Source organism: Lytechinus pictus, chromosome 16, assembly GCF_037042905.1.
Source record: "Lytechinus pictus isolate F3 Inbred chromosome 16, Lp3.0, whole genome shotgun sequence".
In the NCBI taxonomy this organism is placed as follows: domain Eukaryota; kingdom Metazoa; phylum Echinodermata; class Echinoidea; order Temnopleuroida; family Toxopneustidae; genus Lytechinus; species Lytechinus pictus.
The window spans coordinates 20,757,502-20,819,700 of record NC_087260.1 but is presented as its reverse complement, the minus strand read 5'-3'; the positions used below and the strand labels follow the sequence as shown (position 1 = coordinate 20,819,700).

Below are 62,199 nucleotides of genomic sequence, written 5' to 3'. Positions count from 1 at the left end.
ACTAAGTTTTAGGATCCTCTATCCCCCCCCCCCTCCCCCCAAGCCTTTGGCGCGACGAGAAGTGATTAAGCGAGTCAGGGGTCAGGGGCAAAGATGAAATTCAAATTCGTGTCCAAAAAGCAATGTCTATGTTGACAGGCTCCTCCAAAAAGTTAACTCCAGAAAATGGAGGGGGGACGAAACGTCCAAATAACAGGCGTTTGTCTCTATCCAGTTGATGCTGAATCAGCAATGTTCACAACAGTTAAACATAGGTTTTAGGATCCTCTATATTCATCATATTCAGGAAGTATTATTTCACCCTCTTTTTTCTTTCCCTTTCCATTCCTTTCCTTTCCCTCCTTCTTTTTTTCCTTAGTCGTTGAAATGAGGGGGGGGGGGGTCATGAACCCCAAGCCACTCCTCTGTGCGCCAGTGGTCAAGCCCACCCCCAACAAAACGTTGATTTGGAAAGAAAAAAAAAATCCAACAAGCATAACACTGAAAATTTCGTAAAAATCGGATGTAAAATATGAAAGTCATAACATTTTAAAGTTTCGCTTAATTTCACAAAATAGTTATATTCACATCCTTGTCGGTACGCAACTGAGGGGACTGATGACATCACTCACTATTTCTTTTGAATTTTATTATATGAAATATTCAAATTTTCTCCCTGTTGTCCTGGGAAACAACGTTCCTCCCTGAACATGTGGTATTGCCATCGTTTTAACATTTTATGGTTCGTCAAGTTGGTCCTTATTGTCAAATCTGTAAAAAAAAAAATGAAGTATTGTTTAATTAAAACAATAAAAAACATAGTAAGGGACATCATCGACTTTCTCATTTGCATGTCACCGAGTTGTGCATATAACTGTTTTGTGAAAAATAACGAAACTTTAAATTGTCTTAACTTTCTTATTTTACATCCGATTTTGATGAAATTTTCAGCGTTATGCTTGTTTCATTTTTCTCTATTAACTTTTTTTCTGGGGTGGACTTGACCTTTGAAGCCCGTCTAAAACGTTGGTAAAGGATATAATGTAAATTATACTGGAGCGTCACTAACCATCCAGTATCATTAAAAAAATCTTGTGATCATTGATTTTTTTTTTCAGCCATCTAAATTCGAATTCACCACGTTTTGCCCTCTTTCGGTTATGTTTCTTTACAAAGTAGGCCAAGTCTCTTGAGCACTTACTTTAAAAATCTAATAATTGGAAATTACAAAGATTATATCCTGAAATTTTCATCCCATTCCATGCTTTAGAAGGGATTTGTAATCATTTTAGCAGGTCAGATATGAATATGCTGATATTTATTATGATCGAGCCCCCGTTCAAAATGAGTTTTGATATAAAATCTGTAAATTTCATTTTATTTCATTCACACGATAACCGTTTCATTTAACACACTTTCAGATAATCTAGCAATGAATTGGGATAGCCACAGAATATTTTCTTCAAAATTGGAGAACATATTTTGAAAAAAAATACAGTATTTAGAAATTTCACAAAACGGTGATCCATCATAAATGTTCTGTATGCAATTTCGTTTAGCTACTGATGTCAAGTCAACTCCACTTGTTCTTTTATTCTCATTTTATCACAAGAAATCATATATTTTATTTCTCAAATTATGTGAATAATGAATCTTTCCTATGTACGAGTAATGATATACATTCTATGCAGAAGCTAAATCATAAATCATGACAGTCTAAGAAAATGATATATGCACTGTCAAAGGAAAGATTCAGAATTCTCACGATCATGACTGTAGATCAATAAAAACTCAATTATAAGCATTGAAAATTATATTTTTGCATGTTTTATTTCACTGATAACTTGTGGTGTGCAATATTTTATTCTCATGGTCTAAATGCACAATATAGATAGTAAACACTTATCAAGAGAACAATTATATAAATTCTCACAAAAATTTCAGGCTCCATCAGTGTAAATAACTTACGAAAAGTAAAAATCGTATAATATCTCGATATGATAACAGAGCAAAATAAAATCAGTGAAAATATCACCGATGAATAAAATATAAGAAATTAAGATATGAAAATTCAATAATGGTTCACCTATCAATGATAAGACATTTACAAATGCAATGATGATGAATTATATTTTAAGTTATTAATTTTTGTTTACTGCGTATGAAAAAATAGAAGTATATGGCTCTATCTACCCCTTGGATAAGATGTAAAATGTAGCCCAACTGTAAAGGATGAATCAAGATTAATAACTTTATTCAAGACAATTTGATTAAAAATATCAAAGTAACAATCTGAAGTTGTAATTAATGAAACAAAATAAGACGCATATGATATTGTGTGGTCCTCTCTGACCTGCCTTAAAAAATAAAAAAGTTGAGTTTGTTTTTTCTTTCAAATTAGTGAAGTACCGGTATAAGCAATAATCATAATAATTGTAGTACAAAATAGGATATTTTCTACGATTCGAATGAGATTATTAGAACATGATATATTTATCATGTTAAGATACCAGGAGAAAAACCTTTCAGTTGGCTTTCAATTTTAGTTTTCCTACAGTATGGTGTATGGAAGGTGTATGTATGTATGGAAGGCTGTTCGATACAACCCCTTATACGGTAAACAGCATATGAAAGAGGACCACATAAGATCAATCAAAAGATCGCAACTTTGCATCTGAGCAATTGCCACTTCTTAACTGCACAACTTTGATGTTTTCAGTCAAATTTCCCCTCAAGCCCTTGCTGATTTGTTTTCTAATATCCATATATCTACTAGTATATAATTTTGCTTATATTCTAATTCATTTGAAGTAGATGATTAATCCCTTTAACTCATTAGAATTTAAAAATACAACTATTTGAAACTGAAAAACCAAAGGTTGAAATGGAAAGTCAAAGGTCACTCACATCTTGCACACAATCTGTAAAATTCAATGCAAACTGGATAAAAACCGAAATTTTGCTCTACTAAAATATCTGTCACATACTGATATCTTCAATACGATCGTCCTTTGCCTAACAACAGTTTATATTAGATTGTTAGATGGCCGCAATTCTTTTTTTTTTCATGAAAGGAAAAGCAAGATAAATCTGGACCCCATTGCATAAAAGTTACTGTTATGGCAAGTCTGCCATCATGTGGTAACTTGTCTGGAATCCTGGATTTTGATTGGATGTTGATCAGTGTTACCATGGTAGTTACCATTGGATAGCAAAGTTAGCATAAAAGTAACTTTTATGCAATGGGCCCAGATCTAACCAACTGAAGAATGAATAGTCTGCATCTATTCCTCAGATAATGCTGTTTGACAGTACATGATAGCAATAATAATAATCTATAATATATTCAAGGATGCCACATAGGGGCAGGTGTAACTGCCCCCCCCCCACTTATATAACTTTCCAAGTAAAAAAAAAGTGGAAAGAGAGGCAACAAATAATATAAGAAAGAAAGAATATCAAAAGCCGGGTCATGGTACATGTACATGTAAGTCAGGCTTGAGATTACCCCGTATATTCAATTACAAAAAAAGGTCAACCTTTGGGTCATCCTCCCTCTATCAAACTAACGTGGCATCGCCCCTGAATATATTCCATTAATTTGCATTGAATATGGTCTTTCGTTGGAGCATGTGCAAAATTAACCTGTCCATAGAGACCAGGGACCCGTAACACAAAGCTTTAGCAATGATCGTAGAACAGTTTTCTACGATTGATTGCATTGACTACAATGTACAATCAATCGTAAAAATCAAGCGTACAGTTAATCGCTAACCTTTGTGTTATGGAGCCCAGGGCTCCATAATACACGCAATTAATCGTACGCTTGATTTCATGATTAATTGTACATTGCAGTCAATGCAATCAATCGTAGAAAAATGTTCCACAATGATTGCTAAGCTTTGTGTTACGGGTGTCTGCTCATACAGAAAAGATTGGCTCCCTTGATAAGAGGAGTTTATGGAAAGGTTTCAATCATATTCATCTTTTTACTCGAAATATTCAAAGAGGAAATTAAATCAGAGATTATTTTTCAACCAACTCTTTGATTTCAACAAAACGAATGGACTGTATTCTGAAGACTAGTTTATGGTCTTACTCTGTGCTACAATTATGGGAAGCTGAAAATATCAACATTTTGTTTACATTGTTTATTTCTAATGTTTATTTTGCTCTTTCCTCATGTAGTAATGGTAAAGAAAACCATTTTAGTTATCATTTCCTGACAATATTGAGAATGATTTGAGTGTTGGTTGAATGAGCAAATAAACTAACCTAATAAAATGAGCCTGTTATGTTTAAGATGTATGTTACATCAGGCTCTCCATACTTAAACAGCATATTTAAACCAGAATTTATATCAAACCAGAGTTAAGAATATGGGCAATTGTGATTTTCTGGCAAATATTCCCAACAAGAAACTAAAGCTGACTTACTGGGCCACAAATACATCATCCAGGGGTAGGAACCAAAACTGCACAGAAAATGTGAAACAAAAATAAACGTACAAATAAAATCCATGAAATATCCCAATCTGATCCCTCACATACATAATGCACATGATACAAAAGTAAAACCCTTCAAAAAATATCGTGTAATATTAAACATATAAATCAATCTAAGATTACATTAAGTGTTGGAGCTGAGAATTTCATGTTCTATATACATATATCATATATCATAAGATTAACGTTCCAGTACTATGTATCTTGCCCAGTGAGGCCCTGTTTGCACCAAACACAGTAAACCACCCTGAAAGTAAGCCACTCCTAATATTTGAACCATTCAACAATATTGACAGACGAGTCAATAAACCACAATACCAAAGCCCCCCACAAGTTCATTCACAATAATTATATTTCAATACATGCAGTTGACTTTTAGAAGTGATTTACTGTGTCAGGTGCGAACGGGGCTCAATATTAACATATCTTAATGGTTAGTGTTCCAAAGACACGATGCTAAGTATCTATCAATATAAAAATTACTATTTCCTTTTTCCTTTCTCTTTATACAAACAGTGGCGGGCACGCTAATATTTTACAGGCCCCCATTGTCTCACTCAATGCGAGAGAAACGTACAAAATGACGTATATAGTACAATACGACTGAACATGTTTTGCGAATGAAAATATTTCATTTCTATGTTCTGCACAAGTGCATTACACCTCATTAATAACATATGTTAAATCAATCCTATTTTATATAATATATATCAGTAGTATTTTTAAATAGACCAAATCAAACTAAAGCTTCTTTGTTTGACATCTACCACCCTTTGGGCCGGTGTTTATTCAAATAAATTTTGTCCGCGAAAAGAAAGCAATGTAAGAGAACTGCGTCCAACAAAAAGCTTCCCAATAAATATCTAGCGAAGAGTGATACTTTGCGATCTCTCTTAAATACAGTGAATTCTGTGTAATATAATTTTGTAGGCTAGCCATTGGAAGATTGTAAATGCGACATGAATGTACTGTATCTATTATAAAAAACAGTCTAAACCTCTCCTTCTGACCAAACTTGCTTAAAATATGAAAAAGATCTCTATGCTATACACATCTACATTCAAATCTTTTCAATCCTGAAAAAAGACAAATTTGTCCCCTTTTCTGATCTTCCTAATGCAAAGTTGATTTTCCTTTTTAAACAATATTTGAAGTTAGAAAACCAGATGTATTTGATCAATATCCTTTTTTTGATGCTCTGCAGTATAGTGAAGATTTTTTTACAAGTACACAAGGATCATTAACCTTATGAGCCACCATAGGATAGAAACGAGGAAGACGAGTTATCATTAAATATTAGAGTAGATTTAAAAGGAATTAATTAGAATCATTGTAAGACGCATGTCAAAGCAGACTCGTACTGAAAACATGATACTAAAGAAAAGGCATAAAAGAGAGAGAACCTTAATAAAAATCTTTTTGTCTTATTTCAACACTTCTTTGGCTCACACTAAGTTTTAAAAACTGTTTATTTTCCAATGTGTAAATTATAACATTCTTTTCTGCTTTATTGCATCTCTTGTAATTTTCCCCCTTTTCAACATCTATCAAGAATAAAAACATTCATACTTTCCTTAAGGCTTGGTCCCACTGCACTTAAAGATGCAGAGAGGATGTAAAACGGAAAAGAATCTTGCCATCCGTTGGAAAACGTTATGTATCCGTTGTGTACTCTTTGCATACGTGTTTCATAAGCTCTATATCCATCTATCATCCGTCCACTGTGATTTCATTGTTCGCCCATTTTGTCCATTGTCTGGAGCGGATGAAAACGGATGGAGCCACCCCAAAATTTTGCATGTCCGCTGTATCTGTCATGCGTACGTTTTGTGTCCGTTGGCCAGTGGGACCAGGCCTTTACAGCAAAACTGGTCATATATTCAGAAATGTGATATCATGCACTTTCATTACATTCTCTCAATCTATGCCTTTCAAAGTAGTTTCTACAAGTCTGCTTGACTGCAATACATGGAAAATGTTAAAGGCAGAATGCTGTGCCACATTAATGCATTTCTGAGTGCATCTCCTAGATATGAATAAATTAACTCCAGAGACATCTTCAGAAATAATTACTGAAAAATACCAATTTTCCTCACTTTTTGTTGTTTCTTTTACACCTTAAAATGCACCACTATCAAATCTTAGATTGCAAAACTACCATTTTTATGCACTTTTTCTAGCTAGTAGTGCATGTACAGTATATAACAATATAGTTCAGTGCCCCCCTTCCCCTCCCGCGAATGCATTTCTTGTCAGTCTCTATACCTGATTCAAGTCTTAAGAATGCTTTTTCTTCTTATAAATTGTGGTACAATTGCCTCATCAAAAATTATAATCATCTTCAAAACTTCCTACGCAAGGTCAATCTGATGCGTAAATTTGAATGAAAGAAGAGTATCAAAAATAAATCATAACAGATGATCCAGGTAGTGTCAATAAACAGAAAGAGGATCCAAATTTTTCTTGTCTCACTTTCAGGTGGGCTATTCTGTAGATGTCTTCAAACAATGGAAGGTTCATCGAAGGGTATTCCGGAATGAGCTCACTAAACTGTCGCATGCAGCATGTTTCTGGGTCTTCTCAAATTTGCTTTCTTTCGCATTTCTGCGTAGGATGAATGCCTCAAGCGATGATATTAAAGCCAATGTGTAATTACACATCCACAACGAAAAAAAATAAAAGCAGATGAAATGCAACATAAGGGAAGGAGATTAGAGACACGTCAAGGACTGCACATGTCATAAGTTCGTCTCGTCCACTCTGTCGTATTTCGCGATGGAGTGCCTGACGGAGGTCTCGAGCCGCCGTCGGGCTTTGCGTTCATCGTCCAAATCGCATTTGAGTCGTTTTGTTTCGTCCATGAGATCCTTGACCTGGTCTCGGAGGGCGTACACTGTATCCACTAGGGTTCTGGTGAGAAAAGAGGACGAAGAGAATGATATTGGTTTATTGCAGGCATCAATCCATTAGAAATGTTTTTAGAGGCCATGTTTTCACTAATTTGACACTAGCAATGATGCACAAACATGAATCCTGTTGCATTTTGTACAGACTTTTCAGTATAAAAAAACAAAAACAATTGTTTGTTGATGGTAATTTTTGCAGAGCATACTGTGCAGTTTAACAGTCATGCAAACAGGTAAACTCTGTAGCATGTTTCAAACAGAAGCCTACAACTGCAAGGCAGCATGATATGAATTTAAAGACAGATGATTTGGCAGTGTGAAACCGATTTCTGCACTCAGCAAAATCAGGTTATAAACTGCATCCCTTCAAATGTATTTTGAATTCATCGGTGTTCATACAAAATGCCTTCCACATTTCTTGTCTTTGCATGAACATTAAATTTTGAACTGTAACAGTAATGGTAATTAAACATCACGGATGAAACATTTCCAATTTCTTTTAAAAATCAGATTTAGATTTGAACTTTGTAGATTTCGATTTCAAGCTAAAAGATTTTGATGTAGTTTCAAAATTAAAAAACAAATCCTATTAAAGATTTAGTATAAATCCTGAGCCATTCAATGTTTGACTGGTCACCTTTTACAGCCACTCTGTATGTAGTTTTATTCCTTGAAATTTAAATTGAGCCTTTCTCAGCACATTATTTGTACATTTATAAGATTTCTCATTTTCTGTGAATGATACAATATATTGAACATAACAATATTTCACAACACAAGAAAATGAACAAGCTGAAATAATGAACAAGCGCAAACAGAACAAAATAAGAAGGGGGTGATTCTATTTGACAATGAATTTTAAACAGGTACAGAAAAGGAGTTTCAAACAAGGCATGTGTGCATTAGAAGAAAAAAAACATCGAGTGCAAAAGAAGATTAACACATGCAGATGCAATTTTATAATTTTTTAGTGAATGATGCAATTAGCACAGAAATTAATGTAACAATATGACATGAGACCAATACACAATGCAATATTGATAAATCTTTAATGATTTTTTTCGCTTTAAAACATAATCTCACAATACATGAACATAATTTACAAAGTAAAACTATAAAAAGTTTTATGCATTTGCATGCACTTTTCAAACGTACATATGTAATCAATTATTTATTCATGCTTTAAGTTATTCAATAAATATTCATTGTCTTGATTACTTGAGGAATCCATTTCATGATTTGTTGTTTATTATCATCCCGGTATCATGATAACCATCATCACCACCATCATTATGTTTTTGTTTTACAATGGGATTATTCAATATTTGTATGTAACTTTAAGTTTATGTTTTATAATAATATGTGATTAACTAATTAAAATCATTTATAATTCACTTGAAACATAACCACAATGCATCTCTTCTACATTCACAATGTTCAGGCCCTCTGAAACAGACAAAACCCCCATAATAATGAACTTGCCACTGCGATTGCAAAAAAAAAGGAATTTCCCAAAAATTGTCTGTGACAAATCCAAGAGGAAACTGACAATTCTACAATTGTTAGGAATAATTAGATGTGACATACCATAACTGTCAACTGTCCTTAAATGTAAAATTGGGCACTCCCCACCCTACTCCTCCACTCCACATCTATTTGCTCTTTATGCCATATGCTCTGGTATTGGTGAAATCCTAAATGGGGTGGGGGTAAGGGGGATATGCCCCCTCCCCGAGCTAATTTTGTGCACTCTGCCTCCCCTATTATAAGAAGACCCCCCCTGCCCTATTAATTTGTTGAAGTGATTATTCTTTGCTAGTCAGAAAAATTCAAATGAGATTGACCAAGTTTCTGCACCCCTTTGTTTAAAATATATCCTACATCTTCCCTTTGCATGCCAGTGAGCTCTGACGTTGTAAATGTTCACCACAGGAGGTGAGTATTCTATGAACCTCATTGGTTAGTAATACTAATTTGTTTTCCCCACCGATCTATCTTTCCAGAGATCATTTGCACTTATGGAAGTTTTTAATAATGCAGACAGGGCATGTATACATAGGAATAACTTCTGGCTCTGGCGAGAATATGGTTTTGAACACAAATTTGGAATGCACAAAATGTACATATACCCATGTTTTTTTTTCTTTTAATGTTGGGCATTTTCTTTTTCCGAAACATACTTTTCATAAATTATGCAAATCGTTTGATCTAAGAAACGTCAGAAAGTTTTTTTGAGAAACCAGCAGGATTCAAATCTATCAACCTCTACTCACCGGGCAACAACTCTATAATAGATATATATATAAGGCTATTCATATATTCTTTTCTATCTTGACTCATATGCTCACAATATTATTCAACTCCTTTGATGCTTTCATTCATATCTTGTACAGAAAATAAATATTGAGTTTTCATTGCTGTCAAACAAAGGAATAATCGAAGGACTTATAATCAAGAGAGAGCCAAAACAGCGGGACAAACAACAAGATTACTTGGACAGGTCAAAATAATCTGGCATGTATCTCTAAGGCAAGCATCATAAAGGTTAAAGACATCAGTTTGCAACTATGCCTTGAATGCTAGCCAATTAATGCCATAATTAAGAGGACAAATACAAATTGCTTTTGGGGAAACTTCCAAAATAAAACAAAATTAACCAGAAAATTTATAAATCAAATGTGGGTTATTTTGCATACATTTTAAGTACCAAGAAGTATAATGTATGTATTTATTCAAATTTTTACTTTATATCGCCCTTTATACTTGATTTACTCATTTATTCAATTTAACAAAATTTCACTTTTTAAAATGCCACTTTTTCATCTTTATGATCAATGATATCTTTATCATTCTATTGAGTGAGGGATTACATTATATCAGGAGTTAATTAGAGACCCTCCTCCATTTTCTACAAATTAAGATTAACACAAAGAAAGATAAGTGTCTAGCTCTCGCTTGAGGCATTCAAATCAAATAAGAATTATCAAAGTCCTTGAATTTCTATTTTAGACTTGAATTAAATCTAACCTTTTAGTCAATGTATCTTTGAATGTGATGTGTTTGATTAATTCTCAAAATTAAATGTTTAAAATTTCAAGTGAATTCAATACAAAATGGACGGATATAACAGTATGCATTGTGGTCAAATTTAGTGGACAAAAGTGGGCTCATTTCCAGCCTTTGTTAATTTTTTTTTGCAATTCATCTATCAATGTCAACATCATGTATCATGATTGTAAGCATCGAGCAGTTGTTCTTTGTGATTCAAATCATGCTTTTTCACTGTGTGTGAATGGTTGACAAAGAAAAAAAATTGATTGAAAAGTAAATTTCCTTTGTATATAAACGTTCCTATAGCCCCCTTGGTTGGCGGATGCAATATATGAAGTACCATTTACAATCAGTTCCAACTATGGATCAATTTCAAAATGAGTGTCTAAGAATGTATTGCTTGAAATTTCAAGAATTGACAAACGCAGTGTCTTCTGTACACAATTGCACTTTGAATGTTTTATTGATTTTTTTATAGTTTTCTAAAACAGACCCTTCACACCTTTCAAGAATCAAGAAATGTAAGTTACAATTTGTCATTGATCTCTATGACATCTTTGGTTCAGATTGGTCGAGATATGCTGTAACTATGGTACCTGTATTCAAATGTCAACTTCACAGTGACGACAGCCTTAATGGAACAGAACTTTGAATAAATGCAGGCAAATAATAAGAGTGAAATGCTTGATTTTTAACTGGTCTGAATGGCAACTATTCAGTAACGATAACAATTCAATGAAACAGTACTCTGATACACATGCAATCAAACTGCACAAGATGTACATCACATGATGCAAGAGCTAGCAACGTGAAACAAAAACAATCAAATTTATAGATAGGATCCTAACGATCGATGCACAAAATAATTATATTTATTATGAACATTTTATTTTGTTGAAATGCAAGAGAATGCATGCATGTTAACTGCGAACGCTTGCAAGTGCACAAAGACAATAAGACAATTCAGCACAATAAGCCAAGATACTGGGTGTCATCAAGTCGACTTGAAGAGGATAAGACTAAAAGACAAAAAAATCATATAAATATAACCACCTGTATTCATGATGGTGTAAAAGTTTAAATCATAATTTAAATCTGTGATTGAACAATGGGTAGTAAAATTACCCCAAATATGTTTAATTTATCAGTAATTTGTTGCTTAATCTGTCAAAAAATGTCAGAGGATGAGCATGAGATACTTTTCCTGAACATCAACCTTGATGAACCAGAATCCAATAAATAAAATACCAACAAATGGAACATCTTTTGCATTCCATATTTTGGCCTTTCTTCTGACACCGACATGATAAGATTTTAACTAAATAGTACACCATAATGAATATTATGGGCGAAGGGAATTAATTTAACACGGACATGCTCTCTATGTCTACAGTACATTAACACAGAATTAACGAAACAGCAGGCAGAGGAGGATACAAAATGCACTTCTCGGGGGTGCCACTTTTTAATTTGTAAAACATTGAAATCATATACATGTAGCATGGCCTTCAGGTGCAGATCCCCCTTGATTACCGAAGTCTGCAATTCGCATAGGCTTTTACAGAGATCGTGCGTTTCCGGGAAGCAAAGAGTTAAGAGGTATCTCTAATTTCTCTATAGCCAAGAATATATGTAAAAATGTGACTTATTTTCCTTTCTGAAAGTGGCATCCCTAAGTCCTTCACTGGGTGAGCAGAGGGAAAACGGGCGAGGGATTCTGGGAGGGAGGCATACAACGATCCAAGCAAAGCCTTACCCAAGAAAGGGAGGGGGCGCTATACTCTAAGCACCCCGTTCAACGCACTCAGCCCCCCACTCAGCTTATAGGCCGTCATTTTTTTCATCTGATGGATGGGCCAAAGTTTCTGGGGTCTATGTGTCACGTCAAACCATACCGCATGATAATAGGGCAGAGTTTTACAGGTGGGGTGGGGGGTGATTTTCAATGGGGGAGGGGGTGTCGCAAATAGGGAGGGACAAATGGCATGGTTTTGTTCCAGTGATGTGGGTGGGGGAGGGGCGGGGCACGGTGCAGAAGAGAATGACAGAAAGCCAAAAGGGGGGAAAGAGATACATGTAAATTGGTTAATTGAACATACAGTACATTAGACGATACACTGAATAAATGATCTAAGCAATGTATGTATGGTCTTAAGATTATTCTACTGAATCAAGTACAGGACTGAGAAAATACATTTCAGACTTTCACACTACAATCTACCAGACTGGTTTGGTTAGAACACTAATAGAAGATGGCGCTAAGTGAATGTGATACACTACTCAAAACATCATCATCCTGTACCGTACATGAGCAATGATTTAAACAATTATTTCATATGAACTATTTCAATGAAGTGTAAATTACGAGAATCTATGAGACTCTGCACAACTGTTAAAGCTACATGTACCATTACAGGAAGAAATTTCTTTGTAAAAAATTTGTGGACGATTTGTGCTAATTACTGCAACATAAGCATTCTCTGCCTTTATTTCAAAAGTGGCATATTAAATTAGAAGCTATTATAATGCCAAAAGTTGCATTTTCACACACGTAGCATAGAAAAAAAAAAAAGGATTTTTTTTCAGCAATATGGGATGTATAGCTTTCCATTGTTTGTTAGTTAAGCATTTATGCAACAGCTGAGGTTAAAAACGATTAATAAAGCAATGATAGACTTTACTGGGGAGGGTGTTACAAACTGCATGTTTACAAAAACAAAACAACAATCATATTTGTCCTTGTTTCTAGTCATTTTCATAATACATTGATAAAAAAAAAAAAAAATTACTCAATATACAACCAGGAAGTGGACCTCTCATCTCCCTGGTACAACTCTCTTGGACATTTCTGCTTACTTTTTCCCCATAATAATCATTGATAATTATAAACTGAAAATTTGGAAAAATAAATAAGGCACTAAATGTGACTTTTACCGGAATGCATTTAAGAAAAGTTCCAGCCTTGTCACAAAGCATGTAACAATTTATTTTGCACTTATGAAATAAATTCATTTTAAATCTTGTCTTTTTTTTTCAAAACATGAAATACGTCTTTTTTCTCCAAATAATAAAATGTAAAATTTCAACAACACATTTTAAAGGATTACATAATTTTAAGATGAAATGATTTATTTTCATTGAAAATGAATACATTATACAAGAACAAAAACACAAATACCATATGATCTGAAATATGTGCATGATAGGGGGTACACAAATAAATGATTAAAAAAGAAATGATAATAAGACAGAAAGTGAGACTAGTAATAGCCACCAAATCTACTACACAAAGGAGGTAATATAAATGCTTTAGAATATATTGGTGCATTATGAATTCGAATGTGAAAAATGCTAAAGCTACATGTAAATGAAAGGTATCAAATTGCATATCAGGAAGTTTAAAAATGGGTCATATGTTCTTCACAAATAAATGAAAATTAAATGAAATACGGAGGAAATATGACTGAAGAAAATGTGAGGGGGGTGGAAGAGACATAATAGTCGAATGGGTGTATGACAGGGATGAATCAAGTGTGTACAATTACAATACAAATTTATAAAATCAAAATTGACTTTCACTTCTACGGTACTTGGATATTAAGGAAATTGTTAAAAAACAAACTTATCAAGAGGGAGAGGATTAAAAAAGAATTGGCCAGTATTAAAATGAGGAAGATATATACAACAAAAAAGCAATTTTGAGACTTTTTCACATGATACTTGTTTTGTTGTGAAATTAATCAACAGTATCAAAATAAACATTAATGATATGAGAAATGGAAGAAAAAAGTGGAATGATGATTGCTGACCGACCTTTTGCTAAAAATAAGGGCGAATACGATTTTAAAATGCCATAGATGGTTTAGATTTTGAAGCAGATCAGAAAATCAAAATTTGTGTGCATTATTTGTTTTATTTTTTTTGGTGGGGGAGGGAATGTCTATAACTTATAAAGATTATAAAAAATGGAAAGAGGTATAACATGAAGTGAAGATTTCAATGACAAAAAAAAGAGAGAGAGAGAGAGAGAGAGGAGGGACTCACTTTTCTTCTACTACCGTCTCGGTACCTTTTGTCTCTTCCACTATTATCTTCTCATCCTCGGCCAGAAACACGTGAGGCGCCGCCTCCAAGGGAACTATTGCCATGTAACAGGGTATGGTGGAGAAGAGAAAATTGACAAATAAAAATTGAAAATAAATTGAAAAAAAAAATGATAAACAAAAACTGAAGGGGAGGAGTTGGTGGAAGGGTAGTGGGGAGTGTTAGAATTGATTTTCTGTTTAAATAGAGGAGAGACGTGTTCAAAAGAATCTTTCAAATAGTGTCTTCTAATACCCTTCTCTTTGCTACCTAACAATGGGTAAATCAGATTAATATCTTCAAAGAAGTTGATATATTTAGGGGGAGGAATCAAACCTACAACCCCACCCTGTTTTGAATTCATGTCTATACTTGAATAATCGAATAAACCTCCTGCCATCATCAATAAATAATAAAAGAATGCCTTGAACGATTTATGAAGAAAAGATGAAAGACAAAAAGTGATTCTGATATTTTCCCATGATTCCACCAAATGAATAAATATCACACAGCTTTATATGCAGGCCTTTTCATAATAATTCCATACACCTTTTGATTTTGAGTAATGAAATACAAAAGCAGCAATCTTGTTTTACGTTCTTCCGTAAAATTAAGCAAAATACATTTTTCCACATTAATTTCCTCAACCGAAGACATCTAAAAACAATCATTATTGTCAAATACATCAGACAATTAAATATGCAAATATACAGATAAGGAAGCTTAGCAATATGAGAGCCACTCTGAAATTTTCCCATTATTTCACCAAATGAATGATCATCATAAAGCTTCATATGCAAGCCTATACATCTCTTTATTATTACCATTCTTTGCTCTTCCCCATAAAATACAAAAACATTATTCTTCTGTATCTAAGCCTCCACTGAAAAGGAGTTTTTTAAACCTATCATTTTCCAGTAATCAACATCTATACACAAGTTCTGCAATTCGTATGTTCTTTTCTAAATTTGTCAAGAATACAGAAGATAGATGGGAAGGAAATGATTAAACCATGACATAAAACAAAAACATAAAATGAGAGCAAAAGGCCAAACTGGCTCAGACATGTACATGATTATGTCAACAGAGGGGGTAGTTTATTAAGGTTCAGGCACGGGGAAAGAAAAAGCAGGGAGTTATTGGGTTAAGCAGAGGTCAATAGATAAGGAAGAAAAGATCTGGGCCCCGTGACACAAGGTTAGTGATTAATCGTATGCTTGATTTTCACGATTGATTGTACATTGTAGTCAATGCAATCAATCGTAGAAAATTGTTCTACAATGATTGCTAAGCTTTGTGTTACGAACCCCTGGATCCTGCAACAATAAGGTTAGCGACTGATTGTAAGGCAGATTTTATGATTCATTGCATCACTATTCATATGCAATCAATTGCACAAATCAACTACGCGATCGATCACTATGCTTCGTGTTACTGGAGCCTGAAGAGCATTTCAAGAAGCACCTTGTCAATGGATTCTAACAAGAAATTTGCTCTCAGCCAATGAGATGCAAGGATTTCAGTAGCTTATAACATGTGTTGGTGACAAATCACCGATGCAGTGCTTCATGGAACATACTAATGGTTACTGGTGTTTGCACAGGGAGGTAATGCAGTTAAGCAGGGGAAGGAAATGTTAATGATTTCATGTCCAATTGCTTTCTCCTTCATGCCACTAGAGCTGTTTAACAAAAAATAAAAAACAACCTTTTTCACCGAAACATTCATTTCAGGACTAACCACATGGCGAGCTGTGGGCCTCCTCCACATTAAGGATAACAATGCCATTGAGCAATGACCTTAATGAAAATTTTACTGAATGACGACTTGTCCATGAACACAACCTTGAAATGGTGACCAGGTGGGTCTTTCATAAAGCTGTTCATAAGTTAAGAGCAACTTTAAGAACGACTGGTGATCCTTTCTTGTGCTACATGGTGTACACCAAAATGTTCATTGGCGATGGTTTAGCGCGTAAGAAAGGATCACCAGTCGTTCTTAAAGTCGCTCTTAACTTACGAATAGCTTTATGAAACGGCCCCCTGGAAGTACTACCCCCCCCCCCCTGCAACAAAAGAAACTATTGGTAGGATGTAAACAACACCAAAGACTCAAATTGAAAAAAAAAAGTTTTAAAGTTTTCATGCACAATATAAACCCATTGACTGATTCTGTTATTCTCATAAACTAGCATAGATGTAGCTGATGCCGGCCTTAAGGGACTCGGAACTCCTGACCATGACTAATCCCTGGTATCAACTAGCCAACTGTTTTCTTCTTAATTTACACACTTGCATCCCTGACATTAGATTTTTGATCAAATACCAAAAAAAATATATATAGTTTGCTCCCTTCTTGCAATAATTCAAACAAACTGAAATGATTTGTAGCTCTAGACAGCCATGCACTCTAGATTCTTCCTACTTTTCTTGACAACTCTCAAGGGGCAGAACTGTCACCAGGAACTTTTAAATGGTAATCAGGAAATCACAGCCACCTTGGCATGGGGGTTCAGGGGATGGAAACTACTTCGTTTTTAAATATTAAGAATTTCAATTTCACATTTCTTTGTTTGTCAATGAGGAAACTAGTGCCGGTCAGGCAGTTTTGATTTGCAATGAGTGCTGGTCAAATTTTTGAGCCGTGAACAATTCTGACCTGCACCGACCACCATAGCGATAAACACTGGTCAGGGGATACTAAGTTAGTAACGGTTGGCTGGAGCTAGGTTGGTAGCATTTCTGGAGCTTGTGCCCATGCAATAGGAGTCAATTGTCAATTATATCTTATCATATTCAAAAGACATAGATAGAATTTCAGTAGCATTGGTCATCTGACCACTTTTCTTCGTTCTGATTTGCTGGATAATACAAGTGTCTATGGTAAAATGACAGATAAAACATCCCACAAATCCAATGTGAAACACTACCCAAGGGTGTTTTTTGGGGGGAAGTTTCATCAATCTTTAAACAAAAACAAAAAAATCTGCAAAGTCCTCCAACCCAATTCGAAGACCATGCAAATGAATAGCAGCATTGAAACTAATCTGAAGAAATTCAGGTAAGTCACTGGGTATAAAAATATTAACCCCAAAATATGGGAATTATCTAATACGCTTAAGATTTGTACAGGGAGCACTCGGTTCCCAATGCAATGGGTTAAGCTACAAAAATTAAACATTAATTTCAATTTCACTAGAATCTAGGATTGATGAAACACTGCTACCCTAGAACCTAAATCAACATTTTGCACTAGATCTTTGACCAAAAGGAACCTGGTGAAAAATGGTCACTTTTTGACTAAACAACACCTAAAATTTCCAAGGCCCAAATTCTTAGTTTGTGCTTTAATATAGTAATGTGCTCTGGAAAAAAGTAGTCTTGTCCTATCAATATCTTAATTAATGATCTGAAATATGCACTTCAATTCTCATTGGCTAATCGTGGTCCAATTATATACACAAGAAGTCAATGAACATCGCAGCGACATCTCCGTACCCTGCGGACATATCCCACGAAACACAGAGGGAGGTCCCAGCCCAACCTCCATCCTAACCTAATATATTCAAAGGAACAAGACAGAAGCATAGGTCGGGCCACCAAAAGGCAAAGATAGAAGTCAAGGCATTACCTGAGTTGCTGGCATTACGGGAGCCGGCGCTTGTGCAGTAGGCCTCTATCACTTTCAGTATTCTGTTATCCTCCTCTAAAACTTGACTGTCTAGTTTCTGGATGATTGCTGATTCAAGGTTCTTGTCTCCTTTCCCTTCAAGTACAGATAGATATGAAGAACAGAGATTCATGACAGATGAAATAATAATTGTACATTTATAATTTCAATATGTATAAATACTCAACTGCGCTTTACAATAATGTCTGTCATTATTATTATTACCCTGGCTATAGCCGTGCTGCCTAAAGGCGCTCTGGCATTCACTCATATTTAAGCCCACCCAAAGTGAAACATAAAATGTGGCCACTGAACTCATGTGGCTACTACGGCAGGTGTAACTGTATATGGGCAATTCCATGTACATGTAAGAAAAGTGGTCCAATAATTTCATATTTCTATCTTAGTACTGGTCAAATATTCTGTCCAGTTTCTGAATAATAAAAGCTAACTCAATGCTCTTGCCACCTTTTCCTTTATGTGTAAATATTGAGGAAGAAAATGCAATCATAGCTTCGTCCTCAGTTCGTACACAACCAGTACGTCTACTAAGCATTTGGTCTAATTGCAATTTAGCCAATTTACAATTACTTATTTTCTAATTCAAGCTATACCCATTTCATCAAATACCCACTTGGTCTTAGTCCATTTGGTTAGATGAACTATTTATGATTTGACAATGTACAAAATAATAAGCAGACAAAGTGGAAATTAGACCAACTGGCTGGGTATTAGACCAAATGACAAGGAGACTAAGTGGGTATGAGGCCAAGTGCAGTTAAGATCAAGCAGCAATTCTCGCCATCGACAATAACCAAACGCTCCCAGATGTAGCTCTTGTTGTTTAATTGTGTGACCCAGCAACTTTCGTTAGCTAGAAGGTGACAATAGTATATACAGCAAGGGGGATAACACAAGGGGCAAGTTTTACCATGTTTCCTCCTCGAAGTGTAAGAAGAGATTGAGAACGCGGTGTGAAAGTGGATGCGACTAAACTAGCGCTAGCTGGACCAGAAGTTGTTGGGTTACATATCACTGAATAAGAAGCAGAAATTCTAGTTCACTGCACAAAGTGAAAAGCACATTCACACTGTGCGCTACATCCAGGAACTTGTGGTAATTGCCGATAGCGAGAATTAAAATGATAGTAGACCATCGCCCTGTTGCATAAAAGTTACCATTATATAAACAAAAAAAGGAGGTCCCCCCTTAAACAAACATCCATAATTTCCGAACCAATGCAAGTTTTTAATATATTTTTACATGAGCGTGTAGGTTATTTTATAAGCTACCCTCTGAGTAAATGTTATGGACGTATGTTATGTCATGCTTCCGTGAGCACCGCCAGAAGGCAAAATTGTCACTTTTCAAAAGTCACAAGCCAAATATCATGACTTTGATTCCACGTTATTGGAACGAATTCCACATTCTCATCATGAAAATAGTCAGAAGGCTTGTAAAAGGTACTTTCGAAAAGACGATACAAGTTTTTTGGCTAAATTTCACGGTTGAATAAACACAAGTTAAAATTTGCTATAATTGGATTTTTTACACATTTCTATTGATAAAATGATCGAATAAAATGACATTTATTTTTGGGAAGAGTATCTTAAACAATATTCATCGTTTCACATTCATCGTTTCACGGATCAATGAACATTTAATGAAAACAAAAAATACGAATTTCAAATATCATAGGCAAGTATTGTTTCATTTTGGTAACTGAAATGATCTTTTCTCAACTTTTTTCGTTATGTTCATGACCAATTAACGTGCTTCTATGATTCAAATGCGTTTAATTAAACATTCACGCTTGAATGAACATGTGGAATGTGATTAGCTCTTTTTTACGTTATTGGAAAAAATGCAATTGCTAACTATGGATATCTGTCACAAACCTCCTTGCATAGTTCATTTGATTTGATTTTTATGAAAATCCCGATGTCTAATGCTTCAGTGAGCACACAATATTCGAAAATTATGCAAATGAGAAGAAAGTTTAAGGCCTTGGGCCCACTCTGTGCCGTATCGAATGATTATTTTGGTGGGCGCGCCTTTTAGATAGTGTTAATCTGAAACCATGTGCGAAGTATCATGAAAAAATTGTTCTCAGAAGCAACAAAAACCGTCCATGAAACAAACCCTCATTTCATTTTTGTTAAAATTTTGACTTCCCCTCTCATAGACATTGTGTACACTATGGGTGCATATGTTTAAGAATAAGTGACCCCTTATTCAATATGGTGGAACTTTTTTTCAAGGCTGTCTTATGGGCAGAATTCTGTGCAAAAACGAAATCGATATGTTTATTTATGGATGAGTGAGCATGCATAGAAGTGGGAAAAGGGGCATTTTTAATGTCACAGACTCATTTTGAGGGGTAATAAAGTAGTGCTGTAGCCGAACATGGCACTTCCGAACCGAACACTAAGACTTGGTTCGGAAGTTCGGCAAAAAACAAACAAACGGCTTTCAGCTAATAAATTTATAAGTTTATACCCTTTCTAATCATTAAATTTGCGCATTCTCTAATCTTCTTTGCAATTTTATGTTGGAAGTATGCGCTCATTTTGCGGTTACTAGATTTTGTTTTCATTTTCATGTTGACATTGTGGTTTTCACGGCCCTGATTAAGAAAGGAGATCCGAAGAATGATGTTGCGCGAGCTTGCGCTATAATCATTTTACTGGCTTTCATCATCTCTAGCTCTGTGGCCGAATCGCCGAAGAATTGCATGGTAAAGAAAACCAAAACTGTACGAGTGTTCATTATTTAAATCTAATTATCTAAATGTCGTTGCTTTTTAGGTGGCGAACAAGATTCTTATTTGAAAATCTTCAAAGTAGTTTGAATGAACGAGCTCAATAAACTGAAGGTGAAAGATGAAGTACCATTAATATTACGATTTACGATACGAAGTGATTAAGATCGTAACTCGTGTATTGCCATTGCTTTTACAGAATATGTTGTTTTATTGCAAACTGGGTTGAGAGTAGAAACTTCAGAATTCGTCCTTGTCTCGTTAACTCATTCCATTGCTGATATTAACGTTTTTCAGCGCACTTTCATGCTGTGTTCGGATTTTCATCACTGGAGTTGTGTTATATTTCAAATAATAAACATGTCAATATGTTGTACTTTATATCTTATTCTTATCTCAATTCTCTTAAATATGTCTCTTGACAGAGCTGATAGAAGTCACAGTAAATGGTAGCAACAAACATTTCAAGGCATGCTGAACAATTCACTGTGGCTTCTCGGATCATGACTATTATGATTTAATAGAAAGAAGAATGATTATCAATAGGGGAGAGACTGCGATGAGCGTGTATGATTTGTCAATGAATGGAACTAGAGTTAGGAATCAAGAAATATGGAAGAGGGCCGAGGGGGAGAGAGTTGGTGAGAGTGAGAGGTAGATGAAGCAGGACAGAGGGGGAGATGGTGAAACCAGCAATGAAAAAAAAAATAATTGGTGGTTGTACGGTGAGATCATGAGAATGATTAAGAAAGGAATGACGAATGAGAATCCCCCCCCCCAAAAAAAAATAATAATAATAATAGAAATGAAAATAAAAAATAAAAATAATGAAATTGACGTAAAATAGAAATCAAAATTGAAAAAAAAAATAGAGATAAAAAAAGAATTTGAGGAAAAAGAAATATTGGCCCTGAGTGCTTGTGAATTGTGATGGATTAAATTAAAATTAAAAATAACATGAAATAAAGTTGTGATCAATTTAACCAATCAGTTGCAAATAGTGAGTTTATTATCCCTATGGGGTGTAGTGAGAAAGACGAGAAACTAAAAGAAGGCACAAATGAAGACAATTATGGTTGTGTTTGCAAATCTGATTTATTTATTTGAACATAAATTTCTTAGAAAATAGTCGGACCATAAGTATGCAGTCAGTGCCCAAACATTAACAATCAGATGAAAAAAAAATCAAACACTCATGAATGATTATAGCATATAGCATGATCCCTTTCCCCTCGTTGAAAAGTTGAATGAAGATAAAGCCATGCGGAAATATTCATCTCTTGGGGGAAAATGACCCCCAATCTTTTTTTTCTTTTCTTATCAACTTCTCAAATTAACCATAAACAATGCGATGATCACTCTACTCCCCCTGTCCCATTACAGTTGTAAAACTTTGCATCCCACTTGGTCTGTACGTTCATGGTCGAATGAAATCTGACCAATGAAATCATTGAAATCTCGGCACTTGCTCTTCAATCGGTGAGCTGAGTTTCTCGAGCAGACAATGCACGTGGCTGTATGTACCGATGCGACAATCAGCGACATGCGATTGGTGGTTTAGTTTACCTATCGAGCCAATTAGCGAAAGGCACATTACATAAACACGCTTTCTTCGACAAGCCCCTGGCCCTACTATGCCTACAGTTCAGTGCACTGGCGCTGGCCGCCTCGTATGTGATGCAATGGCCAATCACGTTTGGCCGGACTGTATATAAATATTCATGAGCTCAGAGTCCCGCACTGCATGGGCTGGCCTAGCTGGTACTGTACTGTACTGGTATATGGTGTGTGCGAGCGTAGTTTATTTGGCAAGTATCCAAAGAGTGGTCCAGGCATGGAGAACAAGGAAGAGTCTCCTTGGTAGAACTGTGAGTTACCCAATAAATCTGTCATCAGATAATCAAATTCGAGATAACTGTTGATTCGTTGAGCGCTATAACTTTCATGTCAACAAGATAGAGATAAAATGGTTTGATGTGACAGAGGGCACGCGAGCACATGCAGTCAATCAAGTACAAATTGTCTACCGGTACGCTACCTGAATGAACTATAGCTTTATCATTACCGAACCCCGAACCAATGTTCAGCAAATTTCTGCCGAACCTAACCGAACCGAACCCAAACATGGCGCCTGACTTGCAGCACTATAATAAAGTGAATAATGGGGGCAAATTCGGTTTCAAATGTGACTTAATTGCCGTTGTTTTTATCATCCAACAGTTTTATCACCACATACTTTCCAATTTTTTTTACTTTTTCATGGTTGAGCGAGCACATTCGAAAACTTGGGAATGAATACTCTTTATACTGCATAAATGTATTCTTCCCTAACAATTTCTCAGGATCAGTTGAATTTATGGTAATGGACAAATCAGTGGTGGATCCAGATTTTTTAAATGGGGAGGGGCGGAGTAATTGGGGGAGCCACCAACATTTACCAATTTTAACATGTTTTAACAAGTTGCAGGGGATACTGCCATAAACCCATATGATGATACGTCACAAAACATTTTGCTTACTCAACCATAAACATACGATATCAACATTTTGTGTGAAGTGGCTAAATGATTGATAGTAAAACAGGATTAACACCATAAAATTCACCTAAAAACAACCTTTGCCCAGATTCGTATTTACACAATCTGAAAAACGACTCTTGTGACTTTCAAAAATTTTCATTTTTAATTCAATCTTTGATTACTCATGCATGACTCAACCGATCAATCTCATTTTCCCCAGGAGTTGCTTAATGAGTGTGGAAAACCACCTACGAAATATCATATTTCAAAATTATTCCGTTCAAAAGTTACAGCAATTTGATTTAGGGGGGACTTACTTTTTTTGTTGTGTATAGTAACTTCGCCATGCAATGGTAACTTGCCTGGAATCCCTGATTGTGATTGGCTGTTGATCATCGTTACCATAGTAGTTACCATTAGATAACTTTTTTGCAACAGGGCCCATATGGCCAGTATTTACAACAGAGGTTTCAATTGTACCATGGCATAACACCATGGACTATGCAGACTTGTGTATATACATGTAATTAGGCTTATTTCATCACGTACTCTAAGGAAAGTCCTATCATAAATGCGTGCTTTTGGTGAAGGGTGCCTTATCGAAGGGTGATAATACAAGAAATCTGCATAAACCACAGATTTGTACCACGAAAGAAATGAAACTTCTTTTGAGAATTGAATTATTGTGTTGTGAATGAGAGAGACTTCCTCACCTTTCTTTTTACTGGACTGAAGCATACGCCTCTTGCCCTTGGGGCTCTTTCCACTACCCTCCTTGCGTGCCCAGATCGTCATTGGGTTGATGGGTGGGGCAGGACGCAGGCAGGTGATGACGTTGCCGTGCCTCATTGCCATGGGGACGGGGGAGGCAAGGTCGCGGCAATTTGCTAGGATGGGACTGTTGGACGTGATGTGGTTGGATTCCGGGAGAGATGTTGGTGCCCCAGCTTTTCCTGCAGTCTGTGGATAAATGGAGAACAAAACATTGCAGGTACTATTGACATTTATATAGATTCAAAAGAAGTCCAGTACAACTGCTGACCATCAATATGAATATATTTGGAAATGATTACTAGTTGCTACTGTACCTTATGCAATCCTCATTCATATTGGGCTACCATTAATAGACCTTTGTATCGTCTTTTTTGAAAACCATGGTCTGTGCTACAAATTTTGTGACCTAGGCAAACTGTAACCCATCCGAAATCAGTTCAGGCTAGGTTATTGCCAAAGGGGACTGAGATTGCTTCCATAATTCCACATTTGGATGTGATCCAAGTTTAGTTTGGGTGAAAAAATCTTGGACAGGTTAGAGCTGCATTAAAGGGGAATCCAACCTTGGTTACAAAATATTGTGTGAATGAGGAGAAAAAAGAAATAAAGTAGAATGGTGAAAGTATGGAAGAAATTGGATAAGCAATTAGAAAGTAATGGCAATTTTTCAAAGTGAGATCCCTTAGACTACATAAATTTCAAATTGGCAACTGGGTAAGTAAATTATGACAAGTGGTAGGAACAACTTCCCCCATAGGCTATTTACTGCATTGGGACAGAAATCAAAGTAGAACAAGGTAGCATATCAATGAAAGAAAAATATAATATGAAATAAACTTTTGGAAAAAAATGGCATTTTAGCAAATTCATGTAATGGAGAAAATGGAAGGCTAGTTCTTGCTTTACATCGCTACAACATCACCAATGCTGCCAATTTGAAGTCTCCATAGGGATAGTGATCAGCAATTCTTACACCTTTTAAAGTACAAGTCCACCCCAACAAAAAGAGAAAAATCCCACAAGCATAACACTGAAAATTTCATCAAAATCTGATGTAAAATAAGAAAGTTATGACATTTTAAAGTTTCGCTTAATTTCATAAAATAGTTATATGCACATCCAGGTCGGTATGCAAATGAGGGAACTGATGACATCACTCACTCGCTATTTCTTTTGTATTTTATTATGTGAAATATGAAATATTCTTATTTTCTCCTCATTGTCCTGTGAAACAAAGTTGTATTTGAACATGTGGAATAACCATTGTTTAACATTTTATGGTTCAGTCAAGTTGGTCCTTACTGTCAAATCTGTAAAAATTGAAATATTGTACAATTCAAACAATAAAAACAAAAGAAATAGTGAGTGAGGGACATCATCGATTCTCTCTTTTGCATGTGACTAAATTGTGCATATAACTATTTTGTGAAAAATAAGCGAAACTTTAAAATGTCATAACTTTCTTATTTTACAGCCGATTTTGATTAAATTTTCAGCATTATGCTTGTCTGATTTTTCTCTATTTATTTAAATCAACATTTTTCTTAGGTGGACTTGTCCTTTAACAATTCATTACTTTCTTACTGTTTGTCTGATAGTGTTCGAACTTTCATCTATCTTCTTGTCTGCATTTTGTTTTTCCTGTAAAAATATTTTTTAAGTTGCGTTGAATTCCCCTTTGAAATCCGTCTTCATTCTAGGACTTGTTTGAGGGATGAAAGAAAATGTAAGAGGGACCAGGGCCCCGCCTAACAAAGAGTTGCGATTGATCTGATCAATTGTAACTATGGATGGCCAGCAACGTCAACATATAAAATGCATGTTTGTTCAAAAAAAATTCTATATATGATGCATATTTATTAATTCGTCGATTTTCTAGACAATTTGGTGTGTTCTCCTTTGTTTAGAAAGGACATTTTGCAAATTTCCTGTAGAAAGCTATGACACTGTTGGATTTCCATAGAGATACGATTAATTGGATCAATCGTATCTCTTTGTAAGACGGGGCCCTGGATACACACCTGTGAAGGAGGAACAGGAGGGGGTGACCCAGACATTGCAGGAGACGGCGTTGAGTTCGTCTGCGGAACTCTTGAGGGCGCCACTTCGATGGCGTCAAACAGCTGCTCTCGATCCAGGACAGACGGACAGGTGATCTTGGTCTTGTCAAGACCGGGTGCATTCATCTCAAAGGCTCCCTGCTCCTTCTCCGTGTCCGGTAACCTGTTGACCCGCACCGATGTGACGGGATACCTTCCCTGTAATGTGGACATTCATATCAATTCAAAGTTTATTCAATTCAATACAGAAATTCAGCTGAGTAATTGAAGCCTACTTTCACACTGAACACCTTTCAGAGGCCCACCTGTATTGAATCATGAACATGATTCTTTTTGAAGGGGGAATGAAGCAAACAAGTAGGAACCCATTTTCATATTAGGCATTTAAATTGAACAATCTGGAGCACAATTTGGTTTGAATTTTTTTGAAATTTGTGAAAATTTGTTAGCCTCTTCCCCCAGCCCACCGGGAAGAGCTCCGCTACCCTACGAGTAGGCCACTGTACAATATTGTATCTTACCAAGAAGATAAAGCCATTCATTCCTGGTGTTGGAGACAGCATGATGAGACATTGATGGAAGACAAGGAAGAACCTTTCACATTTGGCTCCATCGATGTAAACGGCACCCTGTGTCATCTCTATCACCTCACCTAAGTGATGAATTTCCTGGACAGATGATAAGATAATGAGAGCAGCATTATAGCTAAAGAGGACAGCAGTGGTTGGCCCAACCGGCACAGATTTCTGACCACCACTCATCATGAAAAACACTGCTTCCGTCCACCACTAATGAATTTCAAATGAAAAGTGTTTCAAAACCAAATCCTTGCAAAGAGGGATTACACTTGGGTTCATTTCCATCTTTAATCTTGTTTTATTTGCATAATTTACAAATGAATACCCTCTAGCGATTATTTCAGTCCGCAATAATGAACCTATTTAGTATTCTTATATTTGATTACTATTAGTTTATTTTCAAAGATTTGCTAATGTCAGATTGTTGTTACATTGACGTTCCTTCACTTTTGGCTTTAAGACCACTAACTCGGCCTGAAAAAAAACCTCTGTAATGCTGTGAAATAGCGACCACCACTAAAATGGGCCTAGCTGGAACACTGGATAAGATAATCTGAGTTACAGTGCCAAGGGGATTTTCACTTCACTTGTACAAAGATCCTACCACATCCTTATCATTTCGTTGTTTCAAATGCCTGCAAGATTAAAGCCAATTTACCATGGCAACTTTAGAAAGTGTGAGCTCAGGACCTATATACTACTCCTGGATGATGTCAGATAACATAATTAATTGAATGTTGTACATACTTCTCCTTCCCAGCCTTGGATAGGACCAGTAAAGATATCAAGTTCAATCTCCTTCCGTTTCCTCATTGCTTGGCAATATGTCTGTACATGAGAGAAGAGACACAGAGAGAAGGAGAAAGAGTGGGAGAGATGAGGGAGAAAATGAAAGAGATAAGAAAGACAGACAGAAAGGCATGAAGAGACAGATAGAGACAGAGAGAAAGGGGGAATTGACAGAGTTAGAGCCTTATTTACACATGCAAGTATATAAATAACAACATTTTTTATCATGAACAAAAATTGGTAGTCCTTCTATATTGAAATGATGAATATTGCCCATGATTATTATAATACTCCACAAATTTTTATGAAATTTATTATTATTTCTTCTTCCATATCCAACATTACACAAACATAATTCAATTTCAATAAAAGCACAAATATAATCGTTTTGCAAAAAATAATATACATTTTTTTAAAACTAAGAAACCTTGATTTAGACCAAGGAATCAAATGTTAAAAATGAAATCAACTGCTATAAGAAGATAGGCTTGTAATGCCTTCTCTCTGTCACAAAAATACTGCATTATCTGAAATATGTTACAAAATCAAATCTTACAAATATAAAAGTTGAACACCAGCACAGTGATGTAAGTAATCCTCACCCCCTACCCCCAAAGAGATACAGTGGTGCAAAATAGTTTTTTTTAAATGTGCCACTTCACGCTGAGTGTTGAACGTAGACAACAACATCACAATGTCCGGCGAGCCCAGAGAAACAAACTTTATTGAATGTACAAGTAATATTCTATCACCTAACTTCACAATTAAACATCTAAAAAGATGGCAGAACTTGAACACTTCTAAATATGTTCATTTTGTGGGGGGTTCACTAACTTTTTAGCACCACTGTATTTGACTGCTGGTACTGTTTAGCTGAGACTGAGACAGAGCTAAATATACTCACAGCAATTTCTTTATAGACTGAGATGGCTGTTGACATATCAATTTTATCTGGATGACCAGCCTAAATAGAAAGAAAAAAAATAAGCAAGTGAAAAGAAAATGAGAACAGGGGGCCGTTTCATAAAGCTGTTTGTAAGAGCGACTTTAAGAACGACTGGTGAACCTTTCATACGCGCTTAACCATCACCAATGAATATATCATTTACCACAAGAAAGTATCACCAGTCGTTCTTAAAGTCGCTCTTAACTTACAAAAGCTTTATGAAACACCCACCAGGTGGGTGTCTTATAAGGCTCTTAGTTATGAATGATGTTCCACACGACTGGGATCCTTTCTTGTGCTAAATGATATACCCAAACTTTGTAGTGGTGTTTATTTAACTCCAAAGAAAGGATCACCAGTTATTTGTAAAGTCGCTAATAACTTACAAACAGCTTTAATGAAGCATCTACCAGGGCCCCGTTGCATAGAAGTTATGGTAACTTTGCCATCCAATGGTAACTATGGTACCATGGTAACATTGATCACCAACCAATCAAAATAAAAAATTCCAGACAAGTTACCATAATGGTAACTTTTATGCAACAGGGCACGGGTATTTATGTTTCTTCTTATCGTTGGTTGTTTTATAATGAGCCTCTTTTAACAATGCAGAACTTTAAGAAATTTGAGATATTGGAAAACTGTCTCTTCATTTAAATTTAAATCTCATAGCTTTTTAAGAAAAATATTGAAATTATTTTAATTTGTATTTTCCAAAATATTTATTAATGTCTCACATTTATATAAAAATTTATGAGAATAATCAGAAATAAAATGTAAGGAAAATATTTCACTATATTAGAATAGATTTTACGAATAAATAGCAAATTGAAAGTGTAACATGTAAAATGTCTAGTTTACTTCATAGACTACAACATTCCAATACAAAAGGTTGTAATATAAAATTCTTACCGGTAAATGTCTCTCAAGTTCTTTGAGGACTGCGGTGTACTTTTCCATCTTTCTGAAAGGGCTGCTTAGTCCCGTCGTTAAAAACATGATCCCGGGGCTGGGGGCACCTTTAATTTCCATAAATCTACTTAGTTCATCACTAAAAAGAATTTACATAGAGACAAACAGAAATATTTGTTAACTCATAATCTTTCATGCAGTGCCCATAGGGACTGGGTATTATGAAGCTCAAGATGAATGATATAAGAGAAAAAAAAATCAACTTTATGACCTACCCATGAATATAAAATTATGTTTATATTACAACCTTGTCTGATCATACAGGCTTGATTTTTATTACCACTCTTTCTTTTTTCATTCGTTTTTTGGGGGAGGGGTTCCGGGTATCTTCAAGTTATTTTTCATATCATGCAATTTATCATCACTATGTGTAAATCTTAGGGGAAAAAATAATAATCATGCTCTACCGGGATGACATAGACAATATAAAGAATGTTAAATATCATCATAATCTTACGCTCAATATGACTGAAATATAGATATCAACAACAACAAAAACAAAAATAGGAAAATAAATTTCACATCATATGATTGGACCAGGGAGGAGGGGAAATGAATGAGGAATATAACCCCCCCCCCAAAAAAAAAAGGACTTCATACACCTTTTTTGAAACTCTAGAAGTTAATACTTTTCAAGATGTTCTAAAAAAACACTTCTTCAATAAAATAGCCAAACATATGCCTCAATGTTCAATTTTTTTTTTCTTTACCAGAACTTTGTTCCTCCTAAGCAAAAATGGTTTACATCAATGATATTAACTCAAAATAAAATAATCAATGCAGGGTTTGATTACTGTTAATTTGCAAATGGCAGATTAGAATTTGACTTCCGGGTATCAACAGCTCAAGAAAATTTGATCCAGAGACTTTGAAAATGTCATATCAAACATTAGATCTTGAATACGACATATGCCTCAACAAATATTGATCCATACTGTGTAATATTTACTTTTAATAGACTTTAAATTGTAGTCAGCAAATGATTGATCATGATGAATGATTAATCTTCACAAGACTAAAGATCTCTTGACAATCAATCATTCATGAATGGTTTGAATATTAACAAATATACATTTATACAGATCATTTCAAAAGATGATTTACTTATTTGACTTTTAATCAATGTCTGTATTATGAATATACAAAGCAAATATGAATTTATCAAATTTACATTACATTTTAGTATGTTAGCACATACCTGTACCACAGAAATTCTTTTGCACATGCAGTGGAAAATAGATTGTGCATACAGCAAGCTATGAGAGGAGATTAGATTATTTACACTTAAAGTCTGCTCTATTTTTCGACAAGATGACATTGTATTTGATTGCACTTTATTTCCTATTGAAAGTACCATCAGATGCACTAGGAAAGGCCTGAATGTACTTATTAAATGATTAAAACAACTTTACATGTTTGTTTTGTTTGGGTTTTTTTTTTCAAATAGTGCTTGCCTCCCATTCTTTCCAGCATTACGCAAAGTAAATAAAATCTTGTTGACAAAATATAATGCACATATTTTCCATATACACTGTGTACAATAAAAGGCAAATACACCACAACCAGTCAACTGGACATATCTGAGAAAAATCTGACAATCACTACACTGTGGGTGTATTATCATTATCACAAAACAGTAATGTAAACATCCTAACTGATATGCAAATTAGGAAGCTAAGGATGTCACACAGCAGCTTATTTCTTTGTATTTTATCAAATCGTGGTTAAGGGTTAAAATGCTAATCTTTCTGTAACAAAACCCAAGACTTCTACACGATCCTTGCTACTGTATTCTTTCCCATGGTAACAGGAAGGTTTTTATTGAAAGGACTTGTCAGACGTTAAATTTGACTAGTCTTGTTTTATCCAAAAGTTAACATAGGAACTCAGCTTCTCAGCCAATCAAAATTGAGGAAAGTAGTCAGATGAAATGGTGATGAAACACCCCCCCCCCCTGGTCCTTTGAAGTGCCAGTCCCTATTCACTGAACTCCAGAATTCTGTCAGGTTTTCTACAGGTCTGCAAGATTCCAGTAGGTCAAAAGATCCAGCTTGATGATTACTATTTTAGATCTCTGGGACAGCTGTAGATAAAGTTCACTCCCCTTTGGCTGCTACCGTCCCATATACATGTACTTTATTTCTGTTACTGTTTGTTAATAATTGATACATGTATGTGCCATGTTTGTAGTGTTTATAATATTTAGCTTGTTTTATGATAAGAAAAATGAATTGACTTGAATTGAAATCTTCAACTCACCTGTGATCCGTTAATACTGCTACAGCTTTTGGATGGTTTGCACAGTAGGTTGAGTACAGGGTCCTATATTGAGTTGAAACTTTCATGAAACAAGCACCTATCCGCCTGTGCTTTCCTTCTAGTCTGTAAAAAAGATGACAAAAAATTACTTTCCTTCTTTATTTTCTTTTTTTCCTAAATGGTCTAAAATATCAAAATATCCACCTGAATGCTTTCCTTCAAGTCTACAAAACCTTCTTTCTCTCTGTGTTGTTGCACGTACCACACAGAGAGAAAGAAAGTTTTGCTTTAGTTCTTTATTTTCTCTTTGTTAAAATTGTCCTAAATATCAAACTTGTGTACAGGGTCCTCCTACATGTATATCGAGTAGAAACTATCAAGTAGAAACTATCAAGATGCAAGAATCTAGATGCTTGCTTCCCTTCCAGTATACAACGAGACAGTTAAAAAGACAATTTTGTTTCAATTCTTTATTTCCTCTTTCCTAAATTGTCCTAGATATCAATGAAAACAGGCCAACGAGACATTGGTATCAAGTTCTCCCAACTATAATCTGTTCCACAGCCCTCTTCCAGGGCTTTTGATAGAACCTTCTGCAGTAACGGACACTTCTTTGAAAGATATGTTGTCATTGGGTTTCCATGAGTAATTCTTCGATGGTGTTTTGTTTCTTTTTGGCTAATTACACGGCTTTGTGACTGTGATTTCTGCCTGAAATTAAGCTTCCTATTTTAGCCCCTCTTTTAAAAAGACACCAACTAAACCAGCACTTAACCCTCAATCTCCCGGGGTATTTTGATTCTTGTCATTCCCGGGGGGGGGGGGGGCCATTATGGCCCCCCCTTAAGATCTCGGCCGCTGATCGCTCGAGCGACGCAAAAATTTGCACGCTGGTTGTGTGCGATGTAATCTACAAGGCTGTATGGTAAAATTTTCCAAAATAATGAGATTTTATTTTATATGAATTAATTATGCTAATTTATGCATAAATCATACTTTTTGCTCTAATTCACTAAATAAAGCTCCTAGAATGCTAATTTTTGGTTAAAATATTCTTTGTAGCATTCTTAACAATCGCAATTAAAAAAAACTTCAGTTTGGAAATCTATTTCTTATGTATTTTATTGTTTTATGAATTTCTTATGTATTTCCTTGTTTTTTTTACTTTTTGTTTTTTTATTGTTTTTTCAATGGAAATCGTTCCAGACTTAATTCTGATCATAAGCAAGGCAAAATTAATTAAATTCAATCAGTAAAAGTAGAAATAATGATACATTTATGAATTTTGGCTAAATACACAATTTGCATTGGATTTGTACATGAAATCACGTTTGTGAGCAATTTTGGGTCTGACATGCACTTACATAATGTTGCGTAATGTCGTAACCGCGTATCCGGTCGTCACAAATTTGGTCTCAAAATTTGCGCGAGACTTGAAAGTAAAAAGTCAGTGAGCGGCGAGGTCAAAAAAATTTGCGCAGCGGATATATCGCGAAAATTGTCGAGGGGGGGGCCATTATGGCCCCCCCCCCGGGAGAATTAGGGTTAAAGCCAAGAATTAGCAGCAAATAATTTAGAATATAAGTAATGTAAATGGTCATCTAAAAATTTACTGAATCAAATAAAAATAGATTTTGAGGTAGTATAAAGCGATGACAACTGTTTTTTGCTTAAATTGCCTCAAAAAGTTAACTATTCATGGCCTTATCAATCTTTAGTATTAAAAGGGATTGCTCAAAGAGTAGTTGTGGGATAGCTGAAAAATATTACGACCTTTCACATTTTTGTTTATGAAAAAATGGTCCAACATAAAGGATTGCTCTTCAAATGCTACATAAGAATGCTAGCTGAAATGGTTGAACTGTAATGCTTTTATGTGCAAGAAATGTGACTCTTGGCAAAACTATTCCATAACCGTAAAGCAAACAAAATTCTTTGACGCACAATGTGGATTGGTCTCCGGACTTTGAACAGAGGGTCATTGGTTTAAATCCCACCTGTGGCGTAAATTCCTTCAGCAAGAAATCCATCAACAAAGTGCTGCACTCAACCCACGTGAGGTGAATGGGTACCTGGCAGGGATTAATTCCTTAAAATACTTGTGTGCTGTAAGGCCGCCAGGCTAATGCCAGGTAATAATATCAAAGTCCTTTCAAAACACATAGAGATGTTATATTATAATGTGGTACGCACTATACTGTATACGAACTGTTTTTTATTATTGCTATTATTATCATTATTATACAACCTTTCTCAGTGATTTGGGACAGTTCTTTCCATTACATTCAAACCCAGAAAAAGAGCTAAGCTCTTGTTATTAAAACTCATAATATGAGACATCCTGACTCGTACTGAAAAAAGTGCACACAAAAATGAAGTTTTGCTTTTGCGCAATATTGGTTTCAGAAAATAAATGATTTTCTTTTATATATTTGCATTTTTAATGTATATTCAGGTTCGGCTAACACGAAATTAAAGCTTGATAAAATGGGACAAAAAAAATTCACAGAAAGTCTTTAAAAGTCAAAGCTGTCTGTTACCATATCATTGTCTATAAAGCAAACACTGTGAAATAATTATATCTACATGTAGGCTGAAAACCAAATGTGCTGGAGATAGACAGCACAGATAAGCACATGTGGGCACGTGCATTATCATTGCTGTAAAAAAGCATATCAACTGGTAGATTGCCATGTGCTATCTTGTCAAATACTGAGTAATTACTCATAATATTTTTAAAAGAAATCGTTTGGCACAACAAGGTTATTCAATATACATTTAAAACTTGGGTGATAGTTGGATTCTGTTCAAAAATAGCTTTGTGATTGTTACCATAACTACGGCTGTTTCACAAAGACTTGGCAAAAGCATACCTGCCAAACCTGACAGCCACGTTTTGGAACAAATTACTACGAAATTTACAAAAATAGGAAAAATTTTATATTTCCTTTCCAACACTTCAGATCATAAATCACAGAAATAGGAATACAAATGTAAAAAATGCATTTGTTTTCTTTTCCCCAAAGTAGGAATATTTCTATTAATTAAGAACACTTGGCAAGTTATACTTAAAGTCCCAACTGTGAGCAGTATCAAACGCATCAATGCATCGGTCAAGCCATGCTTGGAGGGCGCTTACAGTGTATTCAATAATGAAACTCGGCGTTACGAATGCATCTTTTTCGACGTTTAAATTTTCGTCTGAATCATGATTTGAAAGACGTTTACGTTTACAACCAGGAGTGGAGGACATTGAACACACCCTTTGTTTCTCATGATAACTGCGTTTTGTAATCACGTTTTCAATCATGATTCATGTTGCCGTTTAAATTTGGAAACCGACACTGAACACACTCTAAGCATGACTCTATGTTACATCAGACTCTTTGAGAAACATCTTCCTGAAACTTCATGGCCCAAATTCACAAAGGTGGTTATGAAAACCCACGGATGAGTCCATGGTTTATGCAGATTTCCTGTATAAATTACGCTTTTTTTTACCGCATATTTTTAAAAAAATGTCCAATGCTGACGCACGCTTTTGTCACAGTGCGCCAAATTGACGCCCGTTGCCGTGGTTATCCACGATATTTTATTCATGAGTCCACTGTTTTGAATAATGAGTCCACTCTTCATACAGTGGACTCATGAATAAAATAGCGTATCTAACCATGGTAATAGGCATCAATTTGGTGCACTGTGACAAAAGCGCGCATCAGCATTGGACATGTTTTAGACACGCGCCCGATAAGCGATAAATTAAGCATAATTTATACAGGAAATCTGCATAAACCATGGGTTTTCAAAACCACCTTTGTGAATTCGGGCCAAAGATTCCATTTAAATGTGACACTTACCTTCCAGCTTCTTCTATTGATTTTGTGAGGTTTATTTGGAAGCTGAGGATATCGTCTAGATTGCTGCATAACGCTGACCAATCTTGTAATGTGAGGCTGTATACAGATATAGAGAGACACAGAGGCAGAGAGAGAGAAGAGAAAGAGAGACCAAGAGAGATAGATAGATAGATGTGAGGATGAAGAGACATCATATGAAAGTGGAGAAAGAGATAAAGACAAAGAAAAAATATTAAAGATAAATGCATGTACATACATGTATCAAAGAACAATTTTATAGTCTACATGTACATATTTAATAATTTCTGGTTGGACATTCATTACTATCAATATTATCATTATCAGCATTATCATAATCGCCATCATCATCATCATCATCATCAACATCATCACCACCACCATCATCAACCTCATCCTCCACCCCCTACTCCTCCTCATCTTATTCATAATCTTCATAATCACTATCCTCATCATCATCATCATCATCATCATCATCACCACCACCACCACCACTACCACTACGGCACCACCACCACCATCACCATCATCATCATCATCATCATCATCATCATCAACATCACCACCATCATCAACCTCACCCTCCTCCTCATCATCTACTTCATAATCTTAGACATTATCTTTATCCTCATCTTTATCCTCATCATCATAATCATCATCATTTCAAAACCAATTGAATTTGCTTACTCTGTAAATCATTCACTGTCAGACATAGGGAAACCGAGTATTTAAGTAAAAATATTTAAAACAAAATCAAAATTAATTCTTCTACAACCTAAAACAAGGGAATCATAACAACCTATAGAAAATACAGAAAGTAAAACAGAATGATATAATTTTTTAAAATTGGATCAGATTTTTCACCACTTAAGAATATTTCACGATGACCAGATTGTTGTTTCCAATCTACAACCATACAAACTCAAATGTTTATACAATTTTTTATTATAAAAAAAGGTAACTCAATCACCTTTACACCAAAATGTTTCATTTTCCTCAGTTATAATGAAGCAAATACCTATGACAGACCATTACAATTGGCTTCATTATATAGATTATATTAATCATTATACTTCCAGTTCAATAATTTGCAGTAATAAATGGAATTTTATGCATGGCATTGGTAATGAGTCCATTAAATCCCTCAAAATTAATGCCCAGAATTAATGATGCTAATGACAAAATGCCCCTAATCTGTGAACTGAATAATACAAACCCACATAATCTCGCTCTTAATCCCACTTATTAATGCGTTCAAAGGGGTTTCCAAATGATTAGTAGATTTATAGGATAGGAAAATGTCAATTCCACATGGGGAAATAATCAGCTATTAACTTCAGGTTTATAGTAAAGTGTGAATGTGTTGGTCGAAAATAAATACCCCCCTCCCAACTACATGTAGTCTACAGACACAGACCCTGATCGAACATTTGATCAACAAGTGGGTCTTCACACAAGACTAGCACAAAAAGAATTTGCTATCTGTGAACTGACGCAGCCATCTTTACCATATCAGTTTGTGACGTCTCTGTAATTTTCATGCTTGATTTCCCGATATTATCTCTAGTACAGAAACAGTGTTTATATTGTCTGTTGTTCATGCAAGAATGGGGTCTTTAATCTGCATTTATAACCAGGAAATTCCTTTTCACATTTTAATATCCATCATACTGTATATCACAATATTCATTAAGCATTCTATTCAATTATGGTCTCTTTGAAGTCATAGTGCCCTCATTAATAATATGATTTCTTGATTTTATCATTATTAAATGGGGCAAAATGTATTAAAGAGATTGTGTCTAGAGCTAATATTACAAAATACAAGACTCTTTATATTTAATTTTTAAGTTTTTTTATATATTGTATGCCTAGATATTGGAAAACAATGACAAGTAACACAAATTCAATCAAGATATGTAGGTATATTTCATTAAGAGATCATCACCCCCTCCCCATTCCAACCACCACCACAAGCACCACAATCACTCCAGGGGCCAGTCTTACAAAGAGTTGCGATTGATCTGATCAATCACAACTATGGACGGCCAGCAACGTCAACATTTAAGATGCATGAATGTTCAAAATGTTTTCTAGATATGACGTAAATTACCTAAATTCATTGTTTTCTTGACAATTTGGTGCGTTCGCCTTTGTTTACTGAGGACATTTTGAAAATTGTATGTAGAAAAATTATGACACTGATGGATTTCCATAGAGTTCCGATTGATTGGATAAACCGTACCTCTTTGTAAGACGAGGCCCAGGCCTGACACACACATAAGAAAATGAAATATATGAGCATATTATGCACACACATGACTCTCTCCACGCTGACCATACTAACCACAATCATACCTTACATTTGTGTGTCTGAAAAGGAAGTAATTTTCACTACAAAGAGAGTAAATATAATAGGATAAGGAAGTACATGTAGTTCTACATTATAATATTATAGCACTTTCATATAACCCTCATATTTATTGTTCACTTGCTCTCGGTTTCAACTTGGGGGATTTGCACTTTGTATCAAAATAAACAGAATTTCTTGCTATTCTTTGCTATTTCTTGCTATGTGTTAACCCTAAAAGACTGGGCTATTCTAATGCCTACGAAAATTTGGCCTTATTAGGGTTAAAAGAACAAAGTATTAACATTTGCACAAGATCAAGCTGGTCATTTCTGAGCCATGCCTACAGTATATAATTATCAATCATTATCAATTACTTTTATAATTAAGAATACATACTCTGACAAGATTTTTTTTCCATAAATGGAAATTTTCAAAACCAGAAAAAAATAAATTCTAAGTTCCTCTTTATTTTGTCCCTTTTGATCATCCTTCCACCCTCTGCTGCACTCTATTATTTCCTCATACAAGCAATTCTATAAATAAAACAGATTTCTTCTTTCATTTTGTCTTTGGTCTGATGTTCAGTAACATTAGAGTGTTGCTTTGTAAACAACAGTGTGCATCACCAGATATTAACATTAGGAGGGAAAGACCACAGCATTCTCCCACCTTTATGAAAACCATTCACTAAAATATTATGAATGTAATTCAAAGAATCTCTTATTTTCTTTATATGTTTTTGTTTGGTTGTTTTTTGCTGTAGTTTCAGAGGCGTATCACATGACAATATTTTGCAATTAGGGGTCCGTAACACAAAGATTAGTGATCAATCGCTAAATCGATAGACCAATCAAAATCAATGTTTCATGCGCATTTGGTTCAAAGTGCCAACTAGGAAACAATCAGAAGTGTTCTTTCATATTTGCTATTCATCGCTAAGCTTTGTATTACGGGCCCCTGATGTATGTAAAATTTTGTTTTTACTTTCATATTATTTCCATTGTTTTTCATTTATGTTTTGTACATTCAATGTTTACTTCTCGGGCTTTTTATTTCATTAATAACACACCTTTTAATTTCATGACCCTTTTTTATGATACAGCTTCATGGAAGAATTGCTTGTCGCAGATCCCCATGAAATGCGAGTATACTTACACATTTGCGGATTCCAGTGGTCTGAGGTATGTTGATATTAACGTCTGTAATTCTGAAGTGAGCTGCTTTTCAGTTTCTAAAAGGGACTCTATAACCTGTTGGTAATAAAATATACAAATATGACACATGATTAACAGTGGTGTATTTATAAACATCAGAACCTGGGAGAGTGGGGGGGGGGGGTTAAGAAATTAAACCCTATCCCACCAATTGATGTCAATTTAACTTCTATTACTGTTTATCAAATTTATACTTGAAATAATTTTTTTCAATTTTTTTTTGGTGCCATCCCATATTTTGTGCCCCCCTACTCAAGCTAATTATTATTATCATCATCATCATCATCATCATCATCATCATCATCATCATCATCATCATCATCATCATCATCATCATCATCATCATCATCATCATCATCATCATCATCATCATCATCATCACCATCACCATCATCACCATCACCACCACCACCACCACCACCATCATCACCATCATCATTATTATTATCATTATTATTACTACTACTACTACTACTACTACTACTACTACTACTACTACTACCTTAAATCACCAAAACTATCACTACTACTACTACTACTACTACCTTAAATCACCAAAACTATCACTATTTCATACTTTAATAGTATTGTTATAATCATTATTGTCACTACCATTATAATGATGATATATTGATGATCATTATTATATATTACCTCTGTATGGTACTTGAGTTTGTCAATAGGTTGGTCTGTTCCTGGAGTAATATCATTTACTATTTTGGTCTCTGATGGTTCATCTGAGAAAACAAAAATAAAAGTAACATCAAATTTATTGAATCTATTCATTGATAAGTGTTCCGGGCCGGGGGGGGGGGGGTGGGTGATTCAAAAAGATGACTCAAAGTTGCACTTAAATGCTGTAAATGATACATGTACGCAATGCGCAATCTTATTGATTGATACTCAGATGTGACCAATGTGATCATGCCTTAAATATCGCACACAACTAGGCATGCTATAAGTGCGACTCTACGTCATATTTAAATCTTTGTGAAACACCCCCCTTGCGTAGTATCATTTACTATTTGAGTCTCTGATGGTTCATCTGCACATACACGTGAGGAGAGAAAACCAAAACAAAAGGAACAACGTCAAATTATTTAATCTATTCATTGATAAATGTTCTTGGTGCAATATTACTATTTTAGTCTATGATGGTTCATCTGTTTCAAGGAGAGAAAACAAAAATAAACGATATACTGAGTCCCTTCATTGATTTATGTGATTCGGATTCAAATTTTAATGTTTGTGTCAATATTTTCAAATATAAAACTGCATAAATTGCATATTTCTGGAATTAAAGGGGGAAACTCACCCCCTTCAAAATCAGAAAGTAATAAGGCAAGCTATTTTTTTCCAAAATGCTAATGAGAGAAATGAAATACAAAAGAAATAGTGAGTGGGTGATCAGTTCCCTCATTTGCAGATCAACCAGGTGAAATTCAGCAAAATTTATAATTTATTAATTTTCTTTCTTTTCCATCCAATTTCGATTTGATTTAATTTGAAAATTTCAGTGTCAAGCTTGATAGATTTTTTTATTTTTATTCAAATCAAACTTTTGCCGAGGTAAACTTGCCCTTTAAAGAGGACAAGTGTTTTCCCCAATATATCTGGACTTGTTTAGCTTTAATTGTGCAAATACTTTTGAACAGGTTCCAACACAAGTACATGTAGGTAGATGAGGACATTTGAAACTGATGATGCTTGCTTTATATTTCTTATACTCTGGTGCAAGCAGATAATATATCCTTTGGTTTCTATCACACGTTTTCATCATACAACAGGTCTATAATGACGACTGGCTCACGATGCAAACATGTTAAGTGATTACACAGATAGGGATAGATGTCAATGTAATAATGAGGCCAGAGGGGAAAGTTCTTCACCATACTAGTCTGCCTTCACAGACACTAATCAGTTATACAACTCAAAACCCCGCATAGTTATAATCTTTACAAGTGCTCAAAGAGGGTCTGCGCCAAGACTATGCAATTGAAGCTGTGCTGTGCCGCAGATGGTCCATGCAGCAAGATGTTTCAGAATTAGGCTAAACTTCAGACTGCATGAGAATGTGATTAAAAGTCAAACTGGGTCTCTGTCTTGAGACTATAAGATGGGAGGTGTTGGACTTTGCAAAGTGTTATGTCCAGTTTGAAATGCAATCAAGTTTATGACGATATGCATTGCACGTTTGAAAGACAATGAAGAGGGATGATGTATGGTTAGGGATGCAATTCAAATGACACAGGGATTACAGGGTCTGATCTAATACATTTGTAGGCTTTACATGTAACTTTGGGAAGAATAAAGTAAAAAAAAATACTGTACATCAAAATATTTTATCACTGATTACACACTGGAGAAACTCAAATGCTAATCAAAGACCCCCTCCCCCCCCCCTTCCTCTAAAGTTTTGAAATATCATAATCAGAAAATTAATTAACATCAATGTTTCTTTTCAATTAAGGGGGAGCATTTAAAGTCTATTAAATATTTATTCGAAGATGGACAAGTAAATACAAATTGAAAATGATGCAATACATTAGGCCTGCAAGATTTAGCATTTAAATGAAAACAAGAGTGTCGCTAAGGCGAGCACATAATACACCCGCCTGTAACATGGAAAATGGAGTTATTGGTCAAGCAAGCAAAGTGGAAGGGGATGACTTCACCTTTGACCTTCTGACCTCAAAATCAATAGAATTGCTTAAATCTATGCGAGTATCATACACACCAAATTATGAGCCTAGGTTAAGTTCAACTATTGCGTTTACAAGGACTTCAGAAGGGTGTGATCTTGACCTTTTGACCTCAAAATCAAGAGGCTTCCTGGGATCCATGCTAGTATCATACAAACCAAATTATATGAGCCTAGGTTAAGTTAAACTAAAGTTATCGCGTTTACAAGGACTTCAGAAGGTATGATGAAAACATATCACTGTGACCTTGACCTTTTAACTTTTGACTTCAAAATCAATAGGCTTCCTGGGATCCATGCTATTATCATACAAACCAAATTATATTAGCCTAGGTTAAGTTAAAATGAAGTTATAGCGTTTTAATACAAGGACTTCAGAAGGGTAAGATGGAAACATATCACTGTGACCTTGACCTTTGACCTTTTGAACTCAAAACCAATAAGCTTCCTGGGATCCATGCTAGTATCATACACACCAAATTATTTGAGCCTAGCTTAAATTAAACTGAAGTTATCGCATTTACAAGGACTGCAGAATGGTAAGATGTAAACATGTCACTGTGACCTTGACCTTTGACCTTTTGACCTCAAAATCAATAGGCTTCCTTGGATCCATGCTAGTATCAAACACACCAAATTACATGAGCCTACGTTACGTTAAACTGAAGTTATCGCGTTTACAAGGACTGCAGAAGGGTAAGATGAAAACATGTCACTATGACCTTGACCTTTGACCTCAAAATCAATAGGCTTCCTGTGATCCATGCTAGTATCATACATACCAAATTATATATGAGCCTAGGTTAACTTAAACTAAAGTTTTAGCGTTTACAAGGACTACAGAAGGGTAAGATGAAAATATGTCACTGTGACCTTGACCTTAGACCTTTTGACCTCAAAATCAATAAACTTCCTGGGATCCATGCTAGTATCATACACACCAAATTATATGAGCCTATGTTAAGTTAAACTGAAGTTATAGCGTTTACAAGGACTGCAGACGGGTAAGATGTAAACATGTCACTGTGACCTTGACCTTTGACCTTTTGACCTCAAAATCAATAGGCTTCCTGGGATCCATGCTAGTATCATACACACCAAATTATATGAGCCTAAGTTAAGTTAAACTGAAGTTATCGCATTTAAAAGGAAAAAGTTAACGGACAGACAGACGGACGGACGGACACCGAGCGTAATACCATAATATGCCCGTCTAGGACGAGCGTAAAAAAAAGGAGGATTTTGCCAAGAAATTCATATTGAATATTATTTTCCATAGGAATGTGTGATAATACATGTAATATCATCAAGAGAAATAAGATATTCATTTAAAAAGATTGGAATGGCACAAAAAAATTATGTTCTTTCCTCTCAGGTCAGAAGGTCTCCAACACAGTGTGTGGGGGAAGACAGTGGGGGCGTGAGAGAGATCTAGAGATATTTTTTTTTCTATTTACATGACTATATGTACATGTAGGCCTACATGAACACTAAGGAAATCATTTGTGACAGAATAAAGAGGAATAGGGGAACAGTATCAACAGAGAAAAGAAAATTTAAAGAAAAAAAGAGAAGAGTATTATAATTAAAGGGAAAGATCCCTATGACAGAGGAAATGAAAAGTGGGATGTTGTACCAGAATTAGGAAGTTATTGAGGGATAAAACAGGGATGTACAATTTGGTCAGATTTTCACAAGTAGATGATCGTGTCTGGCGATTGCATCCCTGGCCTCATTTCGGGGGGGGGGGGCACTCAACCACATGTACATGTATCATTATGTGTGACCACAATGTGGAACTTAATTTGATTATTCCCTGAATATCACCAACTATCTGGTTGCATTAAATGTGCATAATTGCAAAGCAATTTTTTGGGGGGATGAGCAAAACTGTATAAATATCAGTACTTTCTCATTAAAAAAAATCCATGCATTAAAGGGTACTTATTCAGTTTTCCTGCATTAGATGCAATAGATGCAAGTAAAAGGTGTAAAGAATAGCTAACAATGAAAAAAGGTAGAATCCTAATAAGTCCTTTTGAAAGGAGTGGCAAAAATAATGCATAATGCATAATCAGTTTATACTCATTTGCATAAAGTTTAAATATCATTTTCTCTATTAGTCTGGATTTTCAGGCAATATAAACTTATAAAGTTCCTTGAGAAGGAGCATGTTTTATAGGATTTTCACTTGTACAGGGGTAAGATGTACATGTACATGTTGTACACAGAAAGCATATGGAAACAGATGAATTATTTTGAGTGCTACCCCACCCATATCCCCCTTCTAACTTATTATTGAGGTGGGAAAGCAGACAATACATATTCAGCTGTACAAATGTCACAAAGGGTGATATTGCAGGGAATAATTTTCCTGGTATTGCATCGCAATTTGCTCCACATTTTTAAAAGACTGCTATGCATAAAGTCTTTTGTATAGCATATTTTTTACATAGGACTGTACATTACTTTTAGTTGAGAGCTTTTCTCTTTCATACAGGTATGACCAAAAATGCTATTCAAATTTGTAAAGCAAAATTATTCCCTGTATTGAATTTGTTTGTAAGGATGTGAATAGATGACATTTTACATTAATTGCCGCTTTAATATGTATGTAAATTTTATTCGCAAATATAGCCTACACAGCGAGATATGAGTGTTTATCAAAATCCAAATCCCCCCAAAAAAATTATTTTCATTCCAATGTCATCTTTATTTCCTTTTCGATTAAAGAAAATGAACTTAGAAAAACAGGATGGCACAATATCACTTCTAGAACAGAACAAAAACTCTTTTTATATATTATTTATCAAAACAAAGGCTGACTTACGTTTACTCATCGGTTTTCTATCAAACACGTACTCGAAGGAAGCGGCCCTGTCTCTTTGCTTGAACATGGTGCGTTTTGCACCGCAGCAGCACATGCACATAACGACCATCATACGCAGCCTCGAACTAGCAAAGGAACTCCAAGGGAGTACATCAGTACCATCTCCACTGAATATCCAAGCCATGGTCTGAATAGGAATACTCTGCCAACTAAAGCTGCATCATCAACAGCCACAGATGCTGAGAGACAACAGAGCCTGCGCTGGCCGATCGGCAGTTGGTGATGTAATTATTCCAGAATCGTTAACATTGCTGGGTAATTATTGTAGCGTGGTTGAAGAATTCACACCGACCAGCATCCGATCCCGGTCCCTGCGGAGGCTTCCGTGCTATGTCATCCAGCTTGATAATCCAGTGATGCTAATCATTGGTGCCTTAATGAACATGGTCCCATCAAAGTCTGATTAGTTTGAACTTGGGGGGCCAGCAAAGTTACAACTGCCACAGAATGCTGATGATGATAAAGTGCCCAAAGTTACATGCACACTTCTCAAGTGAGATTAACGCTTGGATTAATCCGCACCGAACAAGATATGCCCGACGCCCCGATGACAGTGCGCCAACAAGGCCTTCTAAATTTGGGGTGTGGGCGAGCCAAAATACTCCCAGGCATTTACAGAAGAAAAGAGAGAAAAATGACAGGAACTGGGAGTCCCCTCACCCGACGAGGTACGATTAGTCATGTCATGGAGTATCGCATCGTGCCTCTCTGCTGGATTTTGAACCCGACAGCCCTTAAAGGAACGTGGGCCGACGACATGACGTCAGTCAATTACCCGTCAGAGCACGAAGCGCCCTTTCATAGCGCTATCCCACCTGTTGTGTTATTATGACGCCTAATCTTGTGCAAGAGTAGATCAATTTCAAATTTGCCATTGAAGACAGGATGAGAAATTAACCATCTGCATGCCATACTATTGTATATTTCCTCTCATCCACATTTGATATAACAAAGATAGTATCACTTCATTCTAAACAAGAAGGTCAACAAATCTGATAATTGGACTAGATTTTTTTAAAGAAAACAATATATTTTTTCCTTTTTTAATTCATTGTGATCATAGCATGTATATTACATGTGCTTGTACTGCACAGAAGGAGGCTTTTATTGATATTACATGTACCACTAAAATCTTATATTTTTTTATAAATATGGGTGCATTTTATGAAGTGTCTTCAGAAATCATCACTGTCAAAGACAATCTTAGCCAATTAGACACAACGATTTCAGCAGCTTATGAAGAATGTCAGTTTAAGATCTCTGACAGATGGACATATTTTCTCATTTCCTGACGACTACAGACAAATACCTGTCACTGTACGGTAGTATCACATCTTTACAAGATAAAAAATCAAAAGAAAACTATATTTCATTTTATGTCAATGGAGGGGTGGCCAACCTACACTTTGGGTCCAAACATAATTTACAGAATTGTGTTTGGGAGTATCGTTTCAGGATGCAGTGTACACAATGTCATATTGAAAGCACATCATACAGGTTCAAATTAGAAAATCACAGCCCTTCAGTAAATCTAGGGCACTTCTCACCTCTCACTCTGAGTCACTACCTATTAATACATTATCTCCTTACACTTACATAATAAGATATTATCAACGACTTGAAGACTTGACCATAAGTGTATTTAAGGTCAGTACATGTATGTGTCAGAAATTAATCTATTTTCCATACTTCAATTATTTTTTTGTAGAGTAATTTTCTGAATTCTAATTGATGGGATGATTGACGGAGGTTTTCTTATTTTTTTTAGGGATGGCCTCTACTAGGAATGGTCATTGTTTACATACATGTATATTTAGAGAAATGACTAATATTTCAAGTACACACTTCAAAACATACATGTAGAAAGTTCTACACTAGTCATTAATTCCTATTTGCATTCAAGTTCAACTCTTCATTCCCTGGCATTTCCAGACAACTTGGAACCTTCCATCCAGTCATCTGGCTGAAATGTACATCGGAGAGTTCTGTGCTGGGTGGGGGCTCTGGACTCGCCCCCTACCTACAATTTTCTGATTGAGCTCCAAGGAAAACATCTCAAAGACATAGTACAAAATGTGCTTCAGAAATTCAAATTCTCATCCACTTTTGGTGGATTCCTTTAACAGTACTGTTTGAAAGTTTGCAAAGAGTTAGACCTACATGTAGAAAAAATACAGTAATGGGGATCACAAGACAACACATCCAGCTGAGAGATATGGATGCATTCACACAAAAGTGTATTAGGCTGGAAAAGGATATGTTATTCTAAACTCAGGAGAGTGAGGGGAAGGGTATAGATGCTGTGAGCAAGCTTGTATTGTGCATTTGTGCATATAAGTCTTTATGAACAGGGGACCTAGGTGAATAAGGGTGTGTTTATGCTTCCATTGTGAGGACAGAATCAGCGTTTTCAAACGTCGATTCAGAACGCTGATCATAAACGTTTTTCTGGGAGTGCTATTTATGCTTAACTTTTCAGAGGCAAAATCACGATCTCCAGCTGGCTTCGCATCGTAATTTTCGTTGAGCAGGAAAGCGAGGTCAAATTGGGCGCGCCTTGTTATTACGTGGAGGTAACATGCGACCATGGAGCAATACGACTGTATTTGCCCGCGGATTTTCATCTCACCGGAAGCATGTACCAAATGACGTCATTTAAACACGTTTACGATCGTGGTTCTGTTAATACTTCCCCACAAAGCCTGATTCTGGTCAATCGACGTTTACAAACGCACCTTTTTGAGAGTTTACGATCGGCGTTTTGAAACGTCGTTTAAATGAAAGTAAGCATGGACACAACCGTGTGCTCCTGCATGGACAGGAAACGATGTAATAACCCGAAGAGAACTTGGACATTCTCACAGACAATCATCTTGTGCGTTCACGCAACGCTCAGTGAGAAACATGAATTTTATGATCTTATTCGTATGCAATTAAAATCACGTTATGTGTGAACAGGGCAAGTCCACACCAGGTATAAACAAGAAAGGTGTGCTCCCCCACGGAAGCAAATTTTCTAACAGGAAACGATGCAATGACCCAAGGAAAACCCAGACATTTTACCTGGTTCTCACCGACCGATCATCCTGGGCGTTCACGCAACGCTCAGCGAGAAACATGAATGTTCCATTTCCCAGTGCAGAGCCACACATGATCAGTCATATCCCAAATGTTGGCAGCTCAGCAGGTGTGACACATAGGGAGAAACATGTAATTCAATCACCAGTCATGTGCAACGCAGGTGCATTGAACTGAAACAGGCAGCCCAAGGACAGGGAGAAAACCCCCACTCATGTAAAAAATTCATTTCTCATTTGGTTTCCTATGGAATTCAACCTTGAAACCATGACTCATACATGTACTTCAACTCTTCATTCCGTTGTAAAAAATGTGAATAATTTATCATTTCTTGTTATTGTTGTTTTTGTTGATGATGTCGTTGTTCATTAATGTAATGACTGCAAATGACTGCCTATTGGTTAATTATTTCATGTGAATATATAGGCCCTACATGTACAGTATATATACAGAGGGAAAAGTCTTGCAAAAATTTTTTCAGGAAGTGACACCTTCAAAAATTAATCATTACTATATTTTTAATCAGATATATCTTAAACTTCCACCTTCTTATTCCCCATAATTTTCCACTTTAAAAACTTGATATCAGGGTGGATCACATTTTACTATTCTTTTTCTTTAAACCTCATGTCACTCAATGACTCAAATTTTAAAAGCAATAAGCATATTCACACTTGCCTGGCTATGAAAAATAGTACCTGTAAATTCATATTATTCTGGAGAGCATTTTATGAAAGGATATGTCAAGATGTTTTATCCGACCAGTCCTATAGTAACAGAGCATCGCAGCCAATCACAATTGACAAAAAGTTGTCAGATCTGACTTTTCAAATAAAAATGATAATGACCCTCTCCCCAGGCATAAAAATAAATGATCTCTTGCATTCTCATTACTGAACCTGGGACCAGTTTCATAAATAATTAACTATTGTAAATTTGCCATTTTAACTTCAATGGAAACCTTAAAGGACAAGTTCACACCCAACAAAAAGTTGACTTGAATGCAAACAGAAAAATCTAACTAGCACGACACTGAAAATTTCATCAAAATCGGATGTAAAATAAATATGACATTCTAAAGTTGTACTTCATTTCTCAAAACAGTTTAATATACATGTATATAGGCCTACACAGCCTTGTTGTTAAAGGGGACTGATAGCGTAACCCATTCACTATTTTTTTTTATTCATCCACTTTCTTTTCATTCATTTCGCCCAATTAACACTTGGTCCAATTAGCAAATGGTATATACATTAGACTATAAAATGGCTATTGGACCAACTGGTTATTAGACAAAATGGCAGTTAGACCATGTGGATAGTGGACAAAACCGATGGTAGACCAAATGATAGTAGACAAATTGGTAGTTGGATGGATTGGCATTAGACCAATTGGAAATATAAACCTATGAAACAGGCCCTAGGTGAATTTTTTCATATTTTATGGGTGTGCAAAAAGGCTGTTATAAATAGAGAAGAATCTTCACTCTTTTTGTCTCCCTATAAAAATTCACATAATTTGCTTCCACACTGCAAATATCCTGAAGAAAATTTGGCTCTTTGTTGCAAGAGTTTATCATCCTTCTACAATGTACAAGTGTAAGTAGGGTCTATCTAATATCTGTTGGCTTATACGGGAGATGCAAAAAGTACTTTAAAATGACACGCAAACTTTGTGCCTCTGTATTTTTCCTACACAGGCAGGTATGAGCATGACAATTATGTGTACCTAAACATATCCCACCAGTATACTCTCTGAAATACAAGCCTCAGATACCCCCATGGTAATTTGATATGCCGTTATAATACCGACCACAATACTAAACTGATGATACATGTGTGCTTAATTAGAGATCCATGTTTCGGTTTCCATGTCTGTACAGCCCAGCAGACCAACTCATTAATCACACGTGCACAACACTTGCTTCTCATTTCTCTGGCACAGACCCTTGTCGGGGATAAAAAGTGCTTGAGCGTCTGGAGAGTTTTAAGACTACACAGAGTTTCAGAGATCTCCCTCCCTGGCCAGGGCCATGGTCTACTTCTGGGATACATGCAAGTTATGTGTCTCCTTGTCTTCTTGAGACACAGGATTGTCTTTTCGTCTTCATGAGACCTACATGTCTACACCTTCTGAATTACTTCATCAGCTGGTTGCAATTGTAAGCTTCCAAACAAATCCATGGTCACCATGAATTTCAACAGTGATTATAATAGAAACATACAGAAGAATACTTAAAGAGAAATTCCAGTAGTTGCAGTAAACACTGATTTCATGAGAAAGTCTGTAAAACCAGTCTTAATTGTCAGTATATCATCGAGGATCTAGATCTGGTACAGTTACATAAACTGAACTTTGTGAAATCTTGAAATCTACGCTGAAAAATGTTCAGACTGAACTTCCCCAACACAGATAAGCGCACGTGGGACAGTGTATAATTATTGCTTTGAGCGTCGGGCCCGACGCTCTACCCGAATCCTGTGCTTATTTGCTGATTTCTCAGCAATTACACAATTTCTTCCAGAATCCTTTGGCACATGCGTTTTATTTATACAAACAGACACTTAAGTGGTCATTTCATTGGATTCTGTACGAACTCATTTTGATATCCTTACCAAAACTAGCATTTACCTTTAAGTCCCTTTTAATATATGTCAAAGCAAATGCGATTGATCCTACAGTTAGTTCGTAGTCTTGATTGTGCTTAATGATCGATGTATGTGAGCGTAAAACTCTGTCCTAAAATCAGGTGTAAACCTCTGTGTTCTGGGGCCCCGAACTGAGACCCAGGACAACTGATACCAATTGCAAAAGGATCACTATGAATGGTAACTCGGCTTGGTGTTTACTAGTTACACTGCTCAACAGCCAATGAATATAACATTTTTTTAAGGCAGATATCAGCGTAAAAATCTGTCCTAAAATCAGGTGTAAACCTCTGTGTTCTGGGGCCCTGAACTGAGACCCAGAACAACTGTGACCAATTGCACAAGAATCACAATGAATGGTAACTCGGCTTGGCGATTACTAACTACACTGCTCAACAGCCAATGAATATAATTTTTTTTAAAGGCAGATATCAGCGTAAAAATCTGTCCTAAAATCAGGTGTAAACCTCTGTGTTCTGGGGCCCCGAACTGAGACCAATTGCACAAGAATCACAATGAATGGTAACTCGGCTTGGTGATTACTAGTTACACTGCTCAACAGCCAATGAATATCAATTTTTTCAAGGCAGATATCAGCGTAAAAATCTGTCCTAAAATCAGGTGTAAACCTCTGTGTTATGGGGCCCCGAACTGAGACCCAGGACAACTAATACCAATTGCACAAGAATCAAAATGAATGGTAACTCGGCTTGGTGATTACTACCGGGTAATTAACTGCTCAACAGCCAATGAATATCAATTTTTTTAAGGCAGATATCAGCGTAAAAATCTGTCCTAAAATCAGGTGTAAACCTCTGTGTTCTGGGGCCCTGAACTGAGACCCAGGACAACTGTGACCAATTGCACAAGAATCACTATGAATGGTAACTCGGCTTGGTGATTACTAACTACACTGCTCAACAGCCAATGAAAATCAATTTTCTTAAAGGATTTATCAGTCATGAATTGAAATGGTAGAATTAATGCAACTGGCCCCAGGTCTCTTAACCCTATAAGGACTGGGCTATTGTATGTATTGAGGACTGGGGGGACATGATGCCCCCCCCCCCCTTCTGATCTCGGCCGCCGTTCGCGCGATCGCGCCAAAATTTGGCATTTGATTCCCTCCCACATAAAGTACAAGATAGTATGAAAAATATTCTGAAAATAATTATTTTATTATGAATAAAATATGCAAATTTATTCATGAAAAACATTATTTGCATATTTAACACCCAATTTCACTTCAAATTTTCTTCTTTTTTGCAGATCTCATCTTTGTTTATTGAATTTAAAGGTTTCCACGAAGAAAAATGGCAAAAGCCAATTTTTTTCCTTATGTATTTCTTTGTTTTTAGAATTTCTTTTGTATTTCTCTGTTTTTCATCTTATTGTTTTTCATTCTTTTTTCAATGTAAATTATTACACACCATTTTAACAACTAAATTAAACTCTAAATTAATTAAGCAGACCAATTAGAACGAAAAATAATCACCCTTTTATGAATTTCATCTCCCATAGACTTTGTACACAAAGTATAAAAATGAGCCATTTTCGGCATGACATTGTCTCGTAAAAAGTCATGTGACGTCACGATCCTGTACCCATATGTCGCGAATTTGGTCCCAAAAGTTGCGTGAGACTTAAAAGAAAAAAGTCATAAAATTTTGCGACGCTATCTTTTTACGTTTCGGAAATATCGCACAAAGCGTCGACGGGGGGGGGGCCCATCATGGCCCCCCCCCCCAGTCCTTTTAGGGTTAAACAGACGGACCAACGTCCTGAAAGATGAAATTTCAAAATGCAAACTTAAAGGGAACAAAAAAGTAAGAAAGGAAATGGAAGATATGGGAAATATTAATGAATAAGCATTCAAAGAGCATAATCCATCTAGAAATGATCTATAACAGTTATCATTACCCCAGCTTTAGCTTGACAAAGCTGTCATTTCAAGCAAGCTGTGATTTTGAGCACTTTAGTGCAATCAAGGATTTCAACCTGCCAGGTACATGTACCCTTCCATCTTGCCTGGCCGGGTTGGGTGCAAGAAAAAGTGGATGAATTTCTTGCTAAAGGGAAGGAACCTCATGGTAGTACTCACTCTTTGGCTTTATTTCCCTGACGTAATTGCTTGGGAACCAACCGGACCTGCCGTTTAGCATCCCTTCCCACCATCCTCCCGGAACCTGCAGCGTGACCGTGATGATGTCACCCTTCTGGAAATTCAGCTCGTCGTCCTTCTTCCCATCAAAGTTAAAGCGGGCGCGGAACTGCTGGAGGGGCTCCGACCCCATGGTGATAAGACCCGGCGGCACCTCGGCCATCTTGGACTGCTTGCTCAACAAGCAAGGGAGCTGTGGGCCATAAAAGGAAAGACATATATGTTGCAAGTGTGAATGTATTGTTTATGCTTTTATGAAAAAATTAATTATACATGTATTAATAGTAGAGGTACAAGTAGAGGCCATAGTAGTAATAAATGTAGTACAAGAGGTAGTAGCAGCAGCAACAGCGGGAGCAACGGTGGCAGCAGCAGTAGTAGTAGCAGTGGCAGCAGCAGCAATATCAGCAGAAGTAACAGCAGAAGTAGTAGAAGTATAATGTAGTAGAAGCGGCACAAGCAAAAGTGGAAGTGGTAGTAATGGTGGCTGGTGGTAGTGATGTCGGCGATGGCGGCAGCAGCAGTAATACCAGTTGTAGTTAAAAGTAAAGGATGGGGAAGAGGAGGGAGGGACAAGAAAAGAGGTGAACGAGAGTGGGGAAAAGAAAGGAGGGGGAAGGAAGGGGAAAGTAGCAAGGGGGATGTAGGGAAGAGATTTGATAGAAGGGGAGGAGGTGTAAGGAGGAGAGGAGAAAAGGGGAGAGATGATAAGGTGAAAAAGAAGAGGTAGGTACGAGGATGGTTGGGAAGGGAATGGGAGGGGGAAGAGGAAGAGGAGGAAAGGAATAGACAGGAAAAGGACGAGAGTATTCAAAGAATGGTGAAAGGATAGAGGAAGAATTTACTTTTTTTCTTCAGAGATGCACGAGACATGTGTTGTCCAAGAGGAAAGACATTGAGCTTACCGATAATTGTACTGCTTAGGTTGTTTCTTGTGATGATATTTCTTTTATAATTATGAATAATGTTGGATTTTCAGTGTCTTCCTTTTCCTCTTCTGTGACTGTGATCGTGGAGCATCGTGAAAATTCTGCAGGGGTAGAATAAGAGAAAAATAACAGAGAAGGATTAATGTATTGTACATCAGTTATAACTTTAAGGAACGAAATTCATGTAAATTGATACTTATAAACCTGATAACATGAATTAAACTTGATTTTTAAGACATTCTCTCAAAACTATGAGGACTCAAATTTAACAGACAATTAAAAAAAACAATAATAATAATATTAATAATAATAATAATAACTATTCTGAGTGCAGAATGATATCAAGGAAGAGAGAGATAATGAATTACAGATCAAATAATGTTTCCTTATGTGTGGGTTCATGAACAGATTGTATAAGCTTACGGTAGACATATGATTTAAGATACTTTTTAAATGCTTCAAGCAATTCTGCTGATAAGATCCACAGTGGAAGAGCATTCCAGAAAGATGGAGCTAAAGACGCATAATCCTTTTCTCCTACTTTATAGAGTTAAAATTTGTTCTTTGCACAAGTCCTCATTCAATCAACATTGTAGCCTAATGGATAAACTAAACTTGTAGATTGAAATAGATTTTGAAACTAATGAAGATTCCATATGAAAACGATAAGAGGCTACTCAAGAAACAAGCAGAGAGTTGATTATTAAATAGCAAATGTAATAGCGCATAGTCCAACCAGGAACAATGAAGAAAGGCTCAATAAATCACAAGGAAGTGGCAATAAGATTTCTTCTCCTCTCGCTATGTACAGTGTACTGAACAAATTCCTATTTTTTAATCTCAAGTACCATGTTCAAATAATCATGAGTTTACAATAGAGTTACATGAAGATAAGATGAGTGATTGCTTATTAAATAGAAGTGCATGCACTCAAAACTAACAGGCAACATAAAAGTATAGTCCCTATTCATTGCTTTAAAATTGTTTTATAGTATTGTATTAGACAGGTAATATATCAATTCTTATAGACCGATACCGAAAGCGAAGAGCCTATTAAATAATACTGCCTGCAGTAGGCTGACATACAAGTCAATGATAATGGAGAGAGCATATTACTGTAAAAGCGGAACATTCAACAAAGGTTAACAGGCTTATAGCAAGTCCATCCAAAGCATCCATGGAAAAAATGTACATCAAGAAGTGGCACTTACAATGTACATGTAAGACAAAAATGTACATTATTTGAGAATTGGCAATTAAGTATGTACATGTACATGTAGGCCTATATGCAGTAAGTGTGCAAATGTAGGTTATTGTACAACGCCTACTTATCTTGTTGTACGCAAGCAAATGAGAGGCTGAATGTCAAACATTCGAAACCGTTGCACGAGTACCGTCCAAAATGTACCATTGCACGGGTCAGGAAAAGGTGATGTCAGTTTGTCACTATGAAAATTATTCAACGCATTGCATGCGCTTAGTAAATGCAGGTGCAATACGCGTTGGGCTGGCCGCGGGCTTACTGGCTGTAATGCGTATTGCAGCTGATCAGATGGGCATTTGTGGAAGAGCCGTAGTGTAGTGGTTCTGACTCACGCCTTGAAAACAGAGGGTCGCGTGTTCGAATCCCATCACGATCTAGCATCCTTTGGCAAGGCGTTAATCAACACTTTGCCACTCTCGACCCAGGTGCTATATGGTTACCCGGTAGGATGCGAAAGCCTTGTACATGTATGCCTAGCAATTGAGTCTTGAAACTCTTGTTGAAATGCCCCCCAGGGAGTGGAGAAGTGCATGCATTGTAGGCGGGCATGCAAGGATCCGTTGACCAGGGTAGGTTTTACTTTGGGCCATTACTGGAAAAGCGCTTTATAAAAATAGCTATTACTATTATTTGTAAGGATTTTCCTTTTGCTTTCAAATTAACGTAGGAAAAAAAAAAAATTATTGTTCATATTTTCGCTAATTTCCGAGGCGTTGTTCATGTACAGTGCAACACACAAATAGCGATTATTCTTATTTGTGCAATGAAAGAAAGAGACACACTATGCAACTCGGCTATTGCCTCTTTGAATAGAGCATCTTTCTTTCACCTCATGCAAACTCTCACAACCATTCCACTCATTGTTATTCGCTATTTGTATACTATAGGGGGGGGGGTGACTGTAAGTTTTTCTCTCCTTTTTTTTTGGGGGGGGGGGGGTAAACCGATGTATGTACTTGTAAATCTGTAGTCTATATCTTTGCTTATTTCCTTATCTCATTTAGTGTAGGGCCCCACTCACAAATATTCGGGATCCTATAAAAAACTTTCTTTATATCTTGTATTTTTGTTATCATCTGATCAATGACTTTTGTTTGCACACATATATGTTTGAGTATTAAACTTGAACTAAAAATTGAGGCTAACATCTGAATCACACCCAAAAAGTGAATTATAAAATAGATCTTTTATTTATCAAATGAAATGGCGGCACTTGCCACTTTACAAAATCATCAAAAAGTGCATCATACCTAGCATTCATATGTACATACAATGCTAAATATAGCTACTGTGCATACAGCTAAAGAGCCAGAGCTAGGAGCTTGAAGCTCCTAGGCCAGAGGAAATACATGAAGAGCAGGATCACTCACAAAACGATAGGAGGCCCTCTTGAGGCACAGACAAGAAAGGAATTCCAAGTCATGGATATTTACTCTCAGAGGTGGAAAGAAATACCCATGGCTCACATGTATCCTACATGAAGTACCATGGATATCTGATAGTGCCCATTCAAGCAATGTCATATCTAGAATGCAATAAAAATATAACAATTTCTAATCTTTCTTCCAAAAGGTGATACACCAAAGGTATGATAATCAAATATTTCAAATGAATTAAAGGTAAATTCCAGTTCTGGTAACGATCTCAAAATGACTTTTTACAGAATCTAATATAAATACCACCCAAGTGTCTGTTTGTATGAATAAAAAATATGTGCCAAAGGATTCTGGAAGAAATTGTGTAATTGCTGAGAAATAAGCAAAATAAGCGCGGATTCGGTCACTTCCGTCGGGTCTTTATTCCAGCAATAATAATACACTGTCCCACGTATGCCTATCTGTGTTGGCGATCTTCAGCGTCATCGTATTTCAGCTTAGATTTTATGATTTCACAAAGTTCAGTTTATGTAACTGTACCAGATCTAGATCTACGATGATATAGTCATACTTAACCTTGGTTTTACAGACTTTCTCAAGAAATTAGTGTTTTACTACATGTACTGTAATTTAGCTTTAAACTATCAATTTCCGGTGATATTTGCATCTATTGGAAATAATCCAGATAAAGTTTGAATTCTATCTAGTTTATATTGTACATTACTACATTTAAATAAATCTAATCAGTATCATTTTTTTTACCAATGAGATATCAATTACAGGACCTTTGGGAAACTCCATGACTGTAATATCTTGTTACACTTTATGGTCAAAGTTTTATAAAGGGGAATTCCACCAAACAAAAAGTTCGTTTGAATTCAAAAGAGAAAACTCAAGCAAATTCAATTCTGGTGCGGAGACCTGGGGTGTTTCACAAAGATTTTTAAAGCATGATTTAGAGTCACAATTAAATGCCTTTATGAAAATGCGTGCGGTATAAAAGCCATGACTGCATTGGCCAGAGCATGCCAAGAGGATGTGCAGCGTACATGTACCACTGCCTATTATCAATAAGATAGCGCATTACATATCAAGATAGTTACATGTACATGTACGCGCCGGCATTTAAGTGCGACCCCTTAGGGGGTGTTGCAAGAAATATTTGCAATCAATCGCAAATATTCTGTTGCAATTTTAAAGTCGATTGATCACTTTTACTTTTAGCAAATCAGATTACACTCCTTGTTTCATGAAGCAGATTAGCAATCAATCGCAAATTTGCAATTAATTGCGCGGCATATGCTTGATTTCGGGAACGAATATAGACTTGCAGTTGATCGCAAGTTTCTTGCAACGCCCCATAAGTCATACTTTAATCTTTGTGAAACACCCCCCCCCCCCAAAAAAAAAAAAAAACGATTTACAATATACAGTGTAAAATGAATTTAAACCATAAAAAATTGATAAGATGATATGTGTTTGAGATAGAGCAAAAGTTTTGGAAAATGTCCTATACAATGTAATTGTCTTTTAATACTAGCATGACTTTTAATATATCAAAAATTGTATGGTCACAAGAGTGATACGTTTCCTTGAATGAGGGTGAAGCCTTACGAGTACATGTATCTTTTAGCTTTTAAATCACCCAAATTGTGGTTTATGACTATTTCGATTCATTACCAGATTACATGAATGTGTATGCCCCTATTAGTCTGGAGGATATGAAATTAAAATGAGTTAAATTACAGGATAAATTTTGCAATTTTACATATTTCATAAATAATGTATTTTGATCAGGGGCCCGATCAAAATAAAAAATCCTCATGGGTTTTCTATTTGATATATGTAAAACCAATTCCAAAACCAAAAGCAAGTCTGGACTGGGCTGAAAATTTCTGGACCTTTGTCTGTACAGCTTCTTGATATCCTACATGTAGTTAGCGCACAACACTGGCATCGGTCCGACAGTCGAGACCAGCAAAAATTGCTGTCTGGCCAGTAATTTTTCAGAAATAGCCAAATTTACTGGCCGGACATGACCAGTAAAAAACATATCAAACTGATACAAATTATATTTTCTTCTCTTATGGCTCTCATGAAATATGGTGTGTGTGTGTACTGTTTTTTTTTTTGGGGGGGGGGGGTAACAATTAGCAATGAAAGACAGCAAAATAAACTCAAGTCCTTTTATATGTTTTTCTTCTTTGGGGACCAGTAAATTTAGGTTTGGACCAGTAAAAAATTGAAAAAATTGGTGTCTACTGGTCCGACATGAACAGGTTAGACCATTAGAAGTTAAGGGTTAGAGTGGAGCCCAAAAGATAAATGCTCAAAAAGCCCTATTAAAGGAAAAATGTCATTACCAAAAGAGGGACCTAGATACATGTACAGTATGTCCAATTTGAATATTCAAATTTTACAGAGAATTGGCCGTTCAAAAAGGGTTCAAAAAATGTAATGTCACCGTTCAAAAGATATCAAATGGCTAAGTTTTGTATGATGCTCAAGTATACTAAGTAACCTTTTATCAAAGCTATTAAAGGACAGAAAGAATAAATTCACTAAATACATAATCACATCTACAGTGAATTTTTTTTTAAAGAAGGAAAATCATATCTACATGAACACATACTATGAACTACAGCATCAGATATTACCTTAAACCTACATGCATATGTACGTATGTACATTCCCAGTGTGCACATAGATTTTCTCATTGGGGAAAAAATAGAACAAGATCATGTTCTATTTGTATTTTCTGTGACCCTACTATCACTGGGATGAAAGTCTAATGTATTTATCCAGCACAGCCCAATAATCCTCATGTTCATGTATGTATTCATGCTCATTTAATTCCAAAACATGTACATACACATATTAATCAGCCATTCCACATATTTATTGACACCCTGGCCTAGGTTTCAAGTTTCAACTTTAACCAATCAATGATACATGTATACTTGTGGCTACACTACAGGTGTACATGTATGTACAAATATTTTATGTAAATCTGATTTTTTACCAACTGTCACCTTCCAATGAACGAGTTTAATCACCATCCTACAGAGACATAAAATTTGCATAAATATTAAATAGTATGCCTTTTTTGGTACTTAAATAACACTAATAAAAATGTGTTCTGTGGTCTGTTAAATGTATGTGTATTCTGTTTTTTTATATAAAAAATACAGCCAGTTTACCAATCACTATGGCTTTTGCATTTATTCTATTAAACCAAGTTTCAGGCGTGTAGCCAGGGGGCAGTGGTCGCTTCCCCCAAAACGTAACAAAAAAATATTTTAAAAGGAGCGGAAAAAAGGAGAAAAGAAAAAGCGAAGAAAGGGGAGAACGGTACATGTATGTAGCTATTTGTTTTTCATCCTACGTCCTACATGGGCTACTTTTTTTTCACCTCATTATTTCGATGCTTGTTCCTCATTTAAAAGAGACAGGCATAAAATTTGTGCCATACATATAAATAAGAAGTGCAATATTATTGTTCATAATAATAATTAATAATAACAGAATATTTACCAAGGGTATTGCACTTCAGTTCCAAAAACTGATCTTCCAGCTGGCCCTGCTATATTACATGTATCCTGGCGCTCAAGCATTCAAGGAATTTCTAATACCTGGTACTCATTCACCTCACCTGGGTTGAGTGCAGCACTATGTGGGTAAATATCTTGCTAAAGGAGAACACGTCATGGCTAGGAATCAAACCCACGTCCCTCATATTGAAAGACGAGAGTCATAACCACTAGACCACGAAGCCCTCAATGAAATTGGATGTAGATGAAACTTCATATCCTATCGTTGCACATCCATTTATTGTCTTGTAATATTGTGCCCTTAATTTGAAATTTTGAAAGTCAATAAGTTTCTTATCATTCAAAATGAAGCACTGGATAATGAGTCCAAGAAATTATACATCATCTTTTTTTCAAATGTCCTTATTTTTTTCTAAAAATTTGATAAAACCTTTTAACTTCTCGCTTTGCAAGGTACGAGGATTATTTTCATTTCCTCCATCTTATTCCTATCTTCACAATTATTTTTGAAAACATTCCAAATTAAAAATTACAATAAAGTCAAATGAATTGGTGATGATAAAGGTACATGAGTTGAGAGATGTCTCCTTTAGATTTGAATTTGATGAAACACCACCCCCCCCCCCCCCCCCGTGCGCGTCGTGTTAGCTCGCTTCATGCGTACTTTAAGCCCCCTCCAAAATTAAATCCCGGCGACATGGTTGCCAAGGTCAACAATAGTTCAGATTGAAAACACCTGAAAATGTGTCATACAGGTAAAAAAAATACATCCCTGTTATAGTTTACTTTAAAAGAAGTAGATAGCATAATTTGTAGATCATAAAAAGCAAGGAACATCAGGACCTCACTCGTACAGGCAAAGGAGATTGCCAAGTGTAAACCCCTTCAGTATGAAAAAACACCATATATTTTTTAGATAAACATTTATGTAATCATGGGTTTGCATACCTGTTTTTCAAAATTGTGTTACTATACACAAGTCAATGGGAGAAAATCACTGTTTTGTATCGCATGTTCCAATAATAGAGCTTTCATGATTCCTTTTCTTTTAAGTTATAGGATGCAACTGACCATATACATGTATGTTCCTTTTGGATGATATTGGTCCCATTTTTTATGGTGATCATGATTCATGACAATGTTATCGTTGATGACGATTACAATGATGATGATGATGCGGACAATGATGAAGAAGTTAAAAAATCCTTAATATATTTCCTATAGATCACTGAAAAATAATTCAAATATCAAACAGAAAATTGAGCCAAAACAATTTTAAGCAATACATGTATCAACACATTCAATGTTACATTTTTCCATCAATCAGAATTTCCAAAGGAAATCAAGAATACAATTCTTCGCCATAAACGATATGATCTCCTCTCAACTACAGCTCATCCCAAAATAGTAAGCTCACAATGAAATCATAATAGACTTGTCATACCAGCTATCTATTATTAGAATGAGGGAGATATTTATACCACAAAAACTATGACAACACACAATAAGTCACTTCAGAAATGCTGAATCAATCATGATCATTCAATGATTTTCTCTGTGATTCATCACTCAGGACTTGGCTAGATGAAATTGTTGAGAGTCAGAACTTCAGAAGAATATCTCTTTATTTGTGTCCTCTCTCCTCTTCTCTTTTTCCCTGTATTTACATTATTTTCCTCCCTTCTCCTCTCTATGTAAGTCGAGTTTAATAATAAACAAGTGGAATGCCTCTGGCCGTCTCACCTGCATCACGCGATTCAATATAGCAGAAGTGCTGATTTTGAAAACTACTATAACTCGCACAAGATGTTCAGTGATACTTGGTTACTCTTATTTCCACGTTTTATGAACTAGACCAATACACTTATAGAGATATGATGGGAATTCAACAAATACCCCCTTACATGACCTTTGACCTTGATCATGTGACCTGAAACTCGCACAGGATGTTCAGTGATACTTGATTACTATTATGTCCAAGTTTTATAAACTAGACCAACACACTTTCAAATTTATGGCTGTAATTCAACAAATACCCCAATTTGGCCAAAGTTCATTGACCCTAAATGACCTTTGACCTTGATCATATGACCTGAAACTTGCACAGGATGTTCAGTAATACTTGATTACTATTATGTCCAAGTTTCATGAATCAGATCCATAAACTTTCAAAGTTATGATGGTAATTCAACAGATACCCCCAATTCGACCAAAGTTCATTGACCCTAAATGACCTTTGACCTTGGTCATGTGATGTGAAACTCATGCAGGATGTTCAGTGATACTTGATTAACCTTATGTATAAGTT

At 35.8% G+C, this 62,199-nt stretch overlaps 1 protein-coding gene across 1 annotated transcript; it reads right to left on the bottom strand.

Moving 5' to 3' along the window:
• Window positions 1–1,790: 1,790 nt before the first annotated feature.
• On the bottom strand, window positions 1,791–45,008 carry LOC129278677 (rho guanine nucleotide exchange factor 7-like). Its single transcript, XM_064110948.1, has 14 exons — window positions 44,825–45,008; window positions 39,948–40,030; window positions 39,235–39,329; window positions 35,709–35,804; window positions 31,852–31,974; window positions 29,533–29,671; window positions 28,579–28,638; window positions 27,633–27,713; window positions 26,829–26,975; window positions 26,269–26,505; window positions 24,187–24,433; window positions 18,155–18,289; window positions 14,486–14,579; window positions 1,791–7,394 (listed from the first exon to the last, which is right to left on the bottom strand). Exons 1-14 carry the CDS (start codon window positions 45,006–45,008, stop codon window positions 7,223–7,225), a joined length of 1,893 nt encoding a protein of 630 aa, XP_063967018.1. The 3' UTR covers window positions 1,791–7,222.
• Between the last annotated feature and the right edge of the window lie 17,191 nt (window positions 45,009–62,199).

What these genes read in the sequence shown, in the direction of transcription:
- LOC129278677 (XM_064110948.1), bottom strand. Translation starts at nt 45,008, where the DNA reads ATGGCTTGGATATTCAGTGGAGATGGTACTGATGTACTCCCTTGGAGT. An exon ending in CCACTGGAATCCGCAAATGT is followed by an intron (nt 35,805 to 39,234) that starts GTAAGTATACTC and finishes ATCTGTATACAG; the next exon opens with CCTCACATTACAAGATTGGT. An exon ending in CTCCTGTTCCTCCTTCACAG is followed by an intron (nt 24,434 to 26,268) that starts GTGTGTATCCAG and finishes ATTTATCCACAG; the next exon opens with ACTGCAGGAAAAGCTGGGGC.